Below are 71325 nucleotides of genomic sequence, written 5' to 3' on the forward strand. Positions count from 1 at the left end.
TGTCTCAAAATGATGCAGAAAAACTAGTCCATGCATTTGTTTCCTCAAGGCTAGATTACTGTAACTCATTACTATCTGGATGTCCTAATATCTTAATAAAAAGCCTCCAATTAATCCAGAATGCCGCAGCCAGAGTCCTGACAGGAACTAGCAAGAGAGATCATATTTCTCCTATATTGGCTTCTCTTCATTGGCTCCCTGTAAAATATAGAATAGAATTTAAAATCCTTCTTTTCACATACAAATCCCTTCATAATCAAGCTCCTTCATACCTTAAAGACCTCATAGTACCATATTATCCCAATAGACCACTTCGCTCTCAGAGTGCAGGCCTACTTGTGGTTCCCAGAGTTCTCAAAAGCAGAATGGGAGGCAGAGCCTTTAGCTATCAAGCTCCTCTCCTGTGGAACCAGCTCTCAGCCTGGGTTCAGGAGGCAGACACTCTCTGTACTTTTAAGGCTAGACTTAAAACCTTCCTCTTTGACAAAGCATATAGTTAGGGCTGGCTTCAGGCAACCCTGAACCATCCCTTAGTTAGTTATGCTGCTATAGGCCTAGACTGCCCGAGGACCATCGGTGCACTGAGCTCCCCTACCCTAACCCCCCCCCCCCCCCCCCCCCCCCTTCTCTCCCACCTCATGTATATTCCACCATTGAATGTTACTAACCTTGTGCTCTCTCTCTCCCCTAGTTTGTGCTCTCTCCCTCCCTCTCTCTCTCTCTCTCTGTACCTTCTGCAGGTGTCCCTGGTCCTGGAGCTGTTTATCGCTGATGTGCAGTTACTGGTCCCACCAACTTGCAGTGTCTATTTGCTGTTTATTGTTGCTGTTCTTTTCTCTCTGCTCTATCCACTCACCCCAACCGGTCGAGGCAGATGGCCGCCCAAACTGAGCCCGGTTCTGCTGGAGGTTTTTTTCTTCCGTTAAAGGGAGTTTTTTCCTCTCCACTGTCGCCAAGTGCTTGCTCATAAGGGAATTGTTGGGTTTTTAGTTTTAGTTTTTGTAAAGTGCCTTGAGATGATTTGCATTGTGATTTGGCGCTATACAAATAAAATTGAATTGAATTGAATTGAATCGAGCAGTCTCCGGGAAGGACCGAGACGCCATTCGCCTCGGCCCGAGCTGCCACTCCTTCCCCGGACCGAGACGCTACTCGTCTAACCTTATTATTTAAATAAAGAACTCGATATACTGTATCTGCGTGTGGGTCCTCCTGCCTCGCACACACACGACAGCCACATCGTAACAAGTCTAAAACATGTAAGCAAGCACAGGAGTGTAATCGGGCACAGTGAAGTGAATTATTCAGTTGCATATCACTCTCTCATACAGATTTTGCTTTAAGTTATTTGGGTACAGAAACTATCAACCTCCCTGTCATACTAATATGCATTTGTATCAGTGAAGGCAGGCTAAATAACAGAAAGGTTTCAGTTCAACCACAGCACAATCTGCTTCCAAAATGATGTTCCAAAATGATCACTGTATACATGTGTTATTGGCCAGAAAATCAGTTGCACTAATTGTAGTACTTTAAATTCAGTGTAAAACTTGTGCCAATACGCGTGATGCACGTAAAAGGTTGTTTTTTTTTTATGTATTTATTTTATTTTATTTTAACTAAAAGCAATGCAGTCTCAGTTGGATGTAGGAGCTCATAAAGACCACACAACGGCAGTATTGCACCACAATTAAGCCAGAACTGTAAAGACTAGCGATCTACTGTACAGCTTGAAACAATAGATCCTACGTGTTTTTAACAATACTGAACAGAAGTGATGCTATGAATATGAAAAAAATGTAAGTCCAAAATGTCAGCGGTGACTTCAATATACTGGTTTTAAAAGGACAAATAAAACATGTGTCTGTGCACATAATAATTTGTGCTACAGAAAACATAGCGGAGGTGTGGTCATACATTCAGACAGTAACAAAGACCAGCCAAGCAGACTTAGGAAACACTAGTTTCAGCAGGAATGGTTCAGTGATAAAACCTCATCTTGTAAGACACCAGAAAACAATTACATGTCACAAGCTCTATCTGTTATTTTCTAGTTCTGAACAGTCTTCTGGCACCTACAGACTTGAGAGACTTCTGCATTTGTTTAATGTTTTGCTGCATTTTTAAAGCCAGTTTGAGTTGAATGAGTGTGCTGTTTTCATTTGGATTATGTTGAATTAGAGCAATTTGTGCAACCCTAGAAAGCAGCCTGTTTATTTGAATCCCTGTTTTACTACTGAGAATCCAACAATGTTCACAACTGTTCAAAGCAGAGTTCATGATCCAAATGTAAACAGTAGTGAGATAAGCGAGTCTAGTGCAGTAACATTCAACAGTCTAGATCCTAACAAACAAACAAACTGATGAACAATACAATATGAAGGGTAAATATGACAATAAATAGTAAATGTGTAGTAACAGATATAATGTTTTGAGATGTTTTTTACAACAGAAATTTAAATCTATCACTGCAGCTACAACAGGCCAAACACTGTTGAAACATTAAGTACAGAAGGTACCATAACTGGAGTATCAGAATGTGTTTTTCTAATATAACAAATTAAAATCTAATCTTATATGCATTTCTTTGTATTTTACTGAATGAAGCTTTATGTTGGAAGTAGTGTGGTCATTTCCATAAAGTCAGGTGGTAGAGCGGCAACAAGAAAACTACACTAAACCTTCTTTAATTCTTCTCAAATAGCCTTTTTAAAGTCAGCAGGCAGAGGTAAATGCGGTCACCTGTTTTATAAGTGTGTTTTACAATGGTTGCACAAATTAATTATTTACCAGACAGTTAAAGATAAAGATTTGAGTAAGCACACTCTTGAGGACCAGAGAGACTGTAAAGATAAAACAAGTGATAGGTGAGCACTGATATACAGTACAAGGTATTCATTACTGACATGAAGAGACCCAACTTGACTCAGGCTGTGCTTTAAAATATTTAAACACATATTGAATTTACAACATTAAATCCTGCATTAGTATTATTACAGCTTGGTGTCATAATGGATTCACTGGGCTTCATGTTAGTATGACAACTTCACATTGCTAGTTTAAATGTAAGGTTATGAGCTACAACATCAAAATAAAACACAAAGCGCAAAAAATGTTCAGTTCAGATCTTTTTTATCCCTCAAGGGCAACATTAATGTACAACAGTGAACAAGAAAAAATATAAACTTAGATTAAGAGACCAAAATGTAGTTACAAGTATTTTTTTTTTTTTAAATCTGTCCTAGAATTCCATCAGAGAGCGCTGATGAGTTCCAATTATTAGGCTATCTAAACAAGCTTAACTACCTTAGCTGATTTTTATTTTTTATAGTAAGGTTTTAAATACCAAGCAATTACTTAATAAATGTTTAAAAAATAAACTTAATAAAACACTGTTTTCTTAATTTGCTTGTGTTTTGGCTTTTTGCAAGTTTTTTTTTTTAACTTGCAGTTTGTTGAGCTCCCAGGGCCACTATACAAGTGGCTCAGTGGGATCACACCATTCGTGAGGGCTATTTGAGCCCTATTTGGGCAGCACTCTCAAACCACACATTCTCCACATGCTCCTTTCCCAGCTCCCAAAGTTCACGAAAAATATGGACTCCTTTCCTGGATGAAATCATCAGATATTCTTTATTTTCTGGATGTAACTTCACAGCGTAACGAGCGTGAACCAAGGATTGGCAGAAACGGGCCAGCACAAGAACAAAGAGACATACTTTCTCCATCTCGTTGAGGGGAATGACACTTTCCCAGCCTGCGAGGATGGGCCCACCCACCTCAACGGGTCTAGGGTGCTCCATCATCATGTACATGATAGCGATGGCTAAATCATGAATGTAGTAGCCACTGTTCATGTCCCCAAAATCAAGAATGCCAGAAATGCTGTAGCCATCATTCTCACAAGGTTCCACAAGAATATTTAGGTCATTGAAGTCACCATGGTTAATGCCTTAGAAAAGAAAAGAATAGAGCACTGCTGTTTATGGGATCCAAAATACATTACCACATACTGTATGTATTTAATGACATTTTATTTTACCTTTTTATAAGGAGTTGCCTAAAATAAATACATTCATAAAGCCACACACCAGGACATTTGTAGCATGTAACACTTTCTTACCTTGGGTTGTCAAAACGTCAACAGTGACTGGAGTTTTTTTATTTTTTCCCTTGCATTAAAAGAGACTATTAGTTTTGTCTGCACACAAGCTTGAGTTGAATGCTCTGAGAGTGTAAAATATTAAAGTTTTACTAAGTTCCATTGTGAGGGTGCACAGCTTGGTGTTTTTAAAATGCTATAATCTACATAACAATGAGTATAACTTCCATGTGCATTAATGCCTAAATTAGTGCTATAAAGACATATATAAAGACATATCCAATTCTAGTGACAAGTCAAATGTCAAGTCAGAAGATTCTGGGAGACAATCTAACGAGTCAATATCATACTCACACTTGCGGAAACCGGAGCGTTTGGGGACCACATAGGTCTTGTACTGATGAATGACAGACTTCACAACCTCCTGAAGAGGGTCACCATCTAAAACATGAAGATATCCTTCCAGCAGGGTAACATTTGATAGACTCCATTTGAAATTCTCTCTGTGTAACAAACTAAGATGAGGGTGTTCCATCTGTAAAAAAACAATAGTAATACTGGGAAAAGGAAAGCAGATGAGAAACATAAGAAAAGTTTTCCGTTTCAGTTGTGTACAATTGTTTTACACTAGCAGCAGCGATCCAGCTTTAATAACATGCAGTCAACATGCATATCATGCATGCATATTTTACACATTATCTGCATGATATGCTTAAATAATGAAAATGATGTAATCTGCACGTTTTTGACTCAAGACAGTTATACTTGTTCCAGGGTTTTATCCATTCTGGCTGCTGTCTTGCCGACTTCATACAGCAACTTTGGTGTGTAAGGAACCTTAGAGATAGTGATTCCAGGCAAATAAGTCAACAGCCGCACCAGGTATTTCTGACAGCCATAGCCACAATCTGCCGAAAGTAAAGACAGGATTAGCATTACTGGCATTATCCTCACTTGTAGTCCTCATAAAGTATGACCTGCATGTTGTGGCATTGCTCTAAGGAACACTCAGCATTTGTGAGTAAAAAACATTACTGAGGATATGAACCTGCCATGGACTGATAAGATTTAAGCTACAGTACAATTGTATTTTTTGCCAGGAGGCAGGATATGTTGGTTCCTGTCCCTCGCTGGTCAGTTAGCTCATTGCTTATCTTTATGAGCTCACAAACTGACCAAATCCCACTACACAGCATGCTCAGAGACAATGGATAATATATCCTATTGATTTGTTGTCAAACAGCCTACATGTTGAAGTGTGTGACTGGTCTCATACCTGCTTCTTCCAGAGTCATGATCTGTCCCAAGGTAGTGGGGATGGCTATTTGGGTAGGTAGTCCATTCTGGTACAGGAAGGACATGGCATATGTTTGTACCTCAATCAGATTGTGGTTTTCACTGTCCTCTGTGTTCATGATTTTCAGGATGTATTTGCCACTCTCAGCGGCTGCTATGTAGAAGTTCTGGTCATCGTAGCTGGGCAGAGGGCGAATTACTGATGGCGTCAGCCTGTAGAGCCTCTTCAAGACCTCAGACACCTGAGAATGGCTAAAGTTCGGCTTGGCATGCTTCACAGACATTGCTACTAAATGAAAACAGCATGCCACCAGAAAAAAAGCAGGAAATTATAAAGTAAAAGCACCACAATATTCAGCAATTAGTTATTATTTCTAATGTTTTATTCCTGCAGATGCCTGCCTTGTTTAGAATTATATTAAATACTGTTTTCATTATGTGATAGTGGCAACTGTTTTTAAATTGTTCCTACCAGGTTGTTAGTCTGTCACAGGTGGATTAGGGGATAATGGGACAACATATAAACGCCCCCACCTCTCCTACACTTCTTAGAACATGACTCAGAGATTGAGCAACCACATGACTTGTAGTCGGTGTGCATTTTAATGTGGTTGTTTTCTGTATGCTTTATGTCAACTTTTACTCAGTTTACACCTCTTTGGAATCCTTTTCCACTACTTTTTTTGTTTCATTTGGTCATGTTGCATATTTCTGCAGTTGTGTTTCTGCCTTTGGTGGAATTTTCTGCTTCTTTTTATTCGTTTTATAAAGATTTGTATTTATTTTTTCTCATTTTGTGGCTTATTTGCAGTCATATGTTTGACTTTCCTACCGAAAGGTCCCTCCATGATTCTCTGGTCTAGGAGCCCCATGACCACTTGTACCCCTGGCACATTTATAATTTTCTACCAACAGTTAATAATTAAAACTAATTAGCATTTGTAATATATACTTTAATGGTCAGGATTCTCCTAAACTGGTTTTGGACTTTTATTATGTTAGATTTCTTATTCAATTCAATTCAATTTTATTTGTATAGCGCCAAATCACAATACAATCACAATCACAATCACAATACAATACAATGAGCAAGCACTTGGCGACAGTGCAGAGGAAAAACTCCCTCTAACGCAGGCGCAGGCGCAAAGAGAGGGTATTCACTTAATCTTGGGTTTCGGATACGTAACCAACGTTCTATTTCTCCTGTCCGATCTCTGGGCCAGCTTTGTTGAGAGATGCTCTATAATAGAGCCTGCTACATGACCGATCGCCACCTTAGTCTCTCAGTCTGCTTTGGGCCAGTAAGCAGGCGGGTATTAGTAACTAATTACTTCCTTGAGGATACCGCTATTCCTTTGTTTTCCAAATCCTCTGTTGACCTGTTGAACCTACTTATCTTTGTTTCTGTGGGTTATTATCTCGTGATATGTGGATATCATCGCAGTGATTCAACAGTGGTTTTCCTTCCAGCATCACACCTTTGGGACTGCACTTCTAGGTTTATGCTTTTTTTATTTTTGTATTATGTCTGAAGATTTCCCTATGTTTCCCAAAGGCACTTTAAAGCTAATTATTTTCAGTTTGGGACTGTGTCATCTGCCTCTAGCCTTGTGAATTATGTGAGTTATAATATTATATTATGTGAGCTGGTAAACTGTGCACAAATGCCTTGCCTTGTACCTTAACTGCATTTTGAGCCCAGCCCTGTACAAACGGGACATTGAAATCTTATTATTATATAATATTATATTATATCTGATTATTTGAAATAACCTCAAGTAAAACATGCAAAATACATTTTAGTAACGGACATCAGCATTTGACCTTACATGCTATTATTTGACAGTGAACAATTATTCAGAAAAAGAAACTATATTACGTTTCACTGCCGCAGGTCTGTGATGTTTTTAACATTCATCTCTTGTCCTCTTGCAACGTGGCCATGCCATATTCAAACATGTCTTTCCAACGGATTGTGAAGGAATGACAGTAATAAAAGAGTCATTAAACTACATAAAATGTCAGCATAAACGGCAGAAACATTAAATACCTGCACATAACAAAAGAAACTGTGACATGACGTTACAAAAACTCAGTAAAAGCTTTGCTGACTCGAGTTAACGGAAGCTTTTATATTGAACACCCCTCATAACGCAACGGTGACGGTGTCGTAAAAGTTAGAACCCAATATTCGGCAGTAGGTGGGAATTAGTTGCAGTTAGGATAAAGCTGTGGTCAAATGAAGGTTAGAGCAAACACATATAGGATGCAAAGACACTTGACTTACCGCGGGAAAATGAGTTCGAAGTTAGATATTTAGCAAAAGTCGGATCAGAAATCACACCGGATAACTGTCTGATGTCCAGTGTGTCGAGCTGAATCAAAAATCCACATCCGGTCGGTGGATTTTTCAAAATACAACTAACGGGAGTTGTGTGTAACGCTGAGGAAAGCAGGGTTGGGCATTAGTGTAAGATAATAGTGCGCTGTTTCACTATGAAGCATTTGGGGGGGGGTTATCAGCGTTTTGTTTGTGTTTTGCTGGGGGAAAAGTGTATGAGATTTAATTAGTTTAAAATAAAGAACGGAAAACAAACAGGTGTAACTTAATTAAAATAAAACCTTACATGCAAATTTGTGGTAAAACGTATTGTTGTACTTATGTGATGTGATGTACTCATGTTTACCTAAGTACATCTCTTTTGTCTCTTGATAATGTGTAACAATGACCCTTAAGTGACATTAAATATGACACTTGAAATAATATGACAGTTTGACTTCTGTACTTTTTTATTGGTAAAACTGTAAAAGCTGATATTTTACAGTGGTGCATGTCATGCACTTTACAGTATTATATCCTACAGACAGTTTATGGATGAGATGAAAAGCATGTGCTGTCCGGTCGGGGGCATTACAAACAGGGATTGAATAGGGAACTGGATCCGACCCTGGCAGACAGTTCTGAGATTAGAACCTGTTTAACTCAGGAGTATATGATGAGAGATGGTCCAGTCAGAGGCGGCAGGTGACAGCATTTTTTTTTTTTTTTTATAGACTGTGAGCCAGGAACACGGTGCAGGGACACCGATAAGCCCAAGAGATAAGGAAAAAAACAAAGCACACAACACTAAGGGACAGACCAGGAAACCGGAAGCTTATCAAAATAAGGGCCGGGAACAAAGCGGGGAGATCGTGGCAAATTAATACTTTTACAAAACAGATCTCTAAAAAAATATCCAGAAATGTTGATCAGAGTCTGTATTTATCAAGCGTCTCAGAGATGGAAATCACTGGCTAAAAATACCCAGTGACACATTTTACCCTGCCTTTAGGACTAAAGGGAAGAGCAATTTATAACATTCCCAATTTAGATTAGAAGACACCTGCGCGCTCGTTCCGTGTGAGGATAGATGTTTTCCTGACGACGAGCTCATTAAAAGACATTGCTTGGACCAAAATGGAATAGTTTTTGTGACAGATCATGTGTGGGATGAAAATGCTACGTCATTTTATTTTTAGCACATGGAAGACGCAGCCTGGCAACAGTGGTCGACTCTGTCACAACTGATAGTGCTGCCCTGCCCTGTGGGCTGACAATCATAATACCAACATGGCATAACTTAGTGTACTGTGAACTTATGTATAGTGAAAATATTAAACAAATAACTCATAGTGTTGACAAATGACACAGAATGTCACATGGGAATGAGGCTACTGCACAGTCAGCAGCTCCGCCTACTGACAGAAGGCTCCAAAGCTAAAACTGTTGAGTAATGAAACAGAGCAGGTTTCCAGTGTATCCTCCCTCAGAACTAGTATGGATCAGCTAACAAACACATCTGGTGTTGTAGTGAGTATTCTGTGATTTGCTCACAGTCTTGTACTCAGTTTTTAAAGGCTTGGGGACTTTCCCTGGACACACACTTGTTTTCAGATTTCAAGATTTAGGTATGGTTAAAGGAGTGTTTTATATTTATATACACACATATTGACACAGAACGTTATTATTATTTGGAATATTTTTTCTGTACGCCCACTAAATTTAGGCCTGATATTTGCTTTTATTTACGCTCCACTTTTCATCAACTCATGAGGGAAATACATACAGATCTTCATTTGATGAATATAATCACTCTCCTTTTAGCTTTCTTTTTTACATCTTGAACAGTTCCTGTGGAAAATATCTCATTCTCTGGCTGCAAAACTAAACTGCTCGTATCTGCTGAAAGAAGCTGCTTAGTGCAGCTGGAAAGCCTGATGACAGTGCTAAACAATGAACTAATAGAGGTTGGTGATAATTCTCTGTTGGGGAACAACTGCACTGATTAGAACAGCTTACAATATCAACACTAAGTACTTTGTTCAGTTCAACAAAAACCAAGATGGAGAGATGAAATATCTTATTATTTTATGATCCTTTGGCTCATTGGATACATATATTGGTTTGTATGTGGGTGTCTGTATCCTGTGACATGAATGGAGATGTGTATGTTTTATCTGAGCAGATGTGGGCATGAGTCTGCATTAATGCTGAGCAAATTTAAGTGATCCTCATTTTCTTATCACAGCTTCCACATGGTGCCAACTGTTTGTGCAGCTGGACCCTAAGTTTCACTGACCACAAAGAGGAATGCAGTCATCTTAGTCCAGCTAAACAAAACGTTCCTATAACCAGCGGAAGAGGCAAATGAAAAGTGTAAGATGGTTAGCCCGATTGGAGCTGCCCTTGTTATTGCATGCCTGACAGCCACTGGAGACAGCCTATCATAGCTTCTTCAGCTTATCGTGCCTCCTTTCTCTTTACCCACACAAGTGCACCTTTAATTTCTGTGCATTGCACTGACATTTATATTGCCCTTTCAAACTTCTGATGAATTGCAGCCTTGGCAGAGCTATTTCCAGCTGTTTTTATTAAATGAAGGCCTTTCAGAGACAGAACCTAAGGAACTTAATGGTCAAATTTTTCAGAAATGCACAGCCCTACTACCAAAAAAGAACTGTTTTATAGACACAGAGTAAACCAGAGCAATTGCAAAACAAGTGAAAGAGAGCCCTAAGTGTGCTTCGCTTGAGAAGAACATAAAAGCTGTTTAATTTAAATCTTGTCTTAATATTGGTATATGGTATATACCAATATTGGTATATGTAAACAACACAGACATCAGTTTTTACTTTGAAAAGATACCAAGAAAGTATTTATAAGCCATCTATGGGCATAATAACATTCTGGTCTCAGATCTTGTATCTTATCTTGTACAAGGGATTACCCATGTATGTAAATTAATGTTTCAGCAGGGATCAGTGCTGATGCCCATTCCTGCACAGAATACCAGATTTTCCTTTAGATAGTCTCATGACTGATGATAAGGTGAAGAGGCCATCACTGCAAACCATAGTGCTCTCTTCTCTGCCTTGGTTTAATTTGTCAGTGGAGCAAAGATGAATGGCATAGCACTGGGATCGCTTAAAGGTTCAGCTCTTTCCCACAAGAGAGATTCACGAGAGACGTTTTATTGTTTCTCAGTTAGATTTAATTTTCCAGTTTATGTACTGTCTGAATCAAACGGGTCAGGGTGAGATCAGGTAGTAGTTCAGTTGGTGGGTTCCTATATGCAGGCAGCTGCTTAAAATATATGAGGCTGATTATTCAACATGCTACTAGAGAGCTGATGTCACAATTTTGCTTGAAGAAAAAAAAAATAAATGGAGATGCAAAAGATATTTTTTAGATTACTAGTCATGCAATGATTTTAAACCCAATGGTAATACTGTTAAAATTAGTCCTAGCTGTGTCACTGCTGATCTTTGTTCAGCCATCTGGCTAGGACTTAGTTTTTGTACAAATGAGAAATGCAAATCATGGAGAAGGTTATGACACGTGTGGAAGAATAAACACTGTACTTTATGTTTACAGGTGCACAAAGAATTATTCATCAGTTTGATAAATTATACCCAAGACTTTCAGGGATAAACTATCTGATTGTGAGGCAAACATAACAGACTCAAACAGCCATCATCATGGTATGTCAGGAAACAAATGGAAGGAAATGTATGCAAAAATACAATAATGTCATCACTGAAAATTTTACTAGTCCCAAGTTAAAACAATATGTGTCATATCAAATGGGAATCGTTAACATGTTGTTGATGCTACTTAGGATGCAACCAAATCACATGTCTTTAGGGCTGTACTAGTATGCTATTTTTTATATTGGAACAAATACATAATATACTGAAATACTGTCACCTCACAGCAGAATGATCCTGTCTTTCTGTGTGGAGTTTGCATGTTCTCCCTATTGCTGCATGGATTTTCTCTGGGTACTCTGTTTTTTTCCCACAGTCCAAAGACATGCAGATTGGTTTGGCTAATTGATGATTATCTGTAGATGTGAATTTGAGTCTTTCTCTGTTTCTACGTGTCAGCCCTGTGATGGACTGGTGATCTGTCCAGGGTGTACACCACCTTTCACCCAATGTTGGCTGGGATGTGCTCCAGCCCCCCTTCCCCACCGTAACAGGGTAAGAGTTTTCTGTTGTTTTACCATGATTTTATCATTTTATCATCCCCTGCTTGTTATAAATTAAATGCCAGATGTATGTTGATCAATTGCATGTGTTTATTTAAAGGGGTGAGTAACCAAAAAACTACATGAACGATAGAATTATTATATGTGCAAAAGTAAGTGAAACCCCAGTTGCATTGGTAAAGTCAAGTGGGTAACAGATTCAAATGAAAAACATTTGGCTGCTTAATTAATCAGTTAAGCAGACCAGTAAAATTAGACATTCCTAGGAAAGTGGTTGGGCAGCACTGATTAAAATAGAGGAAAGCAACCAAACCACTGTAGTGACAAGGAGTCAAACAACGCCAAGAGGAAAGGAGATATCCAAGGACATCAGGAACAAGGTGTGACAGCCCATCACTCTGGGGAAGGCTATAAGACCAGAGATTCCAACTCCATCCATCCACTGTAAGACAAATCATCTACAAATGGAGGGCATTCAACATGACCACAACTCTGCCTAGAAATGGACACCTATCAAAACTAGCATTAAGAAGCACCAAAAAAATAATAAATGAGGTAAAGGCCAACCCACACATCACCTCTAGAGAGTTGCAGACCTCTCTGGCAGCATCTGGGGTAAATGTACATATGTCTACAAACAGACAAAAATTGAACAGACATGACATTTATGGGAGGGTTGCTAGAAAGAAGCCTCTGCTCTCAAAAAAGAACAAAGCTGCCCGTTTCAACTTTGCCAGAGAGCATTTGGACAAAATAGACTTATTTGGTTATAATCAAAGCCACCATGTTTGAAGAAAAGCCAACACTGTTTTCCAGGAAAAGAACCTCCACCCAAGAGTGAGGCATGGTCATGGAAATGTGAAGGTCTGGGGCTACTTTTCTGCTTCCGGGCGAGGGCGACTACATATTATTCAGGGAAACTTGAATTCTCAGAGCTATGAAGAAATTCTTGAAGAGAATCTCCTGCCATGAGTCAGAGAGCTGAAGCTTACGGTGGCTGACAAGGGCAAACGCAACAGCAAAAACACATGCAAGAGAGAAAACACAACGGAAGTGCCCCAGGCTGATAGGGGGAAGCTGAACTGAGGGATGCTATGAACAAAGTTTGGATAACTTTAACAGATGCGACATAAAAAAGGTACATTTTCCGTTTATTTCTTTTTAAACACTTGGCCATCATATTTTACAATGTTATAAAAGTACAGCATTGTAACAGATGATGGCCAAGTGTTTAAAAAGTAATCAATGGAAAGGACCTTCATGGACCTTCAGATGTCCCACCCTGCAAAAACAACCCCCCATACCAGAAGTATGCAAAAATCCCCAGACAGATGTGAGAGACTGGTCAGTGGTTACAGAAGACGTTTAGTTGAAGTAATGGCTGCAAAAGGAGGTGCCACAAGCTACTAAATAAAAGGTTTCACATACTTCTGCACAAGTCAAATTTTCAGTTTTGAGATTAACCCCTTTTATTCAATAAATAATGACAATATATCCTTAATTTGTTTGTGTCCATCATTTAGAAGTCTGCTTCACAAATTTGGTTTTGGATGTACATTTGATTAGGTTATTCTATTTTTTTTTTTAGACAAAACCTGATCATGTCTGGAGGGTTCCTGCAATTCACATCCCTTGTACAAAACAGGGCCTCTCAGGGAGAGGGGACAGTAAACAAGTAAAAATTAAAATGCATTGTGTTTTTAGCTTCCATCTGCTATCCTGCTCATATTTATGATATCACCTTTTGTTTGCTCAGTAATCAACACTATCAGCTCCCTTGCTCATGACTTGATCAAGTTTCCGAATTGAGCAACACATGTCAAGCTTGACAGCTTTAGTAGGCTATGCTGCACATTAATGTCTTTCACTAATCATGAATAGTGATTATCATGGATCACGTTCCATAACTGCCATGATATGGGATAAAACATACACCAAGCTTACTTCATTTATATATCACAACAATACAAAACTATTTAGCAAATCATCTAAAGTTCTTACAGAGAAATTTGTTTAATTAGACACTTTTGTTTCTCTTTCCTCTCACATATTTGAGAAAGGTTTGATACACCATCCCTCTACTTTTCTGGCTTAGCAGTAAATCACATTACAGCTGTTTACTCATGCACATGTAAAATGAAAGGAAAAATATGTATAACTATAACCATGGGTAGTTGGAGTTGGTAAAGTGTCTACTGGCTTTAGTGAATCTCTGAACTTTCATCTGCAGCTGGTTCACATTTTAGCTTTTAGGTGAAACATCTGTAACTACTAGATTGGGCTTTCACGAAATTTTAGAGGCTGACTCCCACTGACTTTGCTGATTCCCTGACCTTTTATCTAGCACCACTATGAGGCTAACAATTTCCATTACATTGACCAAATACCTGCAAAAGTATTCATATCAACCTGAGCTGTACTTTATTCTTTTCGCACTTTTAGCATACAGTTAAAACAGTACATGATACGGGCTACCTGAGAAACATCAGCTTATTACATGGTGATGTTAGAATTTAGCTCGATGTACAGTTTCCCAGAGCCCCCCATAGCCCAGTTTGAGGAACCCAGTTTGAGGAAACCAGTTTGAGTAAATTGAATTTGTGAGGGGCAGCATGGTGGATGAGTGGTTAGCACTGTTGCCTCACAGCAAGAAGGTCCTGGTTCGCAACCCGGCCTTTCTGTATGTTAGGTTGATCGGTAGGAGTGAGTGTGAGTGTGTGTGTGGTTGTTTGTCTTTGTGTGTCTATATGTGGCCCTGTGATGGACTGATGACCTGTCCAAGGTGTACTCCTGCCTTCCACCCGAAAGAGAGCTGAGATAGCGCTCGTTGGCCTACCGGTTAGCTTAGCTAGCTAGTTAGCTTGCTAACATGGCCTCTCCCTCTCTCTCTCTTTCTTGCTCGGTGTGCCACATGTTTAGTTATTCCTCTGCCTCCTTTAGCGATAATGATACCTGTATTAAGTGTAAGGTTCTGTTAGCCTTGGAGGCGAGGATCACTGATTTGGAAGCGCGGCTCCGCACCTTCGAACAAAAGCCAGCTAGCCTAGCCCCGTTAGCTGGTGTGGAGCCACCGAGCTCAGGGTCTGTTAGCGGTCCAAGGGCAGCTCCGGAGCAGCCCGGAGAATTAGCCTGGGTGACGGTCCGAAGGAAACATACTCCTAAGCAGAAGCCCACGGCTCATCACCTGCCTGTTCACGTTTCTAATAGATTTTCCCCGCTCAGCGACACACCCGCTGAGAAACCAACTCTGATAATTGGCGATTCCATAGTCAGGAACGTGAAAATAGAGACACCAGCGACCATAGTCAAATGTATTCCTGGGGCCAGAGCGGGCGACATCGAGTCAAATCTGAAGCTGCTGGCTAAGGCTAATCGTAAATATGGAAAAATTGTTATTCACGTCGGCAGCAATGACACCCGATTACGCCAATCGGAGGTCACTAAAATTAATGTTGAGTCGGTGTGTAACTTTGCTAAATTAATGTCGGACTCCGTAGTTTTCTCTGGACCCCTCCCCAATCTGACCAGCGATGACATGTTTAGCCGCATGTCGTCGTTCCGTCGTTGGCTGTCTAGGTGGTGTCCAGCAAACGATGTGGGCTTCATAGACAATTGGGCCACTTTCTGGGGAAAACCCGGTCTGATAGCGAGAGATGGCATCCATCCCACTTTGAATGGTGCAGCTCTCATCTCTAGGAATTTGGCCGAGTTTCTTAGCCGACCTAAAGCCTGACAATCCAGGGTGGGGACCGGGATGCAGAGACTCAGTCTAAAACGCTTCTCTGCAGTTTCCTTAGAGCCGCCGCCCCCTTCAAACCACATAGAGACTGTGTCTGCCCCTCGAACATATAAATCAAACAAATCAGAAGTTAACAGAAGAGGAGTTATTCATAAAAACTTAATAAAAATTAAGACCACTCCTCTTATTGAACAGAAAAACAGAACTGTCAAATGTGGATTATTAAATATTAGGTCCCTTTCTTCTAAATCTCTGTTAGTAAATGATTTGATAACTGATCACCAAATTGACCTACTTTATCTTACTGAAACCTGGTTACAGCAGGATGAATATGTCAGTCTGAATGAATCAACCCCCCTCAGTCATAAAAATTATCATGTTCCTCGAAGCACAGGTCGAGGTGGAGGAGTAGCTGCAATCTTCCAGTCAAACTTATTATTAAACTTTCATCCTCAGAACAGTTATAACTCATTTGAGAGCCTCACTCTTAGTCTCTCACATACAAACTGGAAAACACAAAAACCAGTTCTACTTGTCATTTTGTACCGTCCACCTGTTCCTTACTCAGAGTTTTTAACTGAATTCCCTGACTTCCTGTCTGATTTAGTGCTTAGATCAGATAAAGTCATTATAGTGGGAGATTTTAACATTCATGTAGATGTTGAAAATAACAGCCTCAGCATTGCATTTAATTCTATATTAGATTCAATTGGTTTCATTCAAAACGTTAATAAACCCACCCACTGTTTTAATCACACCCTTGATCTTGTTCTGACCTATGGCATCGAAATTGAACATCTAATAATTTTCCCCCCAAATCCTGTTTTGTCAGATCATTCTTTAATAACTTTCGAATTTAAAATGATGGATCATGCAGCGTCTGGAAGAAAATTCCACTACAGCAGATGTTTATCTGACAACGCTGTTAATAAATTTAAGAAAATGATTCCATCTTTATTTACATCTATGCCAAGTATAAACATAATGGAGGGCAGCTGCCTTAATCCTACTCCCTACCAAATTGATCATGTTGTTGACAGCGCTGTAACCTCACTGCGTGAAACGCTTGATTCTGTAGCCCCTCTGAAAAAGAAGTTAGTGATTCAGAGAAGACTAGCCCCATGGTATAATTTACATGTTCGTACCTTAAAGCAGGCATCACGAAGGCTGGAAAGGAAGTGGCGTTCCACAAACTTAGAGGAAATTTTTCTAGCCTGGAAAAACAGTCATATAAACATATAACATATAAAAAAGCTCTCCGTAAAGCCAGAACTGCATACTATTCATCACTAATAGAGGAAAATAAGAACAATCCCAGGTTTCTTTTCAGCACTGTAGCCAGGCTGACAAAAAGTCACAGCTCCGTTGAGCCCAGTGTTCCCTTAGCTCTCAGCAGTGATGAATTTATGAGTTTCTTTACAAATAAAATCACAACTATTAGAGATAAAATTCAGCAGATGCTTCCTATACCTGCAATAAATGAATCTTTTACTACAGTAGCTCTTGAATCATCTGTAGGACCTCAGTTATGTTTAGACTGCTTCTCTCCTATAGATCTCTCTGAATTTACATCAGTAGTTGCTTCATCGAAATCATCAACGTGTCTCTTGGACCCCATCCCGACTAGACTGCTTAAAGGCACCCTGCCATTAATGAACTCATCTTTATTGGACTTGGTAAATTTATCTCTAGTATCAGGCTACGTACCACAGGCCTTTAAGACTGCAGTAATCAAACCTTTACTCAAAAAGCCTAGTCTTGATCCAGGTGTCTTGGCTAATTATAGACCAATATCCAACCTGCCATTTATTTCTAAAATCCTAGAAAAAGCTGTTGCTAAGCAGCTATCAGACCACTTACACAGGAATGAACTATTTGAAGATTTCCAATCAGGATTTAGAGCACATCATAGTACAGAAACAGCACTGTTGAAAGTTACCAACGATCTTCTCTTAGCCTCAGATAATGGACTTGTTTCGATACTTGTCCTCCTAGACCTTAGTGCAGCATTCGACACCATTGACCACAACATCTTATTACAGAGACTGGAGCATGTGATTGGTATCAGAGGAACAGCGTTAAAGTGGTTCCAATCCTATTTATCGGACAGATTCCAGTTTGTTCATGTCCATGATGAACCTTCCACACGAACAAAAGTTAGTTATGGAGTTCCACAAGGTTCTGTGCTAGGACCGATTCTGTTCACCCTGTACATGCTTCCTTTAGGATATATCATTAGGAAGCACTCTATTAATTACCACTGCTATGCGGATGACACTCAGTTATATCAATCTATTAAACCTGTTAACACAAACCAGTTAACCAGACTTCAAGCCTGTCTAACTGACAAAGGCTTGGATGACCAGTAACTTTTTACTTTTAAACTCGGAGAAAACAGAAGTCATTATATTTGGGCCTAAAAATCTCAGAAATAACTTTTCTAAAATTATAGCTACTCTAGATGGCATAGCCCTGGCCTCCAGCACTACTGTAAAAAACCTTGGAGTTATTTTTGACCAGGACATGTCCTTTAACTCACACATAAAACAAATTTCTAGAACTGCATTCTTTCACCTGCGCAACATTTCCAAAATTAGGAACATCCTGTCTCAAAATGATGCAGAAAAACTAGTCCATGCGTTTGTTTCCTCAAGGCTAGATTACTGTAACTCATTACTATCTGGATGTCCTAATATCTTAATAAAAAGCCTCCAATTAATCCAGAATGCCGCAGCCAGAGTCCTGACAGGAACTAGCAAGAGAGATCATATTTCTCCTATATTGGCTTCTCTTCATTGGCTCCCTGTAAAATATAGAATAGAATTTAAAATCCTTCTTCTCACATACAAATCCCTTCATAATCAAGCTCCTTCATACCTTAAAGACCTCATAGTACCATATTATCCCAATAGACCACTTCGCTCTCAGAGTGCAGGCCTACTTGTGGTTCCCAGAGTTCTTAAAAGCAGAATGGGAGGCAGAGCCTTTAGCTATCAAGCTCCTCTCCTGTGGAACCAGCTCTCAGCCTGGGTTCAGGAGGCAGACACTCTCTGTACTTTTAAGGCTAGACTTAAAACCTTCCTCTTTGACAAAGCATATAGTTAGGGCTGGCTTCAGGCAACCCTGAACCATCCTTTAGTTAGTTATGCTGCTATAGGCCTAGACTGCCCAAGGACCATTGGTGCACTGAGCTCCCCTACCCTACCCGCCCCCCCCCTCCCCCTTCTCTCCGACCTCATGTATATTCCACCATTGAATGTTACTAACCTTGTGCTCTCTCTCTCCCCTAGTTTGTGCTCTCTCCCTCCCTCTCTCTCTCTCTCTCTCTCTCTGTACCTTCTGCAGGTGTCCCTGGTCCTGGAGCTGTTTATCGCTGATGTGCAGTTACTGGCCCCACCAACTTGCAGTGTCTATTTGTTGTTTATTATTGCTGTTCTTTTCTCTCTGCTCTATCCACTCACCCCAACCGGTCGAGGCAGATGGCCGCCCAAACTGAGCCCGGTTCTGCTGGAGGTTTTTTTCTTCCGTTAAAGGGAGTTTTTTCCTCTCCACTGTCGCCAAGTGCTTGCTCATAAGGGAATTGTTGGGTTTTTAGTTTTAGTTTTTGTAAAGTGCCTTGAGATGATTTGTATTGTGATTTGGCGCTATACAAATAAAATTGAATTGAATTGAATTGAATAGGCTCCAGCAGATCCCTGTGACCCTGGTTAAGGAGTAAGCGGGTATAGATAATGGATGAATGGATAGTTTTGTGAGGTGATTTGTCTTACCACACTACAGTAGCCAGCAAAAGCTCATCAATGCCTCCTACTAAATATTGAAGAAATAAGTGTAAATACTATTTGAAAAGAATAACTACTACATAACTACTCAGATAACACATTCACATCATTCAGACTTTGTCATCCACCTAAATAACCATATCATACTTCGCCCAGGTTTATTATGTCCTTCCTGTTATGACTTTGTTTCTACTTGTAATCACATTTATGAGATTATTGTCTCTCTAATCACCAAATTAGTGTGTATTCATTCATTTCTAGACTGATAAATTACATATCAGTTGTTCCCTAGCTGCACTAATTCCAAGAAATCAAATCAGCAATTTCATGAGAAATCATTCTATGCAGAGTCATTTTGAGGTGAACAGAACAGACTTTTGCAGTGGCACTATAAATAGAAATTTTCTTCCACACTGAATTCTACTGATTACTGAGAACCACAGGCAAACACCATTTGTTAATCAAAACATCATACAGTTCTAACATGACACTAGCTACTGATACTGTATTGTCAGGTCTTATGCGTTTTCTGCACTGCCAGCAGAGTAATGCAGGTAATGTGATTTCTTGGTAATCCAGGATATATCTAGAAGAAAAAAAGAAGTGGAGTTTTCATAAATGACAAACTAAAACAGCAAATCCCTTTTCCTACTAGACAGCAGAATAATAAGTCAAAGAAAAACTAAACATTTACCAATGTACACAGTGTTTTGTGTCAAGAAATGGGTAAGCATACCTATGGAAGCCCCCTATCTAAATTGTCAAGCCATGGCGTAATAAATCTTCAGGGCCCCATAACAAGACCACTCTCCAAACTTTACCTTTCATATACCTGGATGCATATTATATCCTAAGCTGCTTTCTGGCCTCTCCTCAATATCCTACTAATACTACCAGATACAGTAATCTAAGGAGGGATACCCACAGCAATTCCTTTGGACTAAATGTACAAGCCCTGTGGAGCGTCTATGGGTATGAGAGTGCAGGTAAGTCTACAGGGTCAAAAGATGGGGACCATCTCAATAATGGTATTTCATTGAATTGGGCCCACAACACTGAGAAGGCTCAACAGTGTGTTGTAGCATCCCAAAACCACTCCCTTCTTTGCCTGCACCCAAACCTGCAACATACTCAGACAAACAACAGCAATTTCCTGAAACATACAAAAAATGAAAGAACACTGAGGATTGATGGCTATGAATGACAGGACTGGTGTGCTGAAAACGCTTTCATAAAATCATGCAGATAATTCTTCAATGGGATGTGCATTGTGTATTATATATTATATTTTATTTCTTTTCTTTATCATTTTATAAGCATTTTTCTTTTCTATTAATGTGTTTGAGTTTCAGTATGGTTTTGCTACAAATACATTTGACGAACATCAACGTTATGGAACTAAAGAACACTAAGAAAAATTCAGCAATAAAAAAGGTAAATGCAGGAGAAATTAAGTGGAGACAAGTCATATTGTCATATTGCAGCCAGTCAATATGTTAAACAATGTCAGAAATAATGGATTTCACTGAAATCCATTATTTCACTAAAAGGACAAGCAATCATGTTTGCCTACACTGACACTGCAATGCCCAAAACAAACAAAATTTAACATTCCACCTCAGTGTATCACCTTCTTAGTGGTGCACATGGATATTTAAATGTCCCCAATGTTTACAGTTTGCCTGAGCTTTGGTAGGAGAAGAATAATCCATCCATCATCTATACCTGTTTATTCATATTTAGGGTCACTGGAGCCTATCCCAGCTCTCTTCGGGTGAAAGGCATGGGTACACCCTGGACAGGTGGAGATGAGTAATGTTTAAAGAAATTTCTGCCATGCAAGCTAGACCATTGCTTTATTTAACTTCAGTGATGTTATATTGAAATTCCATCCTCAAATAAGAAATACAGCTGCAGGCATACACACAGAAACTTCAAAATGAGGTAAAAATGCACCTACTGCTGGTGGTCAGTGATGAGCAATAATCAGCATCTGTGCTGCCCTCACAACACGTTCCCTATGTTGTTAGACAGCCAGCGAACAAAAAGAAAAGAAGACTCCACACAAGGCGTGCGTTTCTTGCTTCTATTGAAGTCTGTTCTCGATTCTTTTTTATTATTGTAACTGAAACAAACAGACCAAAGAGAAAAAACATATCACCAACCGAAATAAGCGGCCTTTATGCTACATTAGCTTAGCTAACTTAGCCAACATACCGAATGCAAGCTTAAGCAAACTTAAAACGAGAATACTTCTACCATTAATACAGTGCTTTGAAACACCCCAATACTCACAAAGACAAAGATTCTCCCAGGCACAAGATTTGTGAAGTACAGAGCACATGAGCCGCTTAAACTTCTCTTTTCCTTTGCCGAGAAGTCTGCTAACTTCGTACATGAAGAAAAGACGTCGAAGATCCCTAACATGGTGTGAGCACTCACTCTATCACATCCACGATCTTCTGAAAAAATGTCATAAACAGACCTCTCACTCTGACAAGTTCTTTTTGTTTGTTCTTTACTACCAACATTTTTAAACCGATCCCAACATGAATTCACCCATATATGCAATTATTTGTCTTTAACCCAAAGACATCACACTCCCCGCTTGATTTAATTACATTACATCACCACAAATTTCAATAAACACATCTAAACAATTTTCCTCACAGTGTCACCCAACATCAAAAGTCTATCATTGAGTTTCTGAAAGAAGAACTACAATGTCTGAGACTGGTCTGAGATACACTTTGGAGATACCTTCTTTCACAGTCCGTACTTCCACCTTGCGAACCTTCCCATCACTACTTGGAAAGACCTTTACCACTAGTCCTGTAGGCCATTCATTTCTGTTGGCTTGGGCGTCCTTCAACAGAACCACATCTCCTTCTCTAACATTAGGCTTGTTCTCAGTCCATTTTGTGCGGCTTTGTAGAGTAGATAGATATTCTCCCTTCCACCTTTTCCAAAAGGTATCAGCTAGGTTCTGAACCTGTTTCCACTGCTTTCCAAACAACTGTCCTGAAGAAAAGTTCCCAGAAGGGGCCAAGACTGCGCTCATCTTCTGTGTAAGCAACTTCGATGGGGTGAGTATTTCAGGACAATCCGGGTCGGTGGATATGGAGACAAGAGGCCTGGCATTAACAATTGCCATTACTTCTGCCATAAAGGTGCTTAAGACCTCGTGAGTGAGGTGTGATGATCCATTTCGTACCAGCATTGCGTCCAGAATACGCCTGACCACACCAATAAGACGTTCCCAGGACCCTCCCATGTGAGATGCATGTGGGGGGTTGAACATCCAGGAACATCCTCTCTCATGAAGGTATTTCCTTAACGTTGTGTTCTCTGAGTCTAAGCCCAATTCTTTGCAAGCTCCCACAAAATTGGTGCCCCTGTCGGAACGCAGAAGCTTAGCTGGACCACGAACAGAGAAGAACCTTCTTAACGCATTGATGAAACTGTCAGTTGACATAGCCTCAATCAGTTCAATGTGTACAGCCCTAGTTGACATACATGTAAAGAGTACAGCCCATCGTTTACTCTGGGCACAACCACCTCTTGTGCGACGTGTAACAACTGTCCATGGCCCAAAAACATCTATGCCAACGGAGGTGAAAGGAGGTTCTGGAGTGACCCGGTCTGCGGGCAGGTCAGACATTTTCTGAAACTCCATCTTGCCTCGTAGTCTTCTGCAGGTAACACACTTATGGATGACTGAAGACACAAGACGTTTACCCCCAACTATCCAGTATCCAGCACTACGGACAGCTCCCTCGGTAATGTGTCTTCCTTGATGAGCCACTTGTTCATGGAACCATCTTACTAGAATCATGGCGATGTGACTAGTAGCTGGAATAATCAAAGGATATTTTTCCTTTTCCAGTTGCTGTTCTGAAGCTCTGCTGCTGGACTAGACCTTGTAGCTTGGTCGGCTGGATTTAGCTCAGTTGGGACATAATACCATTGTCCAGGGTGAGTAGAAGCTCTGATTCTTGTGACCCGATTAGCCACATACATATAAAACCTCCTGGTGGAGTTGTGTATGTAGCCCAACACGATTTTACTGTCTGTAAAAAACTTCACATTGTCCACTTTCAAGTCAAACTCATCTCTTATCAGCTCGAACATTTCTACTTCAAGCACAGCTGCACAGAGTTCGAGGCGTGGAACTGTGTGAGCAGGGCGGGGTGCAAGTTTCGATTTCCCCATTACAAATCCAACCTGATGCTTTCCTTCACTGTCGACAGTACACAGGTAAGCTACGGCTCCAATAGCTACAGTGGAGGCATTAGAGAAAATACACAGCTCTTTCCTTTTCGTGGATTTTAATGAAACTGAACTGTAGCACCTTGGTATCTGGAGGTCTTCCAAAACTTTTAAGGAGTCTCTCCATGAGACCCACATCTCTTCCTTTCCTGGGGGTAGAGCCGCGTCCCAGTCTCGCTCTTCTGATGAGAACTCTCTAACTAGTGCTTTACCCTGCATTATTATGGGAGCTGCAAAGCCCAAAGGGTCATACAGGCTATTTACTGTAGAAAGCACTCCCCTTCGTGTGAATGGTTTGACTTCATCTGACACAAGGTAAGTGAAGCTGTCGGTTTGAAGATTCCAACAGAGTCCTAAGCTACGCTGCACTGGAAGGGGATCTACACCAAAGTCTAACTCCTTCAGGTCTTTTGCACGATCCTCGACAGGAAAAGCTTCCATCACTTGACTACAGTTTGATGCTAATTTGTGAAGTCATAGATTAGACTCTGCCAACATGTTTTGGGTTCTTACAAGCAGGTTGATTGCCCCTTCTGGCGTGGCGACTGATGTGAGTCCATCATGAACATAGAACTGACGCTCAACAAAGTGTCTTGCATCTGAGCCATGTTCTCGCTCTCCCTCTTGGGCTGACCGTCTCATGCAATAAATGGCTACAGCAGGTGATGGGCTGTTTCCAAATACATGAACTTTCATTCTGAACTCAATAACCTTCTTTGTGATGTCACTGTCTTCGAACCACAGATGGCGCAGATAGTCTCTGTGGTCTTCACGAACCACAAAGCAATAAAACATTTGCTGTATGTCAGCTGTCAGGGCTATGGGCTCTCTTCGAAAACGCATAAGTACTCCTAATAATGGGTTGTTCAAGTCTGGTCCACTCATAAGCACTTGGTTTAGGGACGTTCCTTCACTCTCTGCACTAGAGTCAAAAACAACTCGAATTTGGTCTGGTTTCTGTGGGTGGTATACGCCGAAGGTGGGTAAATACCAGTGTTCTTTACCTTCGGGTATAGGTGGTGCAGACTCAGCTTGATCATTCTCCAGCATTTTCCGCATGAACTCAATGTAATGATCTTTCATTTTTGGTTTCTTTTCCAGCGTCTTTTGCAGTGAGTAGAGGCGTTTTAAGGCTTGTTCTCTGTTGCTTGGAAGCCTCCTTCGTGGGCAGCGGAAGGGTAAGGGAGCAACCCAACTATTCTCTTTGTTTTGGTAAACTTCATCGTCCATTAGAGCCAGGAATGTCTTGTCCTCTATTGATAGTGCAAGCTTGTCATCACCTTTGGTTCTATCAAACACAGAGTGCCCTAGGATGTCTGTGGGCTGACCAATGTTTGATGCTTGTATACCACTTAGCACTGTTGGGCTGCACTGTTGTGTTGTGTACTCACTATTCTCCTTGACATGAATCATGTTTGGACAAGGCTCAAAGTAAGACGGACGCCCATTGTCCAAGGTGTGTGTCTTGTATACATTGACCACTGCTGGTCTGTGGGCTTTTCCTAGACATACCTCTCCCACAATAACCCAACCTATGTCCAGCCTTTGGGCATATGGCGCATTATTGGGTCCATTAATTTGTTCACGTACCTTATGCACTCTAAGAATGTCCCTTCCCAAAAGCAAAAGGATTGGAGCTTGGTGGTCAACAGTCTGGATTTTGTCTGCAACTGAGAGGAGGTGTGGATGATGTTGAGCAATCTCTGGAGACGGTATCTCCGTCCTATCATCCGGCACAGAGTCACATTCTATCAAAGGTGGTAGCTGAACATTTACTTTCCCATCCATGGACTCGATAAAGAAGTTGACTGCTCTCCTTCCTGAAGTTTGTACTTTTCCGGAGCAGGTCCTTAAAGTGTAAGGAGCAGGTCTGCTATCAATGTCAAACAAGTTGAAGAACTCCGATTTAGCTAGTGACCTATTGCTCTGTTCATCGATCACAACATACATTTTAATCGCTTCTTCTTTCTTCCCTGCAGGATAGACTTTCACTAAAGAGATCTTAGAACAGGAGCGTGGGTTGTCACTTTGACCACATACCTCTGTGCACTTCGAGGTTACTGAAGGTGAGTTCTCACTTGGCTCTTCACCGTCATTGAATTGACTTTCCGGTGTAGTGCTCTTTGGGGGATAGGCAGGACCCGGATGCAGTGCTGATATATGCTTGGTACTGTCACACTCAATACACTTGACCATTGCTTTACAATCCTTTGCAATATGTTGGACAGATCCACAGCACCGATAGCAAATGTGATGCTCTTTGAGATAAGCCTTACGTTCTTCAATTGGTTTGTCTCTGAACAGTATACATTTCTTAAGTGGGTGTGGCTTCTTATGGATTGGGCACTGACGATCTGGTTCCTCCATTTTCTTTGAGCCTGGACTAAATTGTGGAGAGTTAGCTGCAATGTCTGTTTTGTGTGCTGACACAGTGACTTTGCGGTTATATGGTGGGGGATTCTCTGTGTGTAAAGTTACGTGACTGCTGGCACTGGATATGAAGCTTGGGTCATTTTTCATTTTTGCTTGCTGTTGGACAAACTGCCTGAAAACAGAGAAGGGAGGAAACGGCACACAATGCGTTTCTTTGTATTGTGTTCCTACTACTGTCCATCTCTCCTGTAGGTTGAAAGGAAGTTTTTCGACAATTTGTCTCACTCCCCGTGCTGTGTCCAAGTAAGTGAGCCCTGGTAAGGTGCCATCTTGTTTAGCACACTCTAGCTCCAATAGGATATCGCTGAGCTCTCTTAATTTAACATTGTCTTTATTTGTTAGCTTAGTAAATTCCTCTACTTTTTTCAGCAGTGCATCTTCAATGGCCTCAGGTGAGCCATAGCACTCTTCGAGGCGTTGCCAAACCATTTTGGTGCCTGCAGAAGGATCATAGGTATGTACTGCACGGATTCTTTTGGCCTGCTCTGATGACTTGGGACCCAGCCATTTTGTCAACAGGTCCAATTTCCTCTCTGGCCGATAAATTTAAGTCTTTAGTTGTACTGATGAAAGAAGCTTTCCAAGCCCAATAATTTTCAGGTTTGTCGCCAAATTGCAGGAGACCTGTGCTCACCAGTTCTTTGCGGATTAGATATCTTGCAAAGTCTTGTGCTCCATTAGGTACAGGTGTGGAGTCATTTGGAGAATTCAGTGCTTGTGTTGGTGGGTTATGATGGTAGGTACTGATGGGAAAAGTGTTCATTACTGCTTCTTGTTTCATGCTCTTGTTTATTTGCGGTGAGTTACCCAAAGTTATGGCTGCAGTTCTGTCTTGTATGTCAAGTTTGTTGTATTTTCTGTCAGAAGGCTCTACTGCGGTATGATGAGAGAAAGTGTCTGTGAAGAGTAACTCACTTTGATGGTGAACATATTCACTGGTGCTTGGCGATGTATTAAAGGGCTCTGCTTCGATACTGGGTTCATTTTTGAACTCCCCGCCTTGAACCTCTGCTTCCTCATAGGCTGAAGCTTCTGCTACAGCTGCAGCTGCTACTTTCTGGAACTGTAGAAGATGGATACTTGCCTCTAAATCGGCCTTTTGTTTAAGCATGTTTGCTTCCAATTCTGCCTTCTGCTTCATCATATCAGCTTCATTTTCAGCAAAGACTAATTGAGCTTGTGCAGCTTTTGCTTTGGCATAGGCTTTTGTGGCTGAAGAAGTTGTTGATGATGACTGTTGAGAGCGTCTTGTTGCTCTAGATGAGTGTGACCTGGCGTCGAATGGTTGTGAAGATTGTTGCATTGTTGTTGGTTGATCTGTAATCTCCAGTTGTTGTTCCTCACTTGCTTTGCTTTTCTGTTCAGCAGTGTACTCTCGGAGATAACTTTTCCCTGAGCGTAGACTCATGTGTGCTACTGTTCCTTCGTGTTGCTTGAGCCCGCTGTGCAAATGTCTTTTTACTGTGCTGCCCTCACAACACGTTCCCTATGTTGTTAGACAGCCAGCGAACAAAAAGAAAAGAAGACTCCACACAAGGCGTGCGTTTCTTGCTTCTATTGAAGTCTGTTCTCGATTCTTTTTTATTATTGTAACTGAAACAAACAGACCAAAGAGAAAAATACTCACAAAGACAAAGATTCTCCCAGGCACAAGATTTGTGAAGTACAGAGCACATGAACCGCTTAAACTTCTTTTCCTTTGCCGAGAAGTCTGCTAACTTCGTACATGAAGAAAAGACGTCGAAGATCCCTAACATGGTGTGAGCACTCACTCTATCACATCCACGATCTTCTGAAAAAATGTCATAACCAGACCTCTCACTCTGACAAGTTTTTTTTGTTTGTTCTTTACTACCAACATTTTTAAACCGATCCCAACATGAATTCACCCATATATGAAATTACTTGTCTTTAACCCAAAGACATTACAGCATCATTAGCAGACCTGAAGCTGGGCATTTAAATAGACCACTTTATTCTGAAAGTGCCATTTATGCTAATTACTTCATTTTCTGTATGAACCCAGTCTATAAGCTCTGTTTTGCACATTAGACAATATTCTCTTACATTGTTCAAAACTGCATAGAGGATTTGCTTAATTTTACATTTTCTTCCTAATCAGGTGGAAATGATCTAGTGCCAGTGAAAATATAACATCTTAACATCATCATTATTTAAGCAATTTTAATTAGCAGATTTCACATGAACTGTAAGTGACGTGCCATAGACTCAGTATCATTCCCAACTTAGAACCCTTGTGAAACCCCAGGAAAATGATGAGCATGTGTATGTGTATAAGAGTGAAAGGTCGGTGTGTTCACTTATTAGCATGTATTAACCTTGTCAGGGCTAGGTTAACATCTGCCCACCAGAAATTTATCATTCATGAAAAACAGAAATGCCATGTGATACCATTGTGCTAGTAAATGATTCCCTCCCATCAGCTGCCTTTGCTTATTATGATTAAAATTTTATTTCACTTTTATGTAACCAGGTAAACGCCCAATAAGGTCAGCAACCTTTTTTGCAAGGACTGGGCCAGGATGGCAGCAGCAACAATTTCAGATGAGACAATCCTATTCAAAACAAAAATATATACAATAGCAAGAAAAGAATAGGTTACAAAAAACAGTTGTCAGTGTTAAGAAAGCTAAAATGTAATAGAAAATAAAGAGAGAAACAAACATTCACCATAAAATTAACATTTTATGAAGTGCCTCTGTGAGCAAGCTGTGCGCTTTACAGTTTTACATATAAAACCTGCTGTTCCTGAAATGAGGAATATGAGTTCACTCCAAGTACTGCCAAGTACCAATGTTAAACTGATCACTGAATAGGCAATCAGCATCTTTTGGGATATATGATGAGTAAAATAAATTTAAAGAAGTCAGATCCACAGTTCAGTAAACTGGGACTCTCTCATGAAATCATCTTGCCTGAGGTATCTGTGTTTTGATTATTCATGAACCCAAAGCATTTTTGTTATGTCTTAATTAGCGGCATGGAATGAAAGTGAAATATTTTTTTCTGCCTCACTGGTTTGATACACTAATACTAAAAAACACATCTTGACACATTGTAGAATTGAATACTTTTAGAACAAGTAGCTGTCTTATTATGAATTTATGTTAATGAGCTAAACCTGAGGGATCGGGTTTGAAGATGACAGCCAACAGGTAGAAATATATCATTTATGCAATAAACATAATTTCTAATTTAAAAAGAGCTGTATTATTGTTGTAGGATTTTGACTGATTTATTTTACCTACTTGCACACAACATTAATATAGCTCTTTTACATTCAGTAAATTGAACATTGTGCCACATTACTTCAACATAACTGCATAAAGGAGCCTTTAATTAATACATTGTAGTTATATTTTATTTAATAACATGCAGTCACATTTAATTTACCGTTTTGTTTTCTATTTATTCAAGCAACGTTGGTGAAACTGGTTGACATGACTAAACTAAGTAAATACAACATTTCATTTCTTTTAGTCCAAACCAACCAACATTATATCTTTGTCAAGAACATCTGAATATTGTACATTATTGTCCATCAACAAAGCACAACATTAAGGCATGGTACTAGCCTCTAATATGAATTAGGAGACTTCTTAAGACTCACATAGTCAATTGTAAACATTTGATGACACCAAAATTTGAATGTCATTCAGCAGCAAATCAAACTGAAGGAGCAAACACTCCAAAAACCAATATAACTACACATTAGACCTCAGCAGACAGCTGAACACCACTGAAGTACATTAACAGCTCCAGCACTGATATAAACCTAGAATTACAAAAAGTAGGACAAAGCAGCACAAGAAAGAATAAAAAAATTGGGAAACAAATTTGCAGGACATAAAAAGCATTGAGCAGAAGTAACTGGGGCATAACTGGGGTCAGTTTACAGTGATGGGTCATCTGACTCATGTCAAGACAACCATGTTTCCAAGAAGCCAGTTGTTCCTGGAAAAAGAATTGTTTCCAAGTCTACCTCCACCACATGATGTCAACTACTGGATTGCACAATATTACATTTTCTCAAAGTCTGTTCTGAAAGACACTTATTCTAAATGTCACATCTACAAGGACCTGCCTTGGTATATTGTGATACCCAGAGTAAGTTTTGCTGTCTCCTTTGAAAACGCTAAGTGGTAAGAGGTATGAACACTGGCATATTAACCATGCTAATAAAATGAAAACATGCAGTTTGCATAAGCTGCAATAAAAAAATTACAATATCACTGGAGAAAGCTATGACTATTACACACATCTTATTACTTCTGACCTTGTTTATTCAACAGGATACAACCAATATAAGCCGTAAAAAGGGAACAAAGCCCCAGACACACTGGAGCAATAATAAACTCCCAGGGGCCGTCATTACTGAGAGTTAGACACTGCTGCCATTCTCTTAGGGATATAGTCTATTGAAAATAAAGAAGTAACAGCGAATTTATCTATAAAAAATGTATAGGTTCGTAAATTCCAGCTGACACTGCTCAGTCCAGTTAACCCATGTTAAAGTTCATCTGATTGAGGTCAGTTAGTTAACTGGTCACTGCTGCAAATTCAGGGCCTCAGGCAAACCTAAAAGACAACTGATTTTGAGGGATGATGCTCATGGGTAAGAGATGGATAAGAGGCCACTTTTGTCCAGCAGCTGCTTTGACAAGGTTCACTGCCTTTTTGGGATTGCAGTGAAAGTGGTGCAGATGGCAGCGCAGTGATTCACTTGTGCAGTGAGCCACTGTTTCTAAGCAGAAACATTTCAGTCAGGAGAGACGAAAATCGGTATCATGTAGAGGAGATGAACATACAAATAAAGTAATTTCCAAATGACTGCTGCATCGTAAAAATCACTGCTACTCCCCCCCCCCAAGGACACAGAACTAAAACCATACTCAACTCTCACATAAAGCTTCAAAGAAATCTCCACCTTACACACGATACAAGAGTACCGAGTGACAAATAATACAGATTACATGAAATTCAGATTGCAAAATGGAAAGTTCCGTAACAAGGCAGGAGGCTTTTTCTTCTCAGCGGTGAAGTAATGTTGCCTCTGTGTGAAAGTAATGGTGTCTCTGCATAAGAGACACGCAGCTTATATTATTCACATTTTAACATTACAGTAATTATACTGTAAGAATCAGAGAGCGAGAGAGAGAGTGAGGGTAAGAGAGGGGAGAGAGCGTGTGTGATCGTGAGTTGAGCTTCGGAAAGAGAGAGAGTGGCAGACCGGGAGAAGAGTGGATGCAGATAGCAGCTCACTGTTCACACTCCACTCCTTCAGATTAATCTGTGTTTACACCAGGGAATAACAACAACCAGACCACATTTGAGGTAAGAAGATTTATACTCATTAGAAAATTAGATATTAGGAGGGATAAATCACTCTAATGTATATCCACTATTTCTAATAGAAATCACTCTATCATTCAGTGCCTCAAACATATGGAGGTTATTTCAATGTAATTATTCAGTTCATTATCAATTTACTTTCATTAAAAGGTAATTGTTTTAACGCTGGTGTTAGTTTAAAAGTGTCACTTTTTTAAATAGATGTTTCATTGGGTTAAAAATACTTGACCTTCAATTATTATAAAATTAACATGCAGCTAGGATATACTGTATGTGAACAGGGATTCTAATAATTTTTTTTTTTTTTTTCTAAAGAACTATCTTGATTTATTAATGTTTAATAGCAGAGACAATACATTATTACTTATACTACTATCTTACATTAATACCTTTTCTATTTTAGTATTTGTACATGAAACCAGCAAACCAGAATTTGTTTAGGCTACAATTCTGAGGCTAAATAATTAATATGTGTCTAGTTTGTCATTTTTATTTATCTTAGTGGTGACCGTCTGTTAAAGCAATGCCATGTCCAGTAGAACTGGATTAAAGGGGAAAAGGTAATTGACCTAAAAGAGAGTTTATAGATATATAGAAATTTATAGATATTTTTTGGAAAATCAAAAAATTAACTCATTGACTTAGTGTATAATGGTGGCTCATTAAACCAAAAATCATAAAATGGAAATAAAATACAAACTTCTAAGTAGCCTCTAACTACTAAAAAGAAATTAATAACTACAAATAAAGAAGAAAATTATAGCCAAAGGAAGCATGAGTATCATATTTAGTCATGAAGGTGCAGCATGCTCATACAGAAAAGGGAGCTTATAGGTAGGACAGAGAGCCTGAGAAGTCTCACATTGAAGGGTTCTCAGTCTCCCCCCACTAATCTACACATAGATGTCAGTAAAAGTACAGTATAAAGAACCAGCCATTAATGCACTTATCATACACTTAACCCCATTTCATCCCATAACGTAGCAACATTTTAGACTCTTATGGGAAGAGTGTCATTCTGATTTTAATGCAGAAGTATGAGGATGTTACAGTATTTTTGCCGGCTCTATCTCAAGACAGATGCACATGATTTGAAATTGGGATTTGGATTATTCATGATGTGATTCTGCAGGAAACACTAAGTCTGTACTCTAGGGACAACAACTGTGACAGACAAGCAATTTCAATAGATTCTAAAACAAGCACTGTTAACTGTTATAGATTGGAAATGCATTTTTGTGTTGGGGCTGTTTTCACTGATGCTGCCAAGTTCTGTAGTCATACCAGTGCCAAAGCAGGGTCTAGTCACTGAATTGGCATGCTGTTTGTGGTATAGAGTAGACTCGAAACAAGAACCTCTATGAAAGTCCTGCATTTTATTTAATGTTTTGCAAATATTAGGCAACATGTACTTCACAGTTGATGTTTACACTGAAAAATTGTTGTTTAGAAAATGTATTAAATATATACACAATTGTTTTAGCAGGAAAAGGACCAGGAAAAGGTTGTACTATATAGGTGGAAGCTGTAGCAGACCCAAAATCATTACGTTCAAATCACAGCATGAATTTTCTAGTGGGGCTCAATCAAATTTAATCTACCATCTAACCATGGAGATTTCCATCTGTGACCAACTGACACTTTCATTCATTAGTTTTAGGACAATGCGTGGTGTGAATGCCTTTCACTCATTTTAGGTGAAAGCAAGTCATGACTTTGAGGAGGGCAGGACAATCACAACCATCAAAATGCCTGCTTTCAAAGATAATTGCTTCAAACTGAGGCCATATGTAATCATATATTACTTAGCATTTGCCATTCAGAGGATAGTTAAGAACAGTTACGACAAATATAATTATATACATAATATGAGTGATTTGAACTAGAATATTAGGGATATGGGACTTGCAGTCTGCCAATCATCCACCAGTCTATTCCTGTTCCTGCCCCAAAGGACAGAAACATTCATTACTGTAGTGGATCTATAGTTATAAAACATAATACAATATGTTATTTGGAGAAATACGGATGAGACCAAAAAAAAAAAAAAACGAAATGCTCACACAAGAGAACACTCGGGCATTTCTTCCGGTCTCTTGTGAGTGTGATGGCCAAGTAAGAGCTGGCCTCAAGGACACAGGGAGCTAAACTATGAAAATCCTATACATATGACAAATCATTTATGGCAGCTTCCCTGGAGAACAGTTTATGGTATGCAGTTTGTTGTAATGGAATGTGCTACATTACACTGACATATGATATGCCTTACCAGTGATTGTGTTATTCAGGAACAATGTGAATATCATTAGACTTTACCTCCAAGTCATTACTAACTGATTGAGCAGTTACCTTTTCTCCTAAATCACTCAAGCATGACAGAAAAAAAATCATTTTAGAATGATAATAAAAAACATTTTTTGAGCATTGGAGTATCCCTCTTTAAAGTTTTCTTTAATGAAACTTAAAAACCAGTAAATATAAAAAATTATTTACATGCACGGTCAAGTAAAAAATTGTTGTTTTAATCAGCTTCTGCCATAAAGATGGCTTAATCTTAATTTTCATCTTCACCAAATTCCTGCAAAGCCCTATACCCGGAAATATGACCATTATCAAATTTCCTACCTTCAACCAGAACTTCAAAAGCTTCCAAAGATTTCATATATGGCTCACTGCTTTGTGAAGTGTGGTCCTTTGAACAACAGTAAGACTAATCTAGGACATGCTGCTCAAGCACTGACCAAAAGGATCGAGGAAGGTCATGTTTTAGATCCCTGGCCTGGCAGATTAAATCTGGTCTGGATAGGAAAAGTGCAGTGCTTGCACTTCCTCATTATTAATGATGAGACACTCTTTAAAGGAATACAATACTTTGAAATTTTGCACAACCTGCTTATTTGCTTTCCTGCTGAGACTTAGATAATCAAATTGATAATTGATACTACTCTCATGGCCATTAAATATGAGACTAGCCAATAGTTTAGCATTAAGAATGGGAAAAGATTGATACAGCTATAGTATACTATACTACTATACTATAGAGTATAGTAGTGGCTGGCAAAAAATATCACTGTAGATATATAATTTTAATACTCTGCATAGTTCGTTGAAGCACTAAAGAAAAGCTTTTGAAGATTCTGAACTCAGCTGCAAGGGCAGGTAACAGATGACAATTCAAGCTCATTTAGTTTCTGTTCACCGGATGAAGTCAAAAACTCACTGGCAGAAACAGGAAACATAATGGAAAGAGATGAATGTGGAGACATGAAAAAACTCTTTCTTTATTTGTTCATGACCACTGCAAATCTATCATCAGCCAGTTTTAAATTTTTGAGTATGTTCAAAACTTTTTTTTTTTTCTATTATTACAGATAACTGTTTCATCTGTTTTTTTCCAGATAGGAATCAGTCTACTTTAGCAAGATGTCAAGTTTCAACTGCTCTTTTGGTCTTTTGGCTGAAAAAGGTGGGTGGCTTTGTCCTGCAGGGGAAAATTGTCCCAATCTGACTTCTGTCATGAATGGGAGCCACATCAATCTGGACGATGCATGTTTGACCGAGGAAGTGTACCTGGAGAAAATTCTGGGTCCTCGTCGATCATCTGTGTTCCTCCCTGTCTGCCACATCTACCTGATCATCTTCATAGTAGGCGTTGTGGGGAATGTGCTGACATGTACTGTCATTGCACGCAACAAAGTGATGTGGACGCCAACAAACTACTACCTTTTCAGCCTGGCAGTATCTGACCTGCTGGTCCTGCTGCTCGGCATGCCACTGGAGCTATATGAGCTGTGGCAGAACTACCCCTTTCTCCTTGGGAAGGGAGGATGCTACTTTAAAACATTCCTGTTTGAGACGGTCTGCTTGGCATCCATCCTCAATGTGACAGCACTGAGTGTGGAGCGCTACATTGCTGTGGTACACCCACTGCGAGCAAAGTATGTTGTAACACGCACCCATGCCAAGCGGGTCATCCTTACGGTGTGGGGTTTGTCCGTGTTGTGTGCTGTACCCAACACAAGTCTCCATGGAATTGTCATGCTTCAGAGCCGCGCTGCTGTCCCAGCTGGGAACATAAATGTAGAGATCCCCGATTCTGCGATCTGTACGCTGGTGAAACCGCGCTGGATATACAACCTGACCATCCAGGTCACCACTTTGTTGTTTTTTATTCTGCCCATGCTCACCATCAGTGCCCTCTACATGCTAATCGGGCTGCAGCTGAAGCGTGAGAAGATGAGTCAGGCATTGGAGGCAAAGTCAGAATGTGGACGGGACAGCTTCTGCAACGTCCGGAGACAGCAGCAGAAAGCCCGCCGCCGACAGGTCACTAAAATGCTATGTGAGTATCAAACCCTCCTAATGCTATGTGAGTATCAAGCCCTCCTGACTTTCATTTAAATTAACCCTGAACTGTGCCCACATTCACTTGACCTACAAGCAAACCCCAAGTGTAAGGGAGGGTATGGTGGCCATCAGCTTTAAATGTGAAGAACAAAACACGATTCCCTATCTAGAGCTGGCAGACTACTGTAAAAACATGGCGCATGGCGACTGCCTCCATGAAAGGAGACCCGCCCCAAAGTAGGTTTAAAAGGCTCATGCTAAGATTAAGAAAATGCAAGAGGTGGGTTTTCCAATGATTACACACTAATGACAAAATATTTATTCTATTACTCCATTTCTGCTAATAGATTTCTCTGAATATTACACATTGAACCTTTAAATCCCAGGTGATATAAATGAACAATGTTCATTGCAATAAATGGAGCACAGTCTTGTTCACAGCAAGCTGCAGTCCCAGTGCTCCTTCTGAGAGATTTATGCATGTATTAATAAAGTTGGCTGAGAGTAAGTATCCGTCAAGCTTTATCTGGCTGAGGCAGCTGACTTCCTGTTGGCTCCTCACAAATATAATGGCACAGAATTTATATTTTACTATATATTACATTTAATCAAACATCTTTTATGGGCCTTTCAACTGTTATTGGACCAAATGGCTCAAACTCTCATAATATAAAATCTAATTTGGCTGTTGTACAACCACTTGTTTTCCAATTACCGTGTAAGGGGAAAAATGCTTTTTAGAGCCAGTGTGGGTCACATGTCACTGCGCCACAGACTGTGGCCAGTATACCACAATCACCTATTCGGGGGGCTTGTTTTTTTATGGGCAACAGTGGGGAGTCACTAGTTGCTGCCCTAAACAAATTAATTGAGAGGGAGTGGAAACTCAAAATCAGAAGCCAGTTACACCTAACATCCGTGCTTAGTGTAAATAAATGTAAACTGCACTGCACACCGGTATGATCCTGAAGTAACATGACACATACTTCTACATTTTTTTTCTGAGCACTGAGCCTGATATTTTAACAACAGCAAATCCATGTGGTATCATACTTCCCTCAGACATATTTAACTGTTACTATACTGCTTCTACACATAAATATTGATTGCGATAATGAAAGGTGACATCATCCATAAACATATATTGGTCAGTTTCTTCCATTAGGAACATGAACACATTCAAATCTAACAGCATTTGAATCCTCTCATATAAGCTTGATGCAGTACACGTGTGCTTTTGTATCACTTAGAGATTAAGGTGATTTTCATCATGATGGCTAAAAGGTTGGAAAAATAAAAGTTAGATAAGCTTTGCAGTGATGAATACACCTGAAACAGCTCCAGCTGCCAGGAAATAAGCAGTAGGGACCTTGAGTCAGCTGCAGGGAGAAAATAAATCTGAAGGGCAATGCTAATCATGACATAAATAACCTCTTGAAACTCAAATCTTAGGAACACACTATGTTGCAAATATACAGTAAGGCCTATGTCTTGCCCCAAATGTATATGAAAACTGATTTCAGTGAAATTTTCCACATCCAAAATAGCTGCTGTGATTCTCCAGTTTTAAAGGTAGAACACAAAACCAGTGTCAATCCAATGTGTTGTGTGTTTGTCCAATCAGTAGACCAGGGATCACGTTTATACTTGTGAGAAAAGGATCTACAAATAAGTCAGGTATGACCTGCACTAACTGTCTAACTAATCTACTGCATGGAGTTGATATCTTGTAACTGCAAGAATAATCAATGAATACTCAATTACCACAAGAAAATGAATGTATTTTAAAAAATACTCATATGCAGTATGTTATCCAGTTGATGGCATTTTACAGATCATTATTCAGGCTGTAGTCTTTGTTGAAATAAAGATGTATTCTCAACTTTACTAAACTAACTTACTTGAAAATGCAAAGGCAGTAACACCAACTAAGATCTTACAGTGAACCATTTCTGACCTTATAGCCAAGGTGAAACTCAAATCTGTAATGTATAACATTGAAGGAGTTTGCAGGCAGCAGTACTTTGCCAGATAACATTGCAATCTTTTCAAAAGCCATCACATACATTTAAGAACTAATACAGAAAGCATAATGTTTCTCTCAAATGAAAGGTTCAATTAACCTTCAAAGCAACAATGAAAGGGTGAAAATGTGAAAAAGCTATATAATAATATGAAGTGTTTTACAACTATGAATCACTGTACTTCTATTAAAATCTCCTCTATGGACAGTTTCTGATTGTATTTTTCTTTCTCTCGCTGTTTTCCCAGTCGTTTTAGTGGTGGTGTTTGGAATCTGCTGGGCCCCGTTTCACACTGATCGCCTAATGTGGAGTTTCATCAATGACTGGACTGAGAGCCACCTGGAAATCTTCCAATATGTGCACATCATTTCTGGAGTGTTTTTCTACCTCAGCTCAGCAGTCAACCCAATCCTGTACAACCTCATGTCCACACGCTTTAGAGAAATGTTCAAGGAGGTCATGTGCCATCGGCCACATCACATCACTCCCAGAAAACACTCACTCAGTGTCACCCGAGTGACGCTGCGCAGCACCTTGAGTGATGCACCACTCAGTAACGGAAATGCTGTTGTTGAAGCGGAGGCGGAAGAAGTGAGGATAAAAGATGAAACAACTTCATGTTAATAACACTTACTGTGCATGTCGAGGGAAGGTTGGGACATTGTTGGTATTAAAAATGACTGAGTCACTACATTCACCAGCTGTCATCAACTTTAAACAGGTGCATCAGCTAAATAGCTAAAACAGTCAGAGCGGAGGAACTGCAGAAAGTTGTCAGTGTGTTACGATGCTGCTTTTGAAATATGTAACTCAGCAAATCACATACTAAACTCCAAATATCTTGCAGTGCCACAATTGAAACAATTAAGTCCTGGGCAAGCTTGAATATGCTCTCAAAGTTTACTAGTGTAAACCACTGCTAATCCTCAATGTACAAAAGCCATTTTAACCCTTGTGCAATGTCCGATAACACTACCACTTCGTTATGTTTGGGATGAAAACATCCTGAACAGTGCATGAGGCTTAATAAAAACAATTTTGTAAGCACTTTGTTACAATTAGGAAATTACTATATAATGATGATAGAGTTTACAACTTTTGACAAATTGTGACAAACCAGATGGACCAGTGTTGCCTGGCCAGCCAGACCCACTCCTTTCTTAGCAAAAGAATGTGGGTTTGGAATCCCTGCCAGAGTGTCTTTTTCTCTGGCCTCAAATGAGCTGGGCCAATCACATTCGTTTATCTGCAATTCAGTGGGCTTTACGCTCCAGTCGCCCAAACAGATTTAAATAAACCTTGCACACATGCACTGACTTGTTCATAACGTTGCTCAATGCCAGTCCCAAGTCCGCAAATCTTTCTACAACTGGCTTTTGCTATTTACTCCGTTCAAAAATATGCACAGAACTGGTGATAACACTATGTTTTCTGATTTGTTTACAACAAAAACAACAAGAGTCATACACTAGCATCTCTACTCTACCGCACACGTCATATCCTTCATTTCTTTGATTGGTTTATTCTGCGTCCATTGGCCCACCTCCTGCAATTCGATCTCAACCCATGAGATTCCAGACTAATACTTTGTATAGAATAGAAAAAGAGTTAGTCTGGCTGGCCAGGCTAGGACAAGTGAGGCTTTGTATGTGTAACAGTTGTTGTGTTCCCTATTGGATTGTTAGTTATTTGTACTATAAAAGGTTGGGTCTTCTGCATGAACTGGAAACACACAAACCATTTTGTAATGAATTTGTAATGACATATATAAGATAATTGAAAAGGGAATGTCTTCATGAAACATCACACACAAAATCACACTGTACGTACAAAAATTGTATATATCGAATTAGTATTTCAGTACAGTACACAATCAAAACTCATTATGTTCAGGTAAAAAAAAAATGCAGCCCTGTGTACTGCTTATATTGCTGTTTGTTGCATTAATTTCTGCTAAATGTTTATTGCTTTTTATGGTTCAGGAATATGCTATATCTTATGCTGTTATCAATAGCTAGAATATAACTGCACAGCATTTGGCTGGATCTCTTTGAATCGTTTATGTCAGAACATATATGGAGTTGTTTTTCCAACAGCAATTTGTAAATTTGCATGAAAATTAATTAAACAAATTAAGCAAAACACCTTTATTGTGTCTCCATCGCATTACATTTTTGTATGGCTAAACTGAAATTAATTGTGTCAGCAAAGTACCATGCATGCATGTTTTATGTGTGAAAAATAAGTAAAATATATGAAAAATAAATAAAAATAAGTATTCTATTTACTATTTATTTGACTTACAGTAAGTACAGTTTTGACGTACTTATGCTATTTATCTGTTATACACCACTACATTGCAGCTGCAAGTATGGTACTTTTTAACTGCACTACAATGTAAGATAAAAATACACTGTGTGTTTGAAATAGGCAGTAAAATATGAAACCAGTGGTTCTCAAGCTTTTTGTCTTGAGACCTCCTAAAACAAGATACCTAGGGACAGTTATCACATTTCAGAGATATACACGAATATGACGAATATTGAATTATCTAACTATTATCACAACTATTTAAAAAATTAATATGAAGTGTACTTGAATATGCTTTCCTCCATCTATCTTATGACCCTACAAGACCTAGGACCTACACTACAATCAGGATTAACTACCTACAGCAAATGTATATACAGTAGCTAAAAATATCAATATCGAAGTAATAATGTCACATATAGCAACAATTGTCACACAAGTTTACTTTTGATATTTTTTAAGTGCATTTACTGATGATACTTCTGTACATCTACTTAAGCAGGATTTTCAATGCAGGAGTTTTACTTGTATTTAAAATGTTTCCACACTGTGGTATTTGTACTTTTCTCAAGATATGAGCACTTCCTCCACCACTTCAACACTATTGCACCAATACGTCCAATGCTCAGTTGAAAGTCAGAAGGATAACTTTTTTGCTGGAAAGGATAAAATGTCAAATCCCCCTGTGCCCATCATGTTTTGTGGACTGCTATTTGCCAAAGCAGTAGAAAACAAGACAAGGGTAAAGTCCAAAGAAGTTAATGATAGGCTATTGTACTGAGGAAGGGATGGATAATGAGTTTTCTCACTCTGGTGTAAATTTAGGTGAGGCACAATAAATCAGAAAATAAATGCCTGCAGCAATGCCCGGGGATGTTTTGTAACTGTGGTAGTGGCTAGACTGCAAGACTGAAAGTACTTAGACATCACACCCATTTCATGCCATGACGAATGCTAGAGCTTTATTTGAGTGCATAATGGATTGTAAAGAACATAAACCTCAACTACAATATTCAATAAGGAGGCAGCATTTTCAGGAGCCTGGTCTACCTATGTATGTTTCCTGGATATCAACTGACAGTACAGTACACAATCCACTTTTACAGCTATTTTAATACTGTAGTTATGGATCCTTCTTTTCCTTTCAGCTGCTCTCTTCAGGGGTAGCCACAGTGAATCATCTGCCTCCATTTAACCCTATCCTCTGTATCCTCCTCACCCACACCAACTATCCTCATGTCCTCCTTCACTACATCCAAGATCCTCCTCTTTGGTCTTCCTCTAGGCCTCCTTCCTGGCAGCTCTACCCTCAGCATCCTTTTACCAATGTATTCACTGTTCCTCCTCTGAACATGTCCAAACCATCTCAATCTGGCTTCCCTGGCTTTTTCTCCAAAACATCTAACATGAGCTGTCCATTTGATGTCCTCATTCCTGATCCTATCCATCCTCGGCACTCCCAGAGAGAACCTCAACATCTTCAGCTCTGCTACCTCCAGCTCTGCCTCCTGTCTTTTTCTCAGTGCCACTGTCTGTAAACCAGACAACATTGCTGGTCATGACCTGACACTTTCCTCCACCCGCTCCAATCTGCTTGCACACTTCTCTTCTGTTCTCCTCCACCTTCTTCACCTCTACTCCCTCTAACCTCACTGTTCTACTTAAGTACCTCTCATTTACACACATGTACTCTGTTTTACTGTGGCTAAGCTTCATTCCTCTCCTTTCCAGAGCAAACCTCCACCTCTCTAGATTTTCCTCCACCTGCTCCCTGCTCTCACTACAGATGACAATGTCATCTGCAAACATCATGATCCACGGAGATTCCTGTCTAACCTCATCTGTCAGCCGGTCCACCACCACAGCAAAGAAGAACGGACTCTTCTGGCCTTCTCTGTACTTCTCCATCAGCATTCTCAAAGCAAATATTGCATCTGTGGTGCTCTTTCTTGGCATGAAACCATACTGCTGCTCACAAATGTTCACTTCTGATCTCAGCCTAGCCTCCACTACTCTTTCCTATAACTTCATTGTGTGACTCATCAGCTTTATTATTTGTGATTCGCATGTTTGATTTGGCTTAGATGCCCTTCCTGCAACAAACCTCTGCATTTACCCGGACTTGGGACTGGCACATGAAGACACTGGATTGTGCCCCCATGTGGTTGCATTAATACTGTAGTTACGGTTGTGAAGCACTAATTGTGTGGAATCCATATACACCAGTCACAAGAGAGCTAGTCTTAGCCAAGCCTTTCCAAGAAATAAAGAATATCACTGTGGAAAGAACACGAATCAGAAAATGTAACATTATTGTGGCTAGTACCCAAAATCAAACCTTATTGCAAAACAGCCAAAAATTACCCTAGAGTTAGCTTCAATTATTACTGAATTAGTGTGCCAAAAATCAAAAAAGCTGAAAGAAAACACCAGCACATTTAAAATAAATCATTTTTCAAATACATACAGCACATTTAGGTTAACTGAAAACACATACAGTAGTGACACCTATTGACTTTGGGATGGAGCACATTATTCCAAAACCTGCCTGTGCCAGTTAAAAAGTTTAACCTTCACCAAAATACTCTCTAACTCAACACCAAGTTTAGAAAGAATACAGACTTGGGGAAAGAGGTCAGTCAAAGGCTAAGCTGTCATGCAAATATAACACAGACACACTCTGGGGACTTAGTCAGTCACTGCTTACAGTTAATAGCTGCGGATACTATCTGTACAAACGGTACATCCACACTATGGCACAAATACAGATTGGAAAAACACTCCAGTGGCCAAATTTGCACAGAGAGCGAAAACGGAAAAGTCTGTTCATATTCTGTGTGATGATAATTTGACAATTTGATTTAATCTCCCCAACAAATGCTGAAGTCTCCACCAAAACGCTCCCTGTGTTGTTCCAAGCTGAAAGTTTACATGAGTATCCTTGCGGATGTGATGAAGAATCTGACAGCCTTAGACAGCCAATCAGCTAGCATGGGAAACCTCAGACATTTGGATTCAGGTAAAATCACAGGAGATCTTGGCACAATTGGATTGTATCAATAAATCACAATGTCACTACCCAACTGCTTTAACACTTTGATGCATGAAATCTTAGTTTGTGCACCGTCACAGCTCTGCAACTAAGGTTCATCTTTTTATTAACAGTAAGCAAGGTTTTCTTGAATGTAATTATTAAGTCATCTCACCCGTGGCATATAACTATAGGTCACTTGGCAAAAACAACATTAACATCGCAGTACAAGGGGAGTAAAATATTCATATTCAAGCATTGCAGCAAGCAAGCAACATTCAGCCAATACATCTACTTAGACAAGGATATTTTGCAATTTTAATAATAGAATGAATCAATGAATGAAATCACTTTTCCCTACCTGAGGCTCTCGTCTAATTAGTTTGATGACCTTCAGCTGAACCTATAATGCTGCATCTTTTTATTCACATTAGAGAGCTGAAAGGTTTTTTGCAATAAGCATGTGTCTTTTGGTTCTACAGGAATCCTGTCTGTTATTACTAAGCTGATGGAAGTGCGGCTTTTATGTTTATGTTTATATGGAGATCCCATTTATAACAGTGACATTCAATGTGGAGATGTGGCCTACTAGCTAGACCATTAGCTAAAATGCTATTAATTTTTAGTGTGTTATTAAAGCTGTTCAGTCTTAACATGAACATTTATGTGGATGTTATACTTTTCAATGTAAACAGTAATTACTAAATGAGCAATAAGGCTAACAACAAAGTCCAACAAAACAAATCTGGCTATCTGATAATTTCACATTCAGAATGAACACAGCAATTTTCTACCTTTTGCTCATGAGACAACATTTTTCCTGTGTAAACAACTACTACTTAAAGTTATTGCTTAGTGCAAGTCATTTTCTCATGAATATTTAATTTAGGATACTATTCCACATTTCAAGCTCCCAAAAGAAACAATGCTATATGTAATATATTTGCATGACACAAATAATGATCTTGAAAACAACCTGCATTATCTTCTTGCCCCTAGTAAGACAAATAATGTCAATAATTCACAGGAGATTGTAGTTTTATATGATTACCTCAAAAGATTGCAAAGGCTTCAGATTAGACCTTTTCAATCAAAAGTCTCTGTACCTTTAATATGAAATCACAAAGTAATATGAGGCTGACATAAATAAGCCACTTAGAAGCTCTAAGGAAACACATAATCTTATATTCACCTTGCACAATGCACTTGATGTGAGTATGACCTGACTACCATAGCACTGAGCTTCATAATTTGTTCAATGCTCAGACTGAACTGAGAAGCCCATGTCTCACACATGATTGAGGCAGCTATATTTTAGACCAGGGGTGGCCAACCCATGTTCCTTGAGGATATTATATATATATATATATATATATATATATATATATATATATATATATATATAATATCCTATATATATAATATTGTTTGCAGCAAAACATATGGTATATTACGCCCAAAAGATATCAACTGTACTGTTTGACATCATCAGTATGTAAAAACCATATGAAAACCATAATCTCAAATGTCTATAACCTATTTTAAAAGAAGTCCCAAGCTATAAATAACCTAGTTCCACATGCCCGTGAACCAGTTGCCAAGATAGATAAGGATTCACCAGAAACCCAGAGGCAATATTGCATACCACTGAAATACTCTTCTTGTAAATAATACACAGTGATCACCTCATAGGTAGCACTTCCCACATGGTGAGGTGATTTTTGGAAAATAAAGGCTCATGAATGCACAGGCACAACTCACAGTGGGTCCATCAACAGATTGTGAATGCAGACACACAGCCCTAACTTGGACCCATCTGGAACAGTGCAAACAGAAGCTTGTCAAATAAGAACCTAACCTCAGATTTATGAAACAGCCTGTTGTTTGAGGTTTCAAAATAAAATAAGGTGGACAACATCTCCATTGCCCACAATTTCTGATCTATTTTTCACAAGGTGTCATTGTCAACTGAATTTTCAACTACATGTGAATTAAGGTAGCACCCTGTGGACACGAGTTAAGGAATAAGGAAGAGATTGAGGTAACGGAAGGGTGAATGGAGGCTAAGATGCCACAGTAATGTCTGGTATATATGTTGATAAAATGGTAGATAAAGTATTCAATAATAGTAATAATCACAACCCCCGTATTTACAGCAGAGTAAATACAGAGAATTGAACTTGCTAACATCAACAAAAGGACAAAAGCTACAGATTAAATTTTTGATTATTTAAAAAGCTGATAAAACTACTTAAATATCAATTAAAGCTGAAAAATTGGGAAGATCTAAACTTACTGGTAGTAAACACAATGTAAAACTAGTTCCTGTTTGACTGGACACTCAAAGTGTGTAAACCAGGAGAAGAAATGCTTGGGTATTCCTGCTGCTAATGTATGTGCAGTCTTCAAAAGATTCAAATACAAAAAAAAAATCCAAAATGCAAAATGAGGAAGTAACAAAAAAATTAGATGTGTATTTTCAATATGTGGTAAAATATAATCCAAAAATTCTAAGCAGGACTGATGATGCTGCTATTGAAGAGGAACTTACTTTAAAACATGGTACTTTACAATCATTTCCAGTAGATTACTGGAACAAGATGTGATGAAGCCATTGTGCAACTGGAATTCAATGCAGATGAAACCAATAGACATGAGGGATAAGAGTCTGTGCACACTCGCGCAATCAGTATGAATTTCTACTGCTGTGAGGATGTGATTCCTTGCCAACATCATACCCACTGAAAGTACAAAAAATACAATCAGGAAAAAAACTCAAACATGACCCCACAACTAAATTGAAACAGGAACACAAGATACTGTATGATCACCAACACATGTTTTGATGTTGTACAACAACAGCACTCTCCTAAACACTGCAGGCTTTACAGGTTTACATTACGTGACTCTTGTCTGTAGCTCTGGGTACTGACATGACAGAGAACCTAGCTATGGAAAAAGGATATGTTGTGCCCCTTTGTCCTCCACAGTTTCATCAACAACAAAGAGCCAATTTTTACTCTGAGGTGGTGCTTGCTTTGAGGAAATATTATGTATATTGGTGCTTTCCCACCAAAGGGATTTCCACCTTCCCTGGCTTATTTCACTTCACGGGCCATGACTGTCCATGACCGGACATCACAGTGGTTAAATGAGTAATGGTTCACAATCCCAAACAAGTACAAATTGTCTGATTTAGTTTGAAGCAGATCATTTTGCGTTCACCAACTAGGTGTGCCAACTTAGGCTTATATAACATAATCAAAGGCTGAGGTTAGTGAAAGACATCAAAATGCAGTGACATTACCCTTTCACATTGCTGAGAAACAGTAGTGCTTTACAATGACTCAAAAGACACCCAAACTCTAACCAATTATTATTTTTCACTTATCAAGAAACTCTAATTATGCCAGTTCTTGACAGCTAGCCTAGAAATTATGCTAAGCACCAAACTGACTGCATTCATTCAGATCCTGTAGTCCAGTAATTAGAGCTGATTTACAAATGTATCTGATGAGAGGGAGTTTGATTATACTTGCACAATTCTAAGCAATGAAAAGAAGATGGCCATTGAGATTGTCGTGCTAATTACATGCTGCCAATTTACACTATACTTTTGACAAGACATTACAATCAAAGGTAAAACAGTAATGGACAGAGGTCATTTCAGTAAATATGCGGATTCCACATTATCTAACACTAACTAACAGCTTATGTCAGGTATAAGGTCAAAGTGGTCTAAGTGTAACTACAGTGCATTAATAACATAGCAATTTCCATAACTATTCTAATTCCTTAAATAGACTACTATTATTACAGAATGCACAGTGACTGAATTAATTATAATGTGTTGCTGAGATTAAAAAATGGAAAGGTTAATATTCACATTTTTTCTTTTCTTTCACAAATGTTGCTGATCATTGCCAATTGAGATTCTGCCAAGGTCAAGTGATCTTCTTGTATTCATAAAAGTTAAAAGTTTCAGAAACCAAAAAACTTGAATACTGATCCAGGGCTAGAATTATATTAGTTGGAAGCCGCATTAACTACCTAGTTTTTGTTGCTGACGCAATCAAGCAAACATCAGCTCACCAAAAGCATCGCATTTCCAAACAGTTTGCAAAAATCAAGTGGTCAGATGCATGATTTCTCAGGGTCAATATGCAATAAGGGATGACATGTGACACATGAATGAATCATGTACAAACAACCATAAAACCAACCCTAAATTACAAAACACTAACAAAACATCAGGCTTACCCTGTAGAAGTAGATGATGTAGATACTTTCCATATGATTGAGTGAAAATGTGCTGCCAAATACCCCAAAGAAAGGGCCTTCAAATTGTGATAAAAGGAATAATTGCTATTAATAACATCCTGATGTTTAGTGGGAATCAACTAGAAAAGGTGGTTATGAAGGCATCCAACGGGGTCCTATGAGAGTAATGTCATACAGAAATATATGGTTATATCTAATAATGATTTTAAGCATTATCTCTTAAAGTAATAACAACATGGTGGGCTAAAGTGAATATTGCTTTCAGTGTCACTCAGCTTCTCATCTTTCCACACATTCAGACTGTAAAAGGAATAGTCTGGTGTAGTCTTCTTTGCAATGCATCTTCAACCAGAGCAATTCTGACTTGTGCGTTCAATTCTGAACGGAGAGTATTTAGGTACATCTGCTGTTTTTAAGCCCTTCAAGGCAAATAAGGCTCAGGAGACAAGAGTTTACTCAGGGAAATCAATAGTCCTTTCCCTACACTACAATATACTGCAAGGACAACCCTGTGTCCTAAAAATTACATTCCTATACAACTAAACTGCATTCTCATTTACGTTTGGTTTTTGAAAGTGACGAGAAAGCATTACAGTTCTTGGGCTGACCAGTCCTGGTTGCTGATTGATAGGGGAATAATACATGGAGGAGGCACGAAAGACAATTAAAATCGAAATAAATGAGTATAGAAGTCATGCTTGCTGTTACGAGAAAAGTAGAAAAATCGTGTCTGTGTGCATGAAACAATGGATTAAATAATGTACTAAAACAAAAAGAAAATTCACTCTATTCAGTCACTGTTTCTTTATCTTTTAAGAAGCACCTCAGAAACATGTTTAACAGGTTTCATCAAATGTATATTATGGTACAAAATTTGAAGTGTCATCACATTTGTTAATGTGGACTGTTGATACAATCAAACGTACATTCAGTTTGTCCAGGGTGTACCCCTGCCTTCCACCCTAAAGAGAGCTGGCATAGGTTCCAGCAGGTCCCTGTGACCCTGGGACCCTGGTGAAGGAATAAGCGGGTATGGATGGATGGATGGATGGATGGATATTAAGCAGGTAATAATAAGGTACTATTTCGCTCTAAACTGTAATTTTTCAACAGTAACAGATCCTCTAATTCATGTTTGGTACATGCATGATTTCTCTCTCACAACAAGGGATGAGTAGAGAGTTTGCAGCTCAAAATATGAAAATTTACCTTACTTTAAAAAGTTTGTTTAGTTGAGGGTGTCCCAGTTATTATATATGTGCTGGAGTATGTGAATATTGTGGAAAAGGAAGAGGTTTTGGAAAATCAAGCACCTTTAAAAAATTGCCAATAAAACTGTATCCATTTGAGTTATTTCAAGTAACCAGGTCAGTCACAATATTGTCCTGCTGTCTTCAAAGGATAAAACATCATAACATCGCTTCCAAAGGAACAGACAGCAGGTATGACAGAGTAAAGTATAATACAGCATTCGCAGAAGTCGGAACAATCACAGCCCCCATACATTCACATGGAACAACAATATTAAATCTACTGTGCAACAGATTGTACAGACATATTCATATGAGGAGCATTGTGAGCCTTTACTATCTTAAGGGGTACACAGTGTCAAACAAACTGCAGTTTTCTGAAAGAAATAAAATCTGAATATTTTTACAGACAAGCAGCAGTTCTTATAAATTTAATTGGGATGTTAAATCCTGTTTAAGACCTTGTTATTTCCCTGATGTTATCTGTATAAGATATGGTGCAATCTATTTTGGGCAAATCCAACTGCAACTGCAACCAGTTTTGAGAAAACCCTACTGAAAACATCAGAACAGGTGAAAATGCAAATATCTGCTAATAATGCTGCATGTTAGATGGAGTCAATGTTCTCAGCAAATGTGATCTTCATTCTTGAATTTGTTTTACATAAAAAACTAAAATGATACTTTCCTCTGACATTTGAGATCTGTGCAATTATAACAGAGCTCTGAGATTATTTTATTTTTTCTGTTTCTGTCTTATTTTCAAACCTTTTTGGATTTCTTGCTGGCAAACATACATAAATTCAAAATAACTTGCAAAGCAGTTCTAGTAATTTGTTTGATGGCTGCTTCCAGCTGTCAAAACAGCAGAACCTTCAATGAGGTGAACAAGACATAAATATCCGCAACATTAGATTCTTTAGATGAATATTTAATGAACTGTGTATAAACCATTAACAACTGTCTGCTTCAACTGTCACTTCTATTCACATATTGCTTTATGTTCACATAACAAAAAAAGCTACATAAATACTGAATCATACATAATGTAAGTAAAATCTGTATTTACAGCCACATCAGAAAACAGTTTGTACAATATTCAAAACAGTTGATGGTGATATTTGAAAATACAAACTTTCTAAAGGAATGTCAGTCTATTTTGTCTAGCTGCTTCATTTGGAAGAACTTGCACCTCAAGGCCTTCAAAATCACTTTAAACTGTAAGATTAAAAAGACATGAACATGAACACAAAAACATGTTTTGGTCTGAGACATTAAGTGGTGGGAAAAGGGAATAGCAAAGAATCCAGTGTAATCCTTTTTTATTAATAAGTTCTAGTAAAAATGAAAATTTTTTTTTTTTTTTTTAATCAACTATACATCATAGTAACTAAGAATAATCAGGAAGGCTTTTATGACAACGTATTCATGGAAATACTTTGGGATGAGGTCTTGCAGCAATTGATTTTGCAATACCACAAACTGACAAACTATTTTAATGTCTGTGTAAGAATTATCATGGTCATAGCTGTGAAGTATTTGAGCATCATCAAGAGGTTTGTTCACTCCTTAGCACCTTTGCAACCAAAAATAGAGCAGCAATGCTGGTTTTGACATGTTTATGTAATCAGTGTATGAGTCATTTGACTAATTGATTTAGCTATGGTCACTTCAACTGCTCACTTCTGTCTCATTACTCTTTCATAAGCATCCACCCCCCCCCCCTTTGAGGCTGGTTTGATGGAATTAATGGAGGGGCCCAAAGGTAATTAGCAAAACATGAGAATACCTGAAAATGACCTGCTATCAAACGGAAGAGAGATGTCTCAATTTCACCAACAAATTACAGAGAAGAGTTGGCAAAGTTCACTGCTCGACTGCTGTCTCTGTCCAGCAGACAGCTGGCAGCAGTTGCAAATATTATATTTAAGGAGAAAGTTTATTTGTGAAAATAGTGTTGTGGTTTATAGTCAGCTGTATACAGAAGTTTTTTGAAAAGGCAAACATGCCACAAAACAAGACCTAATGTGTCCTTAATGAAACAAAATATTCAGAAAATCAGACAACAACTAAATCAGACAATGAAAACATGTTGTGATTATGTGCTTTATGACAACTCAGTTTGATAGGCTTTTACTGGAAGCTTTATGTGGTCCAAAGATCCAATGTTGTGTGGTGCCTCTTCACTAAATCTATTATCTGCATGCAGACTTACATAATGGAGATGCTGGTAGAATAAATTAACTGCAACCATGCAGAATAAGTAAGAGGTGGCGTTTGTTCTGATAAAAACCTCTGTGGCCAATGAATTCAATTAACTCAATGAATGTCAATGAATTAATTTTAATCTTCAAGACAAAGCAGTTTTACATTGAGAACCAGAATGGTGCCTCTGTGGCTGTACTTCAACAGTTCTCATTATACTCAGTTTCAAATGCACTTCAATTTCCCAACTCCTCACTGTAAATGTTTGTTTTTTAACTATTTTTAGACTGAGTATATGAATTAAGCTTTGCTTTGCTGACTACGCATTACAGTTTCATTATCATTCAATAACATCTCATGTCCAATGTGTACTTGATAAGTATCTACTACTGGTAATTTTATCTTAAAAGCCTTTACAGACACATCAGACAGGTTGCTGCTGACTTCCCTTGTAGGTCAGTCCTGGCCAAGGGCCAGAGAATTGTGTTAATGGAGGTAGAATTTATGCTTGCATCAGCTTATAAACTATCAGTGACAGTCTCCAAATCAATATCTGACTAATCACAAGAGATGACAGATTGTCTGAGGAAGAAGACACTTAGAACTACAGAGACTGATTAGAGATAGTCAGAGACAGTTGAGTTTGAGTATATATAATATAAAGAGACAGATTTGGGGGAGTTTAGGGAGAAACTGCTTTCTCCATCAGAATATTTACACATTCAGAAGACACAGGCCAACATTACCTTCATGTTTGAGTTTTTTCTTGACCAGTATTCCCTGATTTTATCCTTGCTTTGGTCCACTAACTCACTAGGAAAATATTTTGCCCAGTTCAACCATGGTATTTCATCATGCTGAGCAAGTATCTCCATATATCTGGTGGTTTTACATGTGAACCAAGGTAGTGACTTGAAAGCTTCTGATCAATGCAAAAGAGCTGCAGGTTTGGGTCATTTGATCTACCTAGTTTCTTTTCAGCCTCTAGAGGTTCTAGTAAGACTTCAATTCACACATTCACCTACTATTCTTTGACCCGCTCATCCTGTTGTGTTTCATAGCTACGATGTAACCTGTCAATGCATGGTGCAACTATAAGGCAGTCTGCAGCCCAAAGTTAGTGTTAACTAACTACTGACTAAATTTGGTAGAATGCTCTAGTTATTGCAGTCACTATTTTGGACTCTTAGCTGTCAAAAGGACCTCTATGTACTATCCTGAGTGCATCTGATGTAAATCATAGTTAAATCTGATGTAAATCATAGTTAATGCAGTTCTCAAGTTACAGTTGTTCATTAAACAATATCACTTAATAGTACTGTAAATTAACCTTGGTGAGCTGTCAGTATAGAAGACTGAATTCCACTGTGACTCCAGGGAGCTTAATGATCAGAAGCAATCTACCACAATAAGCAAAACAATATGAAAATCCTGGAAAATATTGTTGTTCTATTCACCTTTAAAGGCAGACAACTGGTCTGATTGCTATTTATGTTTTTGATCTTGGAAAATAAAAGACAAGGTGATTTACATTTTGATTGATGAATGTGGAAACACTGCATCTCATTAATAAAGTGAGGAGTCTCACCCTAAAACCGTTCAACACCTTTGAGTACATGTTTGGAGCCATTTCAGGAATCTAAATTGAAATGCTTTGAGCTATAACAGGATGTTTTCAAAAAGTATCCATTAAAAAAGACAAAGATTTTAAATAATCATCTTGCCAAATCTGTCATCCGCCCTCTTATCCTTAGTAGTAATAGCTTCCGAAAACAGCCACCACACAAAACAAGCTGTCCTATAGAGGGAAAACACAGTACATTAAAAATGCTTTTGAGAAATGTGTGTGTGTATGTGTGTCCCTACACATCTGAGTAAACAGCAGAAAGGTACCTACATTCAGGAAAACATCCTCTGCATAGTTGTCTGTGTCAGCATCCCACAAACACCTGGAAGACATCCTGGTAAAAAGCAAGAGACAGAGGTGAGACATGCATACGTCAGACAACAAAGTATTTCACTGAAATATAATACATTCATACTTATAAACTGTAACAGCTATTTTTCCGTTTACCAGTACCACATGGTCACTTACTTGACTCCCTGTCCTCGTTGCTCCCCTATGACCACCTGCACAACCAGCTTGTATCGGTCAAACCCTGTGTCTATTAAGGAAGAGAAATGCATTGTAAAAGCGTACAATAAAAGTGCAACCATTATGTAGAAACAATAATTTTGGTTTTAATGTGACAAATTTCAGTGTTGACTATACATGTAGAGACAAAAAAATACTTTTATACTGCTATGTTTATATTTACTCTTCTGACTGTATTTTTTTATATCCTATAACCTATCAAAAGTACCATTTTTTTTCAAGACATCTTTAGTCTTGCACACTAATCCAGGATGATAAATAACCAACAAGGTCATGTTTAAGTAACAATAAAATCACTTTTTTTACAACTTTTTTTCTTTTTCTTTTTAACATTTTACATGTTTATTTATCGGCATCAGGCTGAGTCTCTAGTACGGTCAATTCACTGCTATTCTGAATATTAAATCAGACTGAGACGTAACCTGACTGAGAACATTTCTTCAGTTTTCATATTCTTATTGAAACCGATAGTTCAATGACCATTTTACGTTGGCCTAATCGTTCTGGGCAGTATTTGGATACAGACAAAGCATTACTCACTCTTCACTTTATCCTTAATGCAGTCTGCCAGTGAACGGGACAGTTCCGGTACTTGCTCTGGATCGTATATTACCCCAGATAGTCGTTCCCTCACAATTTCATGAATACACTCCTTCACAATGGCTGGTTTAAACCTGTAAGATTTAACAGTCAGTAAAACAGCAGGAAATTAAATAGGCTTCAACAAGTCACAGTGGCCACAAATCATCAGTCTTCCTCATTATATGATCCTAGTAAATAAATGTTAACAAATGAGGATAGTATAAGAACATTAAAAGTTTGCATGACAAAATATCATATATATCAGATAGTAATGTAACTAAATATGTGGATCATGTAAATTCCAATATGATCCTGTATCTAATATTATACCCATGAGAGGAAAGGCACGCTATTTGAACGCTACATGATCCTAAAATTATGTCAACTAAACAAGATAAACACAAGTAAACAAAAAATGTGTCGACAATACTTTCATTTTTTCATAAATGAACCAGTCCACTGTTTGTCATTTTAAAAAGCAGTCCTCACACTAGAAAAGTTTCATAAATATATGTTATTTTTGTTCATAATGACATACATTACAAAGGTCATACTAAAGACTAAAACCCACAACACCTAGCTAATATCAACATTCTCATTAGTACATCCATAATATGATGTAGGCGATAGTGTCCTTAACTAAGTTAGCTACCTAGTCGACATTAGGTATACTGATACGCGTTAGTTAGCCAACTAGCTACAGGTTTAATATGGATGTCGTTTGAAACGTAAAAACGCTGTTCAGAATTAGCGTTAGTTAGTTAGTTAATTAGTTACGCCAATTTCAGCGGTTAAACTTAAGATGACTCTAAGCTGAAAAGCTAATCGTTAAATAGTTTGTAGCTAGTTGTACTAGAAAACAGGCAACTAGTCGCTAGGTAGCTAGCTAAACGCCAGCACTTAGCAATTTAAAAGAACTAGCGGCTAACTTTACCTAACGTTACTCTAGCTAAATAATATTCGACGACATTGACCAACTCACTTGTGCTGATGGTTAGGTCGTATGAGGTATGTATTCGACCCCTCCATCGCATATAAGTAATATGAATTCAACAAGACAGAGGGCTTAGCTACAGGAGCGCGACTACTGACACAATCTTTGCAGAGTTGTATCTGTTGCCATAGTGACATCTTCCTAGTTTCCTATTTCAAAATAAGAGGCTCACGGAAACACATAGCCCTAACCCTAACCCTAGAATTTAATCTCTATCTCTTAACGCTAATTCAGGGATGTGTCTTTTAAATTAAGCTAACTTTAGACTTAACTATTAGAGTCGTGTAGGTTAAAGATCTTTTTTGTAATCTAATCGTCTTAATTAATCGCACGTGATTGCTATATGTGTGCGTGTGTTAAAAGTTTCTCTTATTGTTTATCTTTTGCTATATGATTCTTAAACCCACAGACATTGATGTATTCGGAACGATCGCCCCCACAATTCAAAAGGCCCCCACCTTGCCCACATATACATGGCTTAGCTAAGACTTTTATCACTACCTCAACCAAACCATTTCAGTCATCTGCTCCAACTCTATTTCTGTCCTTTTCGTTGATGGGTGAGAGGAACTAAAATGCCTGTGTCTTATCTTTATTCACACTTTTCCTGTCTCAGAGAAGGAAAGTCTTTCATAAGATTGTCTTTTAAAATGTCACTATTATCATCACTCAACATTCATTTCACCCCTTTCCTTTTACACCCAGGGATTGGGATCAGTGGAGTGGTAGTCAAAGAAGTGACAGTGCATCCAATTCTCTTGAGGTCTTAGCATGATGTCTGAACTATTCCATTTTCAAGGCCTCTTCAAGTGCAGTCAACTCAGAATATATCTCATTTGGCCATGATTTCAGAAGCAAATTAACCGAACTCTCCTGCTATAAAGATCACTTTTCAGCTTTGATTCTGTACCAGCAGGAATAATGGGAACGTTGTATCATCCAAATATTCCCAAAAATGCTTCCTTCGTTTATCATGAACAGGTTGGATTTAAATTACCCACAGTAATTCAAGGAAACTGTATCAATGTAGTTTTTTTTTATTGAATCTACAAGTGGGCCAACTTGATACAAGGTTTACCCTGCATGCATTACAGTTGGAATACCTAAATGTAGTGCTGAGCTACATCTAGACCTACAGAAATTGCAAATAGTTAAACATCACAAAATGTATACAGAGCTGTACTATAATAATTAAAGTTTCTTATTTTGAATTCCAGAACAATTGTGGTCATGTAAAAAAAAAAGCAGTAGGGGAAGTTTAATTGATCATCATTTAGAAGTCTACAACCCAAGAGAAGAGGCAGGAAAAGCCACTACATGCATTATCATTTTAAGGCTATTGATTGAACATGATGTGTTTCATTTCTAATGGAAAAATGAGTTGAAATGATTGATTATTCTTACTGATTATGATTTTTATTGTTTCTTACTGTATTCTTGGTTTTTCAGGTTTCACAGGTTTTAACTTACAGGTTGATTCATAGAGTTCACCAAGGCTCACATGTTTTTCATAATCATATCTCATGTCTATGTTCTTCTTGACCTGGTATAGTCTGACACTAAGGGACACAGTGTCCTAAGGAACCTTTCTCCCAGATACTCCTCACTAACATCCTTGAAAACATTGTGTCCCAAGAATACAGTAAGAAACAATAAAAATCATAATCAGAAGAATAATCAATCATTGAAACTAATTTTTCCATTACACATTACATTCAGTTTGATGCGTATTATGTACAGGCCCTACAATTTACAGGACTTGAAATATGCTGTCTTCAAATATTAAATATGTACATTAGGTTAAATTTACATTTACTCTTGTAGTTCCTCTACAAATGATTGAATGTGATTCAAGTTACTGCATAACAGTAAAGCCTTAAGCCTGATAAACAGTTTTAAAACTCTTGTTTAAAATAATATATTTTCTGAGAGAACAGCAGTTAAATTGAAACTGAATCATGCACCAGAGAAGTAAAAGGAAGCAGACATGTCTGAAGAGTTATTGTTTATTCTTCTGGAACATAATTTTCTGAAAGTGCTTTATATTTGAAGAAAAATATTGTAAATATTAGTGTGTGCTTTAATTCCCTGGGAGACATAACACATTTCATGTTTAAAAATGAAATGATATGAATGTAAAGTAATTTTTTAGCATTAGGAAATAAAATGAAAGTGAATCGGGATTTAGTTAACACATGGTTGCATAACACCAGCAGATGGCAGTGTTGCATGAATAAAACTGGAAAAACATTCCAATTTTGATACCCAAAGTCCTGAGCTGATAAGTTTATGAATTCAATATACATAAAGACAGTGATTTTCTTACACTTCATTCACACAAACCATATATACTAGTACTATATATAGTACCGCTTAACATCTGCCCTTGCCAAATAGACTTGTCACCATCCCTTTCACAATCCAAAAGTGAAACAGAAACTTATGAAAACCATAAGTTTCATTTTTCCTGAAATCTACATTGGTCAAAGCATCTGAGCCTTAGTCATTCTCATAGGGGTTTGTCTACTGTACAGATCAAACAAAATTCAGACAGTTTTTTTTTCTGTTTACTATAGCCAACAGTGGCACTTGGCACTAACAGGATGGCACAGTCAGAATGGATAAATATCTTCCGGATTAAAGCAAGCAATCTTAAACCAGGAGATATTTGGCATCTGGAGTTTGATAACAAAATTATGCCTGACTGCCCAAACCAGGGCTGGGCTCAGTACATCAGGAACACCTCTGCCAGGTCAGTATGCTGGACTGCTTTTAATCACGATATATACATTACAGTAGCACTGTACTTGATGTATTATGTCTAAGAGAATAAAAGGTAGTTAATGTGTTATCCAGGCTAGTTTGAGTTATTTTGGAATAACCTCTTTGCCTTACTGTAACCTCAAGTGATTACGCCAAAGAACAAATGGTTTTCAACTGGCAAAGCTTGAAAGGTTTGTTTCATTGCATATGCAGAATGGAGGTTACAGCAAATGGCTCTTCCTCCTCTCATTTACCTTTTATACTGGTGTCTAACAACATTATTAAACCATATCAGACCCAAGTCAGTTACTGAGTTCAGCCAACAGACTTGCAACAACTGTAATTTCTTCTTCCTGATATAATTATATCAAATTTCTTCTTTTGCTGTTTCCAGGAGGTGTTTCTGTAGCTATAACTTCAGTTTCCACTGCAATTTTGTTTGGTTGTCATTTGGTTAAACAGCTACATCAGATGTTGTTCTAATCTACGGTAACTACACAGACACATGACACATGATAATTTAGAAATCCATGTCATCTGTCATTTACAAGGTTCAGATGTACCAAATGTCGAAGAAGCTGGCCTTCCAATCGAGTGATGGTTGTCTTCCACATGCACCTGATAAATGGGATGGGCACTGTCAAGGTGAGGGCCTGTCGTCAGAACTGCAAGATGTGCACTGCAGCTCCAATGGAGGAACCTGAAATCAGTGTGGACAACATCAGCATTCTCCTGGATAATCTGATAGAGAAGATAAGAATAAAGTGTTACCATGAAAAACAAAACACAAGCAACAAGCCTTCCCACAAACTTGATGTGAAAAGTCCTCATGAGCCTTCACATTGTGAGGCCTGCATCGAAGGCATCTGTGAAAGGAATACAGCTGCTTCTTACTCAGCCTTTTATTAATTTGGAAAACAAATCCTGTTAATTGGCTATTATAAATTCTAATCACAAATGTAAACAGCCATAAAGTAGGAGGGTCATAGGAATATGCTGTCAACAAACACAGGATTTAAACACACAAGAGAGCAGTTTACCTGTTTCAAAGCATGTTGTTAGTTTACTAAGTCTTTTTTTTTTTTTTTAAATCAAGCTACAATATTTCCCTAAAGCTAATAAAGTAGTTGTTGCTAAATCTGTATTTATTATTGTAATCAAAATGATGAAGGTCTGGCGCATGATACCATCATACTGAGCTAATGGAACCCACATCTATGGTACTGATAACAACTGATGATGGTCACTGCATGGTGTGAAGTGGGTGTTTTATGTCTAAGATTATATTACCAAAGTTTGTATTCTCTATCATTGTTCTTTATATATATTTTGTTGGCAGTTGTTTACAAAGCAATAAACAAAACTTTATTTGTGATTTGTTGTGTGGACTTTTTTTCTAATCTAATCTATTGATTAATTTATCTTGTTTTAATCAGCACTAAGTGCTTTAGACTGCCAAATTGTATCAGCTCAATGAACAATTATACAACAGACAGAAAGGCACTTTAGCTTTGCAGGCGGCCTGGGGATTAGAGTTGTCTAATAAAAAGCTCTAAACAATATAAAAAAACTAAGGTTGTTTTGGTAAACCAGAGGACACCTGTCCCTTGCAGTCCATCCATTGTTTATTTGCATAAAGCAGCAGGTGTGACACTGACACAGCTGAGGTCAGGCTTCAGTATCTACAAGTCACATACTGACATTAACTGTGGTTTATCTTTGTTTTTTTTATGAAACCACCTACAGGGAAAGTAGTTACCCTGCAGAGTTTTCATTTTCCACATCATTTACCAGGGGTTTGTCCATATCACGCTTCGTGTTCAGTGACAATGTGTTTCTCTTGGCCACTAAGACTGAATTTAGTCTTGCAAAAGTGAGCTTCCCAGGTAAGCAGCAGGTATACCTTTGTTGTCTGGCAATAGCTATTCATAGATAACCTCAGAGGTCTATTTAGATGACTTAATTTCATATAATTGACACTAATGATGACAATTCTGTGATGTTTTGCAGCTGAGACGGAGGAAAGTGTTCTCACCTGAAAACTGTAGAAAACTAAATATTCAACTCTAACATCATGGCATCCAAGGATTCTTCACATAAGGTAAAAAATATTTTCCTGGTGCATATTCTGCATGTTATAAAGTGTTATTTCCTAGCCTAAATACCGCATCCCTTATATAAAATCTTCTCTGTAACTGAACACCTTTTTCCAAAAATAATGTTTTTTTTAATGTCTGTTCATTCTAGTGGGTTCTTCCATTATTCAGGCTCACTCTGATCGTGTTCGTTATGATTGTTATGACAGGTAAGCACAATATAAATATTTGACATCCTGCTTTGGTCAAGAAACATCAGCAACAAGACAGCATCAGTCACAAATAGAAACGATGCAGAGTGTTTATAGGCTATATCATTTATATGCAATATTTTAAGCCAAATACTGGAAGATGTTAAGACCTGTATATTGTGCAATAAATTTAAAAAAAGGTTTGACAGATTGAATAGTGGGAAGTAAAGCTAAAACAATCCCAAGAAACTATTTCAAAAAACACTTTATTTCATTGAAAATTACATGAGTCAATGTGTGTTTATAACTATGCATATCTACCTTGATTCCTCTTATCAGCTCCATGCAATGCCATCAAAATGAACTGCTCTCAACCAAACCAACCTGCCCTGCTCGAAGCTCTCACTCCAGTCTTTAACCTGAGCGCCATACGACCCGTCATGAACATGTCAACCTGTACCAACATAAGCACATTTTTCACTTTGTATGGGATATTAGGCGTGGTATGTTCTGCTCTGAGAAGATGACACTAAGGAGCATGTTATACAATGCTGCACCATTTATTATACTTTGTACTTTAGATTTGGGTCTATAACAGGCATCATTAACAAGTAATTTCTATACCAAAAGGATATTTATAATTGTACAATTTTCATATTATAAGTTCAATACTGAAAATCAAAGTCATTTAACAAGCTGAGATTTCTTCTAGTATCTACATTATCTGTCAAAATTTGGACAAACCCTCTAGTTAAATTCAATGTGAAAAGTGTGTCCAAACTTGTCTCCAAAATCACATTTAGACGCTTTCTTTAACTCCTCTTGTCTTTCAGAATGAAAAGGCCCAACTCTTGATTACTTACCTTTGGTTAAAGTATGTAAGTACAAAATTAATTAATTAATTTCACAGTCAGTCATGAACAACAGGAAAAACTGTGAGATAATTTTTTGTTGTCTATTCCTTCTCTGTGCACTGAGGTCAGCTTTTGTTGTTTTAGTGGTGGACAAACGACTTCATCAGTTGGGATCCAAGCCAGTGCGGTACCAAAATGATTTCTCTCCCCAGAGAAAAGTTTTGGGTGCCAGATATTGTAATCAACGAATTGTGAGTTACAATATTTAACACAGCATATGTAGAACTCTATCAGGATTTGGGTACACATGAAATACCTGGTTTCTCCCACAGTCCAAAAACACATATGTCGGGTTGATGGGTGACTCTAAATTGCCCATAGGAGTGAATGTGAGAGTTGTTTGTCTTTGTGTGGTCCTGCGACCACAGGGTGTCCAGGGTATACCTCTGCCTTTCATCAAAAGAGAGCTGGGATAGGCTCCAGCAGATCCCTGTGACCCTAAAGAGGAATAAGTGGGTATACATAATGGATGGGTGGCTGAAATACCTGTCAGTAGGATCCGGTTTGTTTATTTATTTATTCTTGTGTTTTTTTTATGTTATTTGTTGACAATAGTAAAATACATGATATAGCTAGCCATATCCTTTAAATGAACAAAAAAATATGGGTGTGGTTTTGTGGTCCTGCATAACAATAATAATAAACTTTACATTGTTGAAATAGATTATTAATCATTTAATCACAGTATTAAGACAATATACAAATTATTTGATAAATTTAAAATGTGCTGTGTATACAGCTGGTTGGTAGGGAATTCCTAGTTCAAAAACGGCCAGTTTGAAGCCACAGGTGAATTTAAATACCAAAAAATATAATATTCTTTCACAATATCGTATGTAATAGCCTATTATTCTGTAACTGAAAACTTTTACCTATCTTAACAGTTTTATTTGCAGTTAAACATATATCCACAAATCTAAAACAGCTCCTAACAGTACAAAAAGTAAGATTCTTCATCATTGCTTTGTTTAAATTTAACATGCTCTCATTTTGCAAATATTTCACTCATAATTTCTTTGCCTGATCTTGTCTTGCAGTATGGATGAAAACACAGCACCAGTTGTCCCGTATGTTTACGTGTATAGTGATGGTACTATGGAGGATTCTCAACCTGTCAAAGTTGTCAGCTCTTGTAACCTCAATATCTATACGTTCCCCTTTGACATACAGAACTGCACTTTCACTTTCAATGCCTATCTCCACCTGGGTAAGACACATCACAGAATGCACATATCTATTCTTTAATCCGATGTGTTATGAGTTCACATCACTTTAGATATCTAAATAGCCTGCTGAGGCTCATATTATGTAACTTTCATCTTCATAAATGCTTGGATAATTAATTAAAAAGAACTATGTGCAATTGAGGAATTATTCTTGCACTTTATAGATGTTTACAGTGGCCAGCTAGAGGCACTGGGCAAACATGAAAAAATAATCTATATACATACCCAGAAACTATGCATTTCTACTGTTTGGCTCTGAAATGGGGAAATGTGCTTTTATTGGACTTGATTACATAATAATGTATTTGATAATGTTATACATTTCAAATGAACATTTGAGGCAGTTGGTGTGATAAAAGTGATAAACTGTGATTTTGATGCCCTAATTCATAAACATGTCTTCTAGGCCAATTGATTTACATGTAATTTACAGGTGCATATCTATTCTTCTCTCACCAGCAAAGGACATAAGGATTTTCCTAGGAAGACCGGCAGTTAACATCACAGAGTACTCCAAGAGCGTGATGACCACAGTGGGGGAGTGGGAGCTGCTGGATATCACTGCCCACAAATCCGATGCAAACCCTGATGAATTTGATACGCTTGAGTTTCATGTACATTTATTTTAAAGTCTTTCAATTGCAATAAATGGACATTAAAATGCATTTCCTTTGGTAAGAGATGGGTTGAAAACCTCACCTCAAAATAATATTGTATGCTTGATTAATTATTTAACATGTAACTTAAATGCAACTATATAATGAATGCATACTTTATAAGTTTCATTTTGAATACTTTGATAAAAAGTAAAAAAGTATTTCAAAAGTGCTATAATGACAGTTATCTTACACATTGCATTTTTTTCCATAGAAATTAGCAATAAAGCTTCATTTACAGGACCACTTTTAAATGTGCACAGAAACAGTACCTAACAAAGTGTTTTTCATTTTTTGCAGATCAGAGTGCGGCGCAGGGCCACCATGTATGTGGTGAACCTGCTGATCCCCAGTTGCTTCCTCATCACAGTGGACCTCTTCAGCTTCTTGCTGCCTCCCCAGAGTGTGGACCGCTCTGCTTTCAAGATGACCCTTATCCTGGGCTACACCGTCTTCCTGCTCATCATGAATGACCTGCTGCCTGTTACTGGAAACACCATACCTCTCCTAAGTTAGTGTTATTCAGTTTCACAATGTACAAGAACTAAGCTAAGAACAAATGTGATGTACTGCAAAATATAGGTACAGGTTTTATTATAAAAACATACTTCTCAAACACATGAACTGATAAAATGTGATTTTCATACTCTCATTCATAAACATATATTCTAACCAGTTTTGATTTACATGTAATTTACAGTTGCATGTCTGGAGGGGTTTAAAAGAGGCCTCACTTCGCTCAATTGTCTCTTGTCTTTCTTTGACAGATGTGTTCTTCTCTCTCTGCCTGGCTCTGATGGTGGCCAGTCTCCTGGAGACTATTGCCATCACCAAGCTGCTGTGTGGCTCTAGTAATTTCTCTCCCGTCCCTCACTGGATCCAAGTGTTTGTTGTGCAATTTCTGGGTTGTCTCATTTGCCTGCCTCAGAAGGATAAAGCTGCAGGTATTCCATTTATTGGCGGTTTCACAGTGGTTATATGTAAGAATTATAGAGAATTATTAGAGAAAAAAAACTCAATATACAAAGTAGATCAGATGGATCAATATGATTGTGTCTAGTGTACTAAGAAGTATATAGAAAAAAAGAAGAAAAGCAACTGCATTGAATGTTCATTTAAGTAGTTTTTGGATTGATTTAATTTTTTTTAATTCTACTTTTTTATTTAATAGACACGGGGACCACTGCTGTTGTGACAAAGAATAAAACTGATAAGGGACCTCCAGACAACAGGGTGCCAGTGAATGACAGAGCCCTGCAGGAGCTGAGGAGCCTAAGCAAAGACCTCCAGGCCATCCGCCTCCAGGTGGAGCAGCAGATGGGTGGAAACCAGAGCTCAGAGGAATGGATCCAGGTGGGTTTCATCATAGACCGCCTGCTGTTCGGCCTCTACATTATCTTCATATCAGTCAGCTTCATTACCATCATCATTATCTGGGTGTACTCATCCAGTCAGTAGACAACTGCTGTCTGTTTCAAAGGGCTTTATTTAAGTAGCAGTGTCTCAAACTTTCAGTTCTAGATTCATTTTTTTGTTTCCCAAAATGTTTTATAAAGTTTTCCTGAAGCAAATACATTAATTAATTCTACCATTACTGTACTATTGTTTATAATAACAAATAGTAATGTTATCACTATTGGACAATAAATTTGCCTTAATAGAATAACTTAGCATTTTGTGTCTTATTGTTCGATTGTATACAAATAAAATTACCTGGAAAAATTCCTTTCAGTTTTTGATTGACATTTATTTCAAACATAATTACCATGTACCAATTTTTTACTTCTAAATTTTAATGTCAGTTTTGAATTCTAACATTCACAGTGTTTACACTGTGCAGAAGGATAACCTAAACTAAGCTAAGCTAACATGTAAATGTAGCTATCACAAATTACACAAGATAAATACCAGCTGTCACATGTATCACATAGAATATAATCATAATTTTAATTAAAAAACGCCAAACAAAAAATACTGGAAATAAGCATACATACAGGAAATCTAAAATCTAAATGTTTTGTGTTGTTTCTACTATATGTAGCTAATGCCTTTACTAAATTTAAGATGCCATAAAATGTATATATATTACATGTCACATAATACATTTCTTATTATGCTCAATCATAATAATTATTTTAAACAAGAGAAAATTTATCTCTGCAATTACAAAATATAAATGTTTAGTCATGCACAGAGCAAACAAATCATTTGGTATACTACATAACTGAGCATGAAATCGCAAAATTAAGCCAGGCTATGGGGATTGCTGGGTTCAGGTGCTTATTTTGGGTGATATGGTCTGGCTTACGGGCAGTGGTACAATTCATCCTAAAGGTCCAGGATAAGATTGAGGTCAGGTTTCTGTACAACAAAGCTGGAAGCACATTACAGCCTATTACATCAAGAAGTAACTCAGTTAGAAATAACCTGTCATTTTGTTGGATCACAATTAGGGGTTTTGTTTCAAAAAAGAAACAAGATGAATTCACACACTTTCTCAGTTGGGTTTTAGTAAGAAATACTTCTTTAGATCAGCAGATTATATAAGGGTTTTCCCATGTTGGGACTTTGCAGCATTCAAGCTTTTTTCAGACATGCCAAATAATTCAGTTTTATATGTACAGGTAGGTCTTATAGTGCACTTGAATCAATAAATAAAAATCATGATATATTTTGCTACCTAAAATCTGTAAAGACACCTTCACAGAACAGCCCTCACACCATAAGCATCACTTCAGCCGATCTAACAACTGCTTTTGACCTAATGTTAATGCTTTTAGTGCCGCCAGTTGAAAATCAAGCCCTCTGTGCTTCTATTCATCATCACCTCTGTGCTCATGCATGGTAAGTACACATTCTCTACACAGAAATATTTCTATATTTATACAACAGTGACACTTATTTAATACTATTAGCTTTTTATCAGTAGATGTGATTTATTGTCACTGGAAAATTAAAGCAAGAAATACTCATTTGCTGTCAATGAAATGAACAGTATCAGTGTTGCAATGTCCATGCACACAGTCGCGCAAATTTTAACAGCTGTTTCTGATGTTTATTGGGAGTCTCAGTTGTTCTGATGTAATATATTGCAATATGGTGTCACTGACTATTTGGGCCCTCGGCACTTTTCAGTCTTGGTCCTACTAACTTCATCAGGAGGAATAACAACTTTGTAGGGAGTTGGACTTGTAACCTGAAAATTGCAGGTTCGAGTCTCATGTCCGGCAGGAAATTGTTGGTGGCACGGAGCGAACACCCAGCGCCCTGTCCACATTCAATACCACGACTGAGGTGAGACCCTTGAGCAAAGCACTTTGTACACATTTTGTAAGATTTTATACCTTTGTAGTATTAAAACAGAGTTGTTGAATGAGGAAAACGTTAGAGAGCACAGAGTAGAAGAGGTGACTGTTGCGGAACAGGAAGTAGCAAAGATCAGTAAGAATGAAGTGAGGAAGGCGTTGAAGAGCATGAAGAGTGGAAAGACAGTTGGCCCTGATGACATACCTGAAAGTGAAAGTGACTTAACTGGCCAGGTACGGTGACCCATACTCAGAATTTGTGCTCTGCATTTTTAACTCATTCAGCCAGTGCTGCGGCACCTAGGGAGCAGTTGGGGGCTCAGTGCCTTGCTCAAGGGTCTCACCTCAGTCGTGGTATTGAAGATGGACAGGGCACTGGCTGTTCACTCCATGCCACTGACAATTTCCTGCTGGACACGAGACTCAAACCTGCAGTTTTCAGGTTACAAGTCCAACTCCCTATCCATTAGTCCACGACTGCCCGAGAAGTATGTTCGAGTGGTGCAGGACATGTATGAGAGCTGTAAGACAATGGTGAGGTGTGCTGTGGGGGTGACAGAGGAGTTCAAGGTGGAGGTGGGACTGCACCAAGGATCAGCTTTGAGCCCCTGCTTGTTTGCTGTGATGATGGACAGGCTGACAGATGAGGTTAGACAGGAATCTCTGTGGACCATGATGTTCGGACATGTTGGACATGTTCAGAGGAGGGACAGTGAATACATTGGTAAAAGGATGCTGAGGTTAGAGCTTCCAGGAAGGAGGCCTAGAGGAAGACCAAAGAGGAGGTTCTTGGATGTAGTGGAGGACATGAAGATAGATGGTGTGGGTGAGGAGGATACAGAGGATAGGGTTAAATGGAGGCAGATGATTCACTGTGGCGACCCCTGAAAGGAGCAGGAGAAAGGAAAAGCAGAAGAAGTATGAAAACAGAGTTGTACAGGAGATCTTTGTTAAATTTGTCAGGACTGAAATTAGAGGGGTATCAAACACTGACAAAAAATCCCCACCCACAAAAAGTGACACTAAAATAGCAAAACTATCAACCACTTCCAAACTACCATTATTACATCTTTTTTGTCTCTGATGCTGTTTAAGGTTTAATACTTTGTGCATTTTTCTTAATTTACATAATTCTAAAGCTTCTTAAACATTGATATTACCAAATTTCTTCTCTCCTCTGTAGCTCCATGTAATTCTATCATGTTGAATTGCCGGCAGCCTAACCCAAAGTCCCTGCTGGAGGCTCTTGAACCAGTCTTCAATATGAACTCAATTCGACCTGTCATGAATATTTCAACCCCTACTGAAGTCAAGATTGATTTCACACTGTTTGGCATTTTAGGGGTGGTAAGTGACATAACATTATCCAAAATCTAATTAGCGTACCGTAAGTGTAATCGCCTTAAAGGACATTGAGTTTAAAATAAATGGATCATTGTATATTTTACAATCCACACCTTTCTGTTTTGTTTTTTTGTGAGTTTTTTTGCATACAATTTTACTTTGGTTTACTGGACCTAAAATTGTAATCTTTGTAGTTTCTATCTGTCCAGAATAACTTTCCATAACAGACAATATCAATAAAGAAAAAATGCATTTGACTAAATGTTGGTTCTTCTTCAGGATGAAAAGTCCCAAATCCTCACAACATATATCTGGCTATCCTTAGTAAGTAGTTTATTTGCAATAAATAAAGTTTACTAGAAATCAACATTACCTGGGTTAGCAGATTTTACTGTGCACAAGTAACAGAACATTCAAAACTACAAATTTGTAATTCACATATTTAATCAGGGGCAACATTAAAAGGTTTCAGTAAAAAATAAAATATTGTTTATGATGATTTAAAAAATCCAACCTGTCCACCGGACAGGTTGAAACAGAAAGGTGTGGATTGTTGGATATATTATCTGTATAATTTGTGTTGTAGATGTGGAGGAATGAGTTCATCACCTGGCAGCGAGAACAATGTGGCTCTGAATGGATTAGTATTCCAAGAAAACTGCTCTGGGTTCCAGATATTGTCATCAGTGAATTGTAAGTACAATCTACTCTGCAGAGCAGTGTTGCCTTCGCTGAGGGGTAAATTTGATTTTTGACAGAATATTAGATAATGAGATAAACTTTATTTAATCCCTGAACTGAAATTCATATACATATAGGTGTCATGCAGTTGAGGGAAATATTGGGGTGACTGAGTGACTTAAGAATGGCTCAGTAATACTTACAGTATCTTCACATAACATGTTAGACTAAAGGTTATATAGACTAGAAAGCAAACAAACATCTCAAAAATAGTATTTCTAGAAAGATTTGTCAAAGGAGCACTTAGGTATTTCTTGTCAACATGTAGCCTAATCTCAAGGAGGAATGTATAAATAAATAATGAAGGACAATATACTGTAGCAAAACATCCATCCATCCATTCATTTTCTGCCACTTACTTGGTACTGGGTCGCAGGGGCAGTGGTCTAAGCAGGGATGCCCAGACTTCCCTCTCCCTAGACACTTCCTCCTCGCACACAGAGCTCATGACCATAGGTGAGGGTAGAAACGTCCTCCACTTGAGGCAGGGTCTCTCGTCCAACCCAAAGAGTGCAAGCCACCTTTTTCCATTTGAGAACATGGCCTTGGACTTGGGAGGTGCTGATTCTCATCCCAGCTGCTTCACACTCAGTTGCAAACCACCCTAGCACATTCTGAAGGTCCTGGCTCAATGAAGCCAACAAAACAACATAATCTGCATAAAATAGAGATGCAGTCCTGTGGTTCCTGAACTGGAGTGATGAACAGAACCGGTGACAAAGAGCAGCCCTGCCGGAGTCCAACATGCACTGGGAACAGGTCCGACTTACTGCGAACCAGACTCCTGCTCTGTTCGTACAGAGACTGGACAGCCCTTAGCCCCCCACCCCATACTCCCAGAGCACCTCCCACAGGATGCCACAAGGGACATGGTCAAATGCCTTCTCCAAGTCCACAACGCACATGTAGACTAGTTGGGCAAACTCCCATGAGCCCTCAAGCACCTTGGAGAGGGCATAGAGCAGGTCCAGCATTCCACGACCAGGACGAAAACTGCATTGTTCCTCCTGAATTCGATGTTCTACTATCAGCTGAATTTTCCTCTCCAGTACCCTGGCATAGACTTTCCCGGGAAGGCTGAGGAATGTGATCCCCCTGTGGTTGGAACACACCCTCCGGTCTGCTAGTCCAGAGGTACTGTCCCCTGTCTCCGAACACCATGCGATGTTGTACTTGTGTCAGCCAAGACAGCCCAACAACATCCAGAGTCTTAAGGTACTCAGGGCAGCTCTCATCCACCCCCCGGTACCTTGCCACCGAGGAGCTTCCAAACCACCTCAGTGACTTCGGCCTGGCTGATAGATGTATCAGCCTCTGAGTCCTCAGCCTCTGCTTCCTCTATGGAAGGTGTGTCAGAGGGACTAAGGAGATCCTCGTAGTATTCCTTCCACAGACATACGGCCGAAGGTCAGATGACATGACCACAAAGTCGATCATTGACCTCTGGTCTAGGGTGTTCTGGTGCCACATGCACTGACACCCCTATGCTCAAACATGGTGTTTGTTATGAGTAGCACAGAAGTCCAACAACAAAACACCACTTAAGCTCGGGGAGGCCGTTCCTTCCAATCACGCCCCTCCAGGTTTTACTGTTGTTGTTGAATGACGGAGCCCCAAGTTGGAGCACCTTTCAGCACCCTTCCTAGGGATTCCAACTCTGTACTGCTACTCGGCCCGTAGGCCGAAACAACAGTTAGAGAGCTATTCCCAACCCAAAGGCACATGGAAACTACCCTCTCATTCACTGTTGAAAACTCCAGCACATGGCGGCTGAGCTGGGGAACCATGAGCAAGCCCACACCAGCCCGCCGCCTCTCACCACAGGCAACTCTCAAGGAGTTGGGTTCCAGAGCTCAAGCTGTGCGTGGAGGTGAGCTTGACTATCTCTAGTCGGTACTGCTCAACCTCCCACACAAGCTCAGGTTCCTTCCCCCGCCAGCGAGGTGACATTCCATGTCCCTAGGGCCAGTTTTAGTATCCAGGGATTGGATAGTTGTTGACAAATATTGTTCATCAAAGATATATTTACAGATTTTATGTCTTTTCTTATCCTACAGTATGGAGAAGAACACAGCTCCATTTGCCCCATACTGCTATTTGTTTACTGATGGCTTAATTCTTGATACACTGCCTGCTAAAGTGGTCAGTTCTTGCAAACTTGACATCTACAAGTTTCCGTTTGACATCCAGAACTGCAGTTTAACCTTCACCTCCTACTTACACCATGGTAAGTAGAAATCAGTCCTTTGTTGGGGTTTTTTTAACACTAATTCTATAAAGTAAATGATGGACACGGGCATATCTGTAACAAATGTATTTATAATTAGATTACATGTCAAGATTTGACTACATTGTTCTTTCCTTGTAGTGGATGACATCACACTTATCAATAGCTCATCAGCAGAGAATGTACTAACAAATTCTAAATATTCGATGACAACTATGGGTGAGTGGGAGCTAGTTGGAATCACATTGAAGAAAGACCAGCTGCAAGACACTGATGGCAAAATCTTCCAAGTGCTGTGCTACTTTGTAAGAAAATACAGTATACTTTAATAAACATACTTTAAAAATTCTTCAATCCCATGTTGTACTGTTTAATGTATTCACATGAAGAACAGGAAAGCTGAGAGGAAGGTACAGCAGGATGAACAGGACTGAAAAGTCTTTAGGAAAGTGATCCAAAAAGCATCACTAGATATTTTACACTACAGTTTGTGTATGGCTAAAGAATTTAAGTGTCACAGTTAAAAAATACTCTATGAATCAATCATAAACATAATATAACCTAAAAGTTGATATTAAAACTTCTTAGAGCTGTATAATCCAATGCTTTTTATCAGACTGTAAAATGGATGAAAACATACTTTTGTAAGTTGAACAAATTGCCTAACACTAACATTGTGATCATATATTTCACCAGTGAATTTCAAGAGGTTTACTATTTGAACCTTACCCTCACTGCTGTTCATGTGCCCACTCTGCTGCAGGTGGTAGTGAAGCGTCGGTACATCACATACGTGGTGAACCTGCTGATCCCTAGCTGCTTTCTCATCACAGTGGACCTCTTCAGCTTCCTGCTGCCTCCCAAAACTGTCGATCGGTCTGCATTCAAGATGACCCTCATCCTGGGCTACACCGTCTTCCTGCTCCTCATGAATGACCTGCTGCCTGTCACTGGAAACAGCATGCCCCTCATAAGTCAGTTGACAATATTTTCATTAGTATTTATTTCTTGATGCTGGTAGGCATCAGGTCTGTAAATGTGAAAATGGTCACTTCTACCAAAACTTTGCATATATGGAATGTTTTAGTATGTATCCGTTGTTTTTGGTTGCACAGCTGCAACTTTGGGGTTTGTTTTGGGTTCACTCTCATCACTCTAG

The 71325-nt window shown here is 38.7% G+C and overlaps 6 protein-coding genes across 10 annotated transcripts in view; 3 read left to right on the top strand and 3 right to left on the bottom strand.

The window, feature by feature from the left end:
• Positions 1-2932: 2932 nt before the first annotated feature.
• Positions 2933-21544, bottom strand: hykk.2 (hydroxylysine kinase, tandem duplicate 2). 5 transcript variants are annotated; one of them, XM_026323217.1, is made up of 5 exons: positions 21410-21544; positions 5379-5687; positions 4868-5010; positions 4457-4637; positions 2933-3952 (listed from the first exon to the last, which is right to left on the bottom strand). In XM_026323217.1, exons 2-5 carry the CDS (start codon positions 5680-5682, stop codon positions 3513-3515), a joined length of 1068 nt encoding a protein of 355 aa, XP_026179002.1. In that variant the 5' UTR covers positions 5683-5687; positions 21410-21544; the 3' UTR covers positions 2933-3512. The 5 variants fall into 5 exon arrangements, with proteins under 5 accessions (XP_026179002.1, XP_026179003.1, XP_026179001.1 ...); XM_026323218.1 differs by lacking the exon at positions 21410-21544 and adding an exon at positions 7686-11579 and having other exon boundaries at positions 5379-5640; XM_026323216.2 differs by lacking the exon at positions 21410-21544 and adding an exon at positions 7686-11579.
• LOC113139742 (uncharacterized) lies at positions 21439-23341 on the bottom strand. Its single transcript, XM_026323213.1, has 3 exons — positions 22210-23341; positions 21745-21911; positions 21439-21574 (listed from the first exon to the last, which is right to left on the bottom strand). The coding sequence occupies exons 1-3, from the start codon at positions 23282-23284 to the stop codon at positions 21566-21568; spliced, it is 1251 nt and encodes a 416-aa protein (XP_026178998.1). The 5' UTR covers positions 23285-23341; the 3' UTR covers positions 21439-21565.
• Positions 23342-34947: 11606 nt separating this feature from the next.
• Positions 34948-38519, top strand: nmur1a (neuromedin U receptor 1a). The gene is made up of 2 exons (XM_026323569.1): positions 34948-35866; positions 38143-38519. Exons 1-2 carry the CDS (start codon positions 34948-34950, stop codon positions 38517-38519), a joined length of 1296 nt encoding a protein of 431 aa, XP_026179354.1.
• An 11161-nt stretch (positions 38520-49680) lies between these two features.
• On the bottom strand, positions 49681-54819 carry dynlt2b (dynein light chain Tctex-type 2B). The gene is made up of 5 exons (XM_026323819.1): positions 54692-54819; positions 53668-53801; positions 53068-53137; positions 52870-52933; positions 49681-52770 (listed from the first exon to the last, which is right to left on the bottom strand). Exons 1-5 carry the CDS (start codon positions 54736-54738, stop codon positions 52723-52725), a joined length of 363 nt encoding a protein of 120 aa, XP_026179604.1. The 5' UTR covers positions 54739-54819; the 3' UTR covers positions 49681-52722.
• Positions 54820-57176: 2357 nt separating this feature from the next.
• LOC113139910 (receptor-transporting protein 3-like) lies at positions 57177-58841 on the top strand. The gene is made up of 2 exons (XM_026323537.2): positions 57177-57455; positions 58018-58841. The coding sequence occupies exons 1-2, from the start codon at positions 57307-57309 to the stop codon at positions 58373-58375; spliced, it is 507 nt and encodes a 168-aa protein (XP_026179322.1). The 5' UTR covers positions 57177-57306; the 3' UTR covers positions 58376-58841.
• Positions 58842-59475: 634 nt separating this feature from the next.
• The window catches only part of LOC113139593 (uncharacterized), a 12775-nt gene continuing 925 nt past the window's right edge, over positions 59476-71325 (top strand). Inside the window, exons 1-18 of the mRNA XM_026322893.1 lie at positions 59476-59567; positions 59714-59771; positions 60093-60256; positions 60587-60631; positions 60752-60858; positions 61705-61874; positions 62353-62507; positions 62850-63060; positions 63317-63508; positions 63721-63999; positions 64864-64901; positions 65330-65393; positions 67038-67201; positions 67478-67522; positions 67785-67891; positions 69997-70166; positions 70308-70471; positions 70930-71140. Of these exons, the coding sequence (XP_026178678.1) occupies positions 59541-59567; positions 59714-59771; positions 60093-60256; positions 60587-60631; positions 60752-60858; positions 61705-61874; positions 62353-62507; positions 62850-63060; positions 63317-63508; positions 63721-63999; positions 64864-64901; positions 65330-65393; positions 67038-67201; positions 67478-67522; positions 67785-67891; positions 69997-70166; positions 70308-70471; positions 70930-71140 (2371 nt within the window). The 5' untranslated portion in view covers positions 59476-59540. The remainder of the gene's footprint in view (positions 59568-59713; positions 59772-60092; positions 60257-60586; positions 60632-60751; positions 60859-61704; positions 61875-62352; positions 62508-62849; positions 63061-63316; positions 63509-63720; positions 64000-64863; positions 64902-65329; positions 65394-67037; positions 67202-67477; positions 67523-67784; positions 67892-69996; positions 70167-70307; positions 70472-70929; positions 71141-71325) is intronic.

This window comes from Mastacembelus armatus, chromosome 4, assembly GCF_900324485.2.
Source record: "Mastacembelus armatus chromosome 4, fMasArm1.2, whole genome shotgun sequence".
Taxonomy (NCBI): Eukaryota; Metazoa; Chordata; class Actinopteri; order Synbranchiformes; family Mastacembelidae; genus Mastacembelus; species Mastacembelus armatus.

Bases quoted from the DNA above. Each gene is read 5' to 3' on its own strand.
- hykk.2 (XM_026323217.1), bottom strand. From the start codon at position 5,682: ATGTCTGTGAAGCATGCCAAGCCGAACTTTAGCCATTCTCAGGTGTCT. The intron at 4,638-4,867 runs GTATAACTGTCT...GTTTTTTTACAG, and splicing joins TGGATAAAACCCTGGAACAA to ATGGAACACCCTCATCTTAG. The intron at 3,953-4,456 runs GTGAGTATGATA...TTCTTTTCTAAG, and splicing joins ACGCTCCGGTTTCCGCAAGT to GCATTAACCATGGTGACTTC.
- LOC113139910 (XM_026323537.2), top strand. From the start codon at position 57,307: ATGGCACAGTCAGAATGGATAAATATCTTCCGGATTAAAGCAAGCAAT. The intron at 57,456-58,017 runs GTCAGTATGCTG...GTCATTTACAAG, and splicing joins ATCAGGAACACCTCTGCCAG to GTTCAGATGTACCAAATGTC.
- LOC113139742 (XM_026323213.1), bottom strand. From the start codon at position 23,284: ATGATTCTAGTAAGATGGTTCCATGAACAAGTGGCTCATCAAGGAAGA. The intron at 21,912-22,209 runs GTATCTCCAAAG...ACATTTTTTCAG, and splicing joins AGTACGGACTGTGAAAGAAG to AAGATCGTGGATGTGATAGA.
- dynlt2b (XM_026323819.1), bottom strand. From the start codon at position 54,738: ATGGAGGGGTCGAATACATACCTCATACGACCTAACCATCAGCACAA. The intron at 53,802-54,691 runs GTGAGTTGGTCA...TAAATCTTACAG, and splicing joins CGACCTAACCATCAGCACAA to GTTTAAACCAGCCATTGTGA. The intron at 52,771-52,869 runs GTAGGTACCTTT...TTCCCTCTATAG, and splicing joins CAGAGGATGTTTTCCTGAAT to GACAGCTTGTTTTGTGTGGT.
- nmur1a (XM_026323569.1), top strand. From the start codon at position 34,948: ATGTCAAGTTTCAACTGCTCTTTTGGTCTTTTGGCTGAAAAAGGTGGG. The intron at 35,867-38,142 runs GTGAGTATCAAA...CTGTTTTCCCAG, and splicing joins ACAGGTCACTAAAATGCTAT to TCGTTTTAGTGGTGGTGTTT.